This window comes from Mobula birostris, chromosome 7, assembly GCF_030028105.1.
Source record: "Mobula birostris isolate sMobBir1 chromosome 7, sMobBir1.hap1, whole genome shotgun sequence".
In the NCBI taxonomy this organism is placed as follows: domain Eukaryota; kingdom Metazoa; phylum Chordata; class Chondrichthyes; order Myliobatiformes; family Myliobatidae; genus Mobula; species Mobula birostris.
The window spans coordinates 104,576,584-104,648,672 of record NC_092376.1 but is presented as its reverse complement, the minus strand read 5'-3'; the positions used below and the strand labels follow the sequence as shown (position 1 = coordinate 104,648,672).

Sequence of the window (72,089 nt, the reverse complement as noted above, 5' to 3'; positions counted from 1 at the left end):
CTTTCGAGGTTAAAAAAGTGCCTTTTCATGTTACCTTTGTATTAGCCAACCCCTTTTGTAGAGGTTTTTGATTTAACCAGAAAAGATCACAAGATCTCACATGCCGGTACTCAGCTTTGCCGGATCCGGAACCTGGAAATTTTGTGAACCAGTACTTGCTAAGAAAATAGGTCTACACATTGTAGAGCATTATAAGCAAATTCTTAATAACTAAATCAGGGAGGGAAGTTTTGGATTTGGTTCCCAATGGTAAAGTATCCTCTGAAATATAACCCCCGTGAAACCATTTAGCACCCATCGTAATCTCGTTAAAACATAACACGGGGTGGTGGGATCAGTACGTTTACTCAGTATTGAGTTTGCAACCATCATGTACAAAAGATTAAGACGAATGCGATACGATGCTGGCTTCACACTGAAGGTTGTTGATTTTGCTAAAGGAACAAATAATTCTGCAGCTGCTAAGAAGTTTAGTGTAAACCAGAAACAAGTGAGAGAGTGGAGAAAGGCAGAGGACACGCTGAGGGAAATGCCAAAGGCGAAATGTGCAAACCGCAGGAAAACATGCCAGTGGTCAGAACTGGAAGAAAACGTTTTAGAGTGGGTGAATCACCAGCGATCGTCTGGATACGTTGTTACCAGAGAAATGATTCGAGTTCAAGCGTTGAAATGGGCCGAAAAACACCGTGAGGTCAGCGAAAATTTCAAAGCTACGTGAAGTTTGTGCACCCGATTTATGAATAGACGTGATCATGTGTTGAGCCAAATAACAAAGATTGCTCAGAAGTTGCCGAGCAACCTTGAGAATAGGATTAAGGCCTTCCAATCGTTTGTAATCAAGCATCGAAAGGCACATTCTTACCCACTCTCACTGATTGGTAACATGGACGAGACACCAATGTTCTTTGATTTTGCTGGCAACCGCACTGTCAATCAGAAGGGGGAGAAAATAGTCCTTGTCAAAACAACTGGACATGAGAAACAATATTTTACTGTCGTGTTAATGTGTATAGCTGATGGGACCAAACTACCACTGATTGTGATTTTTAAGAGGAAAACATTTCGAAAGAAAGAAAAATTCCGCAGGGTGTTGTTGTTTACGTTCAAGAACACGGCTGGATGGACGAAGCGGGTTGCTTGAAATGGGTTAAAGAGGTGTGGCATCGATGTCCCGAAGGTTTCAGGAAGGAAAAGTCACTACTTGTCTGGGACATGTTCAAAGCGCACTTGTCAGGTGAGACAAAAGCAGCATTGAAAGCTGAAAATACGGACATTGCAGTCATCCCCGGTGGTTTGACGTCCGTGCTCCAGCCACTAGATGTAAGTTTAAACAAACCATTCAAAGAATTCATGTGTCGACAGTGGAACAAATGGATGATGTCTGGAAATCAGTCATTCACTCCAGCGGGAAATATGAGGGCCACATCTCTAGCTACAGTTTGCGAGGGGGTAGTGCAATCGTGGGAGGAAATGAAGGACGAGTGCTTTGTGAAGGCCTTCAAAAAGTGCAGCATCAGCAATGCTTTGGATGGCGCTGAAGATCATTTGCTTTGGGAAGAAAACAATGGAGATTTGGCAGCCAGTAAAGCTGCAAATGACGATGTCGAAGCAGAAATTGACAATCCTTACGATGATATGGTGACTGCCAAAGAATGGGACGCGATTTTCGGAGACACAGATAATGAAGAGTGTGAGAGTTTCAAGCTCTGAACGTCTGACGATAACAGTGTGTACAAGCAAATTGAGAAACAGAATGTGTTTTGTAGATCTTTTCTTTTGTGTAGATTTCATAAGAGTTTGTATTTTCTTTTGTATTTGCCTCAAAAACAGCCAATAAATACAACCTGTCTTCCATTTATTCATTTTCCCAAAGTTGGCACCCTCCGTATAAGCTGACTCCCTAATTTTAGGACCAAAATTTAGGTCCAAATTCTCAGCTTATACACTAGAATTTACGGTACTGTTTTCTCGATCTCACAGTTACACTCTTTCACTTTCTTCTCTGCTCCCCTTATTCATCTTCCTTTATTTAGGCTTTCTTCAAACAGCTTACCTTCATCAACAACTCTCAATGGCACTTGGATTTTAGACCATAAGATATAGAATCAGAAGTAGGCTATTTGTCCCATCAAGTCTGTTCCGCCATTCAATCATGAGCTGATCCAATTCTTCCAGTTATCCCCACCCCCAGCTTTCACCCCATACCCTTTGATGTCCTGGCTAATCAAGAACCTATCTATCTCTGCCTTAGATACACCCAATGACTTGGCCTCCACATCCACTCATGGCAACAAATTCCATAGATTTACCACCCTCTGACTAAAGTCATTTCTCCGCATCTCAGTTCTAAAAGGACGTCCTTCAATCCTGAAGTTGTGCCGTCTTGTCCTAGAATCCCATATTATGGGAAATAACTTGGTCATATCTAACCCGTTCAGGCCTTTTAACATTTGGAATGTTTCAATGAGATCCCCCCTCATTCTCTTGAACTCCAGGGAATACAGCCCAAGAGCTGCCTGACGTTCCTCATACGGTAACCCTTTCATTCCTGGAATCATTCTTGTGAATCTTCTCTGAACCCTCTCCAATGTCAGTATATCCTTTCTAAAATAAGGAGCCAAAAATGCACACAATACTCCAAGTGTGGTCTCACAAGTACCTTATAGAACCTCAACATCACATCCCTGCTCTTATATTCTATACATCTAGAAATGAATGCCAACATTGCATGCGCCTTCATCACAACCGACACAACCTGCAGGTTAATCTTTAGAGTATCCTGCACAAGGACTCCCAAGTCCCTTTGCATCCCCATCTAAATTATAGTCTGCCCGTTAATTTCTTCCACCAAAGTGCATGACCATACACTTGCCAACATTGTATTTCATTTGCCACTTCTTTGCCCATTCCCCTAAACTATCTAAGTCTCTCTGCAGGTTCTCTGTTTCCACAACACTACCTGCTCCTCCACCTATCTTTGTATCATCGGCAAATTTAGCCACAAATCCATTAATACCATAGTCCAAATCATTGACACACATCGTAAAAAGCAGCGGTCCCAACACCAACCCCTGTGGAACTCCACTGGTAACAGGCAGCCGGTCAGAATAGGATCCTTTTATTCCCACTCTCTGTTTTCTGCCAACCAGACAACGCTCCACCCATGCTAGTAACTCCCCTGTAATTCTATGGGCTCTTATCTTGCTAAGCACCTTCATGTGCAGCACCTTGTCAAAGGCGTTCTGAAAATCCAAGTACATCACATCTACTACATCTCCTTTGTCTACCCTGCTTGTAATTTCCTCAAGGAATTGTAATAGGTTTGTCAGGCAGGATTTTCTGTTCAGGAATCCATACTGGCTTTGGCCTATCTTGTCATGTGCCTCCAGGTACTCCGTAATCTCATCCCTAACAATTGATTCCAACAACTTCCCAACCACTGATGTCAGGCTAACAGGTCTATAGTTTCCTTTCCGCTGCCTCCCACCCTTCTTAAATAGCGGAGTAACATTTGCAATTTTCCAGTCATCCAGTACAATGCTAGAATCTATCAATTCTTGAAACATCATCGTTAATACCTCCAAGGTCTCTCCAGCTACTTCCTTCAGAATCCGAGGGTGCATTCCATCAGGTCCAGGAGATTTATCCACCCTCAGACCATTAAGCTTCCTGAGCACCTTCTTAGTCGTAATTTTCACTGCACAATTTCCCTGACACTCCTGAATGTTTGGTATTCCACAGAAGTCTTCCACTGTGAAGACTGATGCAAAATACGCATTCAGTTCCTCTGCCATCTATGCATCTCTCATTACAATATCTCCAGCGTCATGTTGTATTGGTCCTATATCTACCCTCAACTCTCTTTTACCCTTTATATACTTAAAAAAGCTTTTAGTATCTTCTTTGATATTAGTCACCATTTTCCTCTCATAATTCATCTTTTCCTTCCGGATGACCTTCTTAGTTTCCTTCTGCAAGTTTTTAAAAGTTCCCCAATCCTCTATCTTCCCACTAGCTCTGGCTTCCTTGTATGCTCTCTCTTTTGCTTTTACTTTGGCTCTGACTTCACTCGTCAGCCACGGCAGAGTCTTTCTTCCCTTTGAAAATTTCTTCTTATTTGGAATATATCTGCCTTGCACTTCCCTCATTTTTTGCAGAAACTCCAACCATTGCTGCTCTTCTGTCCTTCCTGTAAATGTCCCTTTCCAGTCAACTTCGGCCAATTCCCCTCTCATGCCATTGTAATTTTCTTGATTCCACTGAAATACCAACACATTGGATTTTATTCTTTCCCTCTCAAATTTCAATATGAACTCAATCATATTGTGATCACTGTTCCCTAAGGGTTCCTTAACTTTAGCTCCCTTATCACCTCGGGATCATTGTACAACACCCAATCCAGCACTGTCGATCCCCTAGTGGGCTCAACAGCAAGCTGTTCTAAAAAGCCGTCTCTTAGACATACTACAAATTCTCTCTCTTAAGGTCCAGTACTGACCTGGTTTTCCCAATCCACTTTCACGTTAAAATCCCCAATGATTATCATGACATTGTCTTTCTGACGTGCCTTTTCTATCTCCTGAAAATATCTTCTATATTCCCACAGTATCACCAATAATCCTTCTGCCTTCACAGACCTCCACTTATCTGCAACTTAATCACGTTCCTGCACTTTTCCCAGTTCTGATGAAAGGTCATCAACTGGAAACACATGTTTTCCTCTCCACAGGTGCTGACTAACCTACTGAGTATTTCTGCTTTATTTTGGATTTCCGGCGTCTGTGGGTATTTATTTTGCTTTTAAGTCTATTTGTAGTTAATAAAGCCATTACAAAAATGCATATTTGGAAGTAATATACCTGACCTAGATGTCAAAGATAGAGGAAGCTTTATTCCAAGACTATTTTCAATGCCGACACACAAAGTGCTGGAGAAGCTCAGCACGTCAGGCAGCATCTATGGAAAGAAATGATTTTCGGAATGAGGCCCTTCATCAGGACTGTTAATTTCCCTCCATAATTGCTGCCTCACTCGCTGAGTTCATCCAGCATATTATGTGTGTTGCTCAAGACTTCCAGCATCTTCAAAATCTCTTGGGTCTCTGTTCTTGAAGCTCACATTCTGTGCCTGAATATTAAAGCAGAGGGCTTCCGACATCCCAAAACTATGTTGTAAAGAAAAATTCCATAATCATTAAAATAGCCTCATCAGCTAGAATTATTCACTTCAATGACTTTGGTGTCAAATTAGCTCAAAGCAGTAAAATTTAGTAGAAGAATAACACAAATAGATAGTGGGGGTGGAGGATGGGGATCATTTTGGAACTAATCCATAGGAACACAATACACTTCAAGGTTTGTCAAAGCATTCATTCAAGGAGAGAAATGATATCCAAATTATGGTATTTACTACAAAATGTAATGGATAATTTTATAGAAAAGTAACAGGCCATCTGGACTAATAGTGTTTATAGCGGAGCTTAGGAGGACGATGGCACCTAACGGCGACTCCTTTGCTTGAATCTTCAGAAAAAACTCTATTTCAATATTTAATATCTCTATTTTTCCCTTTCAGATTTCTTTTGAGGACCCTGACCTGGAGTTACACACTGACTTTGGTTCTTTGTGGAAATGGGACCCGCTCTGGGGGTCTCGCGACTGGCCACTATTCAATATGCCAAGGACATGCCTAGAAGATTAGAGTGCCTTCAGGTTTCTGGGATTTCGTGGCTCTGGAGGCTGGCAGACTCGAGGTCAGTGCCACTGCAGAAAACTGCTGTGTCGTGGGAGACAAAAGATTGACAGCAGCGAGCTGGTTGTGTGCCCAGAGACCCATGTTGGGCACAGAGTTCGGAAGAAGCAACGCAACAGACTTTTAACATCATAAATGAGCGAGTTCTTTGTTATGTCACCCCTCTCGCTGTGAAATGGGGACAACTCTTTTTCCCTTATTAGGGAGAGAGAGAGCCTGTGGTATGTTGAATTACTGGGTGAACGAGTAGTCTTTGGGGTACTGCAAGCCCTTGTCTTTATTGAGGCTTTGCTGCATGCTTGAGTGCTCAATGGGGGTTGCCGTTGCTTTTTTGCTGGTGGGGGGGTCAGTGCTTTGCTGCTGCTTACATGTGGGAAGGGGGAGCTGGGGGGGCTTTGTGGTTCTAACATTTAATTGTCATTCATTCTTTGGGGCACTCCTCTGTTTTCATGGATGTTTGCGAAGAAAAAGAGTTTCAGGATGTATATTGTATACATTTCTCTGACATTAAATGTACCTATTGAAAGCTATACTCCACACAGACCTCTTAACTTACTGGTGTTTTCTACCGACATAACTTATCAATATGTCTTTTCATGCCTTGCCCCCTTCCACATTGTAAATTCTCCTTAAATTCAAATGTCAGGAATCCTTGATATTCTGGGCCACCTATGATTTCCTTCTCTATTCTGTTGGAATATGAGGCTGTTCAACAGGGAATTCCACCAACCTCTCCACTCCATCTCCAGTAAATTTCCATATCCTGTTGGGCAGATGGAGCCAGATAAGGGTAGGGATAGAAAAGGTAAACCAAGGGAGAAGAAAACCAGGTAGAAAGGATTAGTGGACATGGGTTCTTGATTTTCAGCATTGACTCCGTGGACCAAACTCCTGTTTCCCTGCTTGAAAGGCCAACCTACAGTGGACACGGGAGAAGATATTTCAAACAGTGGCACAGTCTGGGATCAGAGGGAATAGCCTTAGAATAAGAGGACATCTCTTTAGAACAGATTTGAGGAAGATGGTGGATCTGCAGAATTCATTATCACAGAACACTGTGGAGGCCAAGTCATTGAATATATTTAAAGCACAGGTGGATAATGTTCTTGACCAGTAAGAGCATGAAAGGTTATAGGGAGAAGGCAGGAGAATAGGGTTGAGAAGGTAAATAAATCAGCCATGATCAAATGGCAGAGTAGATCATGGTCCAAATGATCTAATGCTGTTCTTATGTCTTATGGTCTTATCTCTGTGGATCTATACAGTTCATCTATAACTGGGCATCATCAATTTTGAAGACTGCCAAAGATGTATGGCACTTTAGTATGAATTTGAATGAAGATGCGACCATTATCACTGAGCAGATAATATACAAGCAAGGAGTCACCATCTGATACTTTATAATTGAGAGCAACAAGAGTAGAAGCTCTCTACAAGAAGTCATATTCATTTTATGTTAACTGATTTTGATGTTTGACAAGTCGAGAGGTCAGGGGAGACATGAAATGAGATTCTTGAAGCATGGTGCTCTGTAATAGTAATTTACAACACTCTTCTTTAAAAAACAATCACTTGAATGGTTATGGAAGATTCGTGGAGTGATTTGGATGTCAGTGATGTAGGAGTTCTAACCACTCAGCAATCTGGTGAGTACAAAAGAGAGAAAGAAAGAAGCTTGGAAGACATAATCATCGGAGGATTTGGTCGTTGTGAATAGGCAAATCTAGAAATACAAGATGCAGGTGTTTGAACTGAAATGTCGCCATCTTCCTTTACTCCAACCAATTCTGCTTGATCTGCTGAGTCCTTCCAGTGCTCCAAATACCAAAGGTAACCAAGCAATGTTTCAGTTTAACAGCAGACATTGTGGTCCATGTTAGTATGATTCAACATTGCTTTATTTACTTGGCAAAATTAGTCCAGTGACTGTCTTGGCCCATTCACAAACCAGCTAAACACAGCTGCTTCCTTTGAGAAGCAGCTACCCTGCATTCTCACTTTAGTCCTGTCAGCCCCATGATTAAGTTGCTGATGTTTTCATTCCAAATTACAACTCCCATCATTATCACGTAGAAGCTTCTGCCTCTTCCTTTCCAGTCCTGATGAAAGCTCTCAGGCAAAATTATTGTTTAATTTCCTCCATAGATGCTGTCTGACTTGCTGACATCCTCCAACATTTTTAGAGCAAGGACCTCAATGGCTTTCTGTATGATGATGAGATTTATGTTTATTTTTCTCCTCTCTTGTTCAGGATTTCATTGAGCTCTCTTGTTAAACAATGATGGCTGCCTCTGGTAATGAAAAAGTGCAGTTTTGTGTGGCATTCTGAAGTCTAGCTGGCTTTGTGTGGACTGCTGAAGGAGGAGCTGGTGAGCTGGAGTATGTACGATTAACTGTTGGCCAGCATGACCATTTATTCTCATGCCCTCATACGCTATTGCAGCAAATTAGAGAGGGTATAAGAACATAATAGGAGTACGACTAGATCTATTCATCCACTTGTGCCTGCTCTGCAATTCATCAAGATCATAGCTGATTATTTACCTCAACACCATTTCTCTGCACTAAACCTCTATCCCTTGGATCTCTTAATGCCCAGAAATAGCTGAGTGATTGAGGCACATCATATTCAACATTCAAGCAGTATTTTGACAGGTACACAGCCAGGAAAAGCTCAAAGCGATATGGGCTAAACATGGGCAACTGGAACAAACTTAGACGTGAATTTTCAGCATGGAGGAGGTAGCCAAAGGGTCTGTTTCTGTGCTGTTTGAATTTATTTTTCTAGATCGATTCTCTTGCTGTTCCTCTCCGCTCCTTGTGGAGCACTGGGAGGTGACCCTGTCATTTCTTTAGCACTCGTCTGTTTCTTAAGAGGCCAAGTTGCTAACTCCACGCTCAACACAGCACAGATGGACAGGACCATTCACCTCAAAGAACAGTGTGGATGCCATTACACCACCAGCAGGCAGATCTAGCCCCTGTTCAAGATGAACACAATGACTCAGCCTCCACGGCCCTCCAGCACTGAGGATTACAAAATTTCGCACCTTCTGAAAGAGGAAATTTCTCTTCACTTCGAGCTTAAATGACCAATCCCTGGTTATGAAACTGTGCACTCTGGTCCTAGACTGCTCAGCCAGTCAAGCTCTTTGAGAATTTTGTTAGTTTCAATGAAATCTCCTCTCACTGTAAAGGATCGTCAGCAAAAATCAATCCTTCTCTCAAATAATGACCTTAGTACAACAAGAATTCCTCCCCATTCTCTGCTTTCAGCTAAAGGTGGCAAGGTGTAGTGCAAAGGTACACAATGTTGCACACAAGGGGCCATTCATTATATCCCAAGTGATGGAGCTCTTTGTTTTACCCAGGTTTCGCAAATGAATATTTAATCATGGGGTCATAGTTATTAAATCTAATCCATTTTTCTTTACCAGCTGGATAATAAACCTGCTTGGATACTGGTGAATAAAGATGAGATCTGGAAACGCAAAAAATATAAAATGACATTGTGCTGTTAAATTTGGTCTGCACCACCAATATCCAGTGTCGTTAGAAATAGAACTGCTGTTCACACCCTTGTCCCGAGAAATCAATGAGAGCCTGCCAGCTTGCACTGACTGCCATCTAGCTGTGGCAATGTTGAATTTTACACAATTGTACCTAACACAGTAAGAGCCATACGTTATACAGCACAGAAATAACCCCTTCAGCCCAACTCATCTATGAATTGAATTGACTTTATTACTTACATCCTTCATATATAGGAGTAAAAATCTGTACATTATGTCTCCATCTAAATGTGTAATTTAGAGTAATTTATAATAAATAGTATATACAACAGGACAGTCAATATAACATAGAATTACAGTTGTGTCAGCATGAATTAAGCAGTCTGATGGCCTGGTGGAAGAAGCTGTCCTGGAGCCGGCTGGTCCTGGCTTTTATGCTGTGGTACTGTTTAGAAACATAGAAACACAGAAAACCTACAGCACAATACAGGCCCTTCTGCCCACAAAGTTGTGCCGAACATGTCCTTACCCTAGAAATTACTAGGTTTACTTATAGCCCTCTGTTTTTCTAAGCTCCATGTACCTATCCAAAAGTCTCTTTAAAAAGATGTATCCGCCTCCACCACCATTGCCGGCAGCCCATTCCACACACTCACCACTCTCTGAGTAAAAAACTTACCCCTGACACCTCCTCTGTACCTACTCCCCAGCACCTGAAACCTGTGTCCTCTTGTGGCAACCATTTCAGCCCTGGGAAAAAGCCTCTGACTATCCACATGATCAATGCCTCTCATCATCTTATACACCTCTATCAGGTCACCTCTCATCCTCCGTTGCTCCAAGGAGAAAAGGCCAAGTTCACTCAACCTATTCTCATAAGGAATGCTCCTCAATCCAGGCAACATCCTTGTAAATCTCCTCTGCACCCTTTCTATGGCTTCCACAACCTTCCTGCAGTGAGGCGACCAAAACTGAGCACAGTACTCCAAGTGGTGTCTGACCAGGGTCCTATATAGCTACAATGTTACCTCTCAGCTCCTAAATTCAATTCCACAATTGATGAAGGCCAATACACCGTACGCCTTCTTAACCACAGAGTCAACCTGCGCAGCTGCTTTGAGCATCCTATGGACTCGGACCCCAAGATCCCTCTAATCCTCCACACTGTTAAGTCTTACCATTAATACTATATCCTGCCATCATATTTGACCTACCAAAGAGAACCACTTCACACTTATCTAGGTTGAACTCCATCTGCCACTTCTCAGCCTAGTTTTGCATCCTTTCAATGTCCCGCTGTAAACTCTGATGGCCCTTCACACTATCCACAACACCTCTAACCTTTGTGTCATCAGCAAACTTACTAACCCATCCCTCCACTTCCTCAGCCAGGTCATTTATAAAAATCACAAAGAGTAAGGGTCCCAGAACAGATCCCTGAGGCACTCCACTGGTCACCGGCCTCCATGCAGAATATGACCCGTTTACAACCACTCTTTGCCTTCTGTGGGCAAGCCAGTTCTGGATCCACAAAGCAATGTCCCCTTGGATCCCATGCCTCCTTACTTTCTCAATAAGCCTTGCATGGGGTACTTTATCAAATGCCTCGCTGAAATCCATATATACAACATCTACTGCTCTTCCTTCATCAATGTATTTAGTCACATCCTCAAAACATTCATTCAGGCTTGTAAGGCACGACCTGCCCTTGACAAAGCTATACTGACTATTCCTAATCATATTATACCTCTCCAAATGTTCATAAATCCTGCCTCTCAGGATCTTCTCCATCAACTTACCAACCACTGAGGTAAGACTCACTGGTCTCTAATTTCCTGGGCTATCTCTACTCCCTTTCTTGAATAAGGGAACAACATCCGCAACCCTCCAATCCTCCAGAACCTCTCCCATCCCCATTGATGATGCAAAGATCATCGCCAGGGGCTCAGCAATCTCCTCCCTCGCCTCCCACAGTAGCCTGGGGTACATCTCATCCGATCCCGGTGACTTATCCAACTCGATGCTTTCCAAAAGCTCCAGCACATCCTCTTTCTTAATATCTACATGCTCAAGATTTTCAGTCTGCTGCAAGTCATCCCTACAATCACCAAGATCCTTTTCCATAGTGAATACTGAAGTAAAATATTCATTAAGTACCTCTGTTATTTCCTCCGGTTCCATACATACTTTCCCACTGTCACACTTGATAGGTCCTATTCTTTCATGTCTTTTCCTCTTGCTCTTCACATACTTGTAGAATGCCTTGAGGTTTTCCTTAATCCTGCCTGCCAAGGCCTTCTCATGACCCCTTCTGGCTCTCCTAATTTCCTTCTTAAGCTCCTTCCTATTAGCCTTATAATCATCTAGATCTCTAACATTACCTAGCTCTCTGAACCATTTGTAAGCTTTTCTTTTCTTCTTGACTAGATTTATTACAGTCTTTGTACACCATGGTTCCTGTACCCTACCATAACTTCCCTGTCTCATTGGAACATACCTATGCAGAACTTCACACAAATATCCCCTGAACATTTGCCAGATTTCTTCCGTACTTTTCCCTGAGAACATCTGTTTCCAATTTAAGCTTCCAATTTCATGCCTGATAGCCCCATAATTTCCCTTACTCCGATTAAGCACTTTTCTTACTTGTCTGTTCCTATCTCTCTCCAATGCTGTTTGTAAAGGAGATAGAATTATGATCACTATCTCCAAAATGCTCTCCCACTGAGAGATCTGACACCTGACCAGGTTCATTTCCCAATACCACATCAAGTACAGCCTCTCCTGTTGTAGGCTTATCTACATATTGTGTCAAACATAGAAACATAGAAAATAGGTGCAGGAATAGGCCATTTGGCCCTTCGAGCCTGCACCGCCATTCAGTATGATCATGGCTGATCATCCAATTCAGAACCCTGTACCAGCCTTCCCTCCGTACCCCCTGATCCCTTTAGCCACAAGGGCCATATTTAACTCCCTCTTAAATATAGCCAATGAACTGGCCTCAACTGTTTCCTGTGGCAGAGAATTCCATAGATTCACCACTCTCTGTGTGAAGAAGGTTTTCCTCATCTCGGTCCTAAAATGCTTCCCCTTTATCCTCAAACTGTGACCCCTCATTCTGGACTTCCCCAACATCGGGAACAATCTTCCTACATCTAGCCTGTCCAATCCCTTGCCTATGCCTGCCTATGTAAATGTCCTGAATCATGGGAAGTTCACATCTACAGATTTGCTGAGCTGTCCACACCACTCTCTGCAGAGTCCTGCAATTGAGGGAAGTACAGTTCCCATATCAGGCAGTGATTCAGCCAGTCAGGATGCTCTCAATTGTGCCCCTGTAGAAAGTTCTTAGGATTTGGGGGCCCATACGAAACTTCCTCAACTGTCTGAGGTGAAAGAGGCACCTTTTTCACCACATAGCCAGTACGTACAGACCACATGAGATTCTCGGTGATGTGTATGCTGAGGAACTTAAAGCTGTTCACCCTCTCAACCCCAGATCCGCTGATGTCAATAGAGGTTAGCCCGTCTCCATTCCTCTTGTAGTCCACAACCAGTTCCTTTGTTTTTGCGACATTGAGGGAGAGGTTGTTTTCTTGACACCACTGTGTCAGGGAGATGACTTCTTCTCTGTAGGCTGTCTCATTATTATTTGAGATTAGGCCAATCAGTGTCGTGTCGTCGCAAATTTAATTAGCAGTTTGGAGCTGTGGCTGATGACACAATCATGGGTATACAAACAGTAAAGGAGGGGGCTTAGGACACAGCCATGAGGGGCACCTATGTTGAGAGTCAGATCGGCAGAGGTGAGGGAGCCCACTCTTACCACCTGCCGGTGACCTAACAGGGAGGCCAGGATCCAGTTACGCAAGGCAGGGTGAAGGCTGAAGTCTCTGAGCTTCTTGTCCAGCCTGGAGGGAATTGTGGTGTTGAATGCTGAACTGCAGTCCAAAGTGCATACCAAAATGACTACTTGATCTAGTTCCATTTGCCACTGCTTGGCTCATATCCCTAGAAACGTTTTCTATCCATGCAGCTGTCAAAATGTTTAGATGTTGGGGTTGTGCCCACCTCTGCAGCTCCGTCTCGCAGCTCAATCCTATATCTACCAGCCCGTGTGAAGAAGTTGACCCTCAGGTCTTCTTTAAAAATTTCATCAGAACAATGAGGTTATATAGAAACCGGGTGGGTGATGGTGAGCTTTCGAGGCAGAAGCCCTTTGCTTTCAAATATGAACATTTAATCAGGGGGACATGGCTATCAAATTTGATCCATTCCTTTTTTACCACCTGGATAATAAAGCTGCTTGGATACAGGTGAATAAAGATGATAGCCAGGAACACAAAATGTTTAAAATACTATTGTGCTGTTAAATTTGGTCTAATATAGCTTGTTCCTATCCTTCCTGAGAAATCAATGGAACTGGTCAGCTTGCACAGGCTGCCATCTATTGGCGGCACTGTTGAATTTTACACAACTATACATAGTATTTTAAAAGTCATCAGTTATACAGCACAGAAACAATCCCTTAAGCTCAACCCACACATGCCAACCAATGGTTATTTTGAACTGATCCCATTTGACGGTCCTTGGTCCATATCCGGCTAAATGTACCTATCCAGGCACCAATCAAAATGTCATTTAAAGCCCAATGCAGTTGTACACAACTCTACAGCTCCCTCTGGCTGCTCATTCCACATACCCACTAGCCAGAATTACGGCCCTTCAAGTCTGCTCTGCTGTTCCAACATGGCTGATTACTATCCCTCTTAACCCCATTTTCCTCCCTTCTCCTTGTAACCATTGATGCCATTACTCATCAAGAACCTATCAACTTTTGCTTTAAATATACCCAAGACTTGGCCTCCACAGCTATCTGTGGTAATGAATTTCACAGATTCACCACCCTCTGCTAAAAGAATTCCTCCTCCTCTCTGTTCTAAAGGGATGTCCTTCTATTCTGAGGCTGTACCCTCTGGTTCTAAACTTCCCCACCCTCCATGTCCCCCCTGTCTAGGCGTTTCAATGTTCGACAGGTTTCACTGAGATTCCTCCTCATTCTTCTAAATACCAGTGAGTACAGGCCCAGACCCATCAAATGCTCCTCATACCTTAACCCTTTCATTCCCAGAATCGTTCTCATGAACTTCCTCTGGACCTTCTCCAATCCCAGCATATCCTTTCTTAGATAAGAATAAAACTGCTCACAATACAGTCTGACCAATGTCTTATAAGGCCTCAGCATTACATCTTTGCTTTTATATTCTTGCAGTTTAGAAAATAATCTATACCCTTATTCTTTCTACTAAAGTGCATGACTCATACACTTCCCTACACTACATCCCATCAGCTATTTCTTTGCCTATTCTCCCAATCTAAGAATTTCTGTAGACTCCTTACTTTCTCAATACTACCTGCCTCTCCGCCTATCATTGTATTGTCCACAAAACTGGCAACGAAGTGATTAATTCCATCATCTAAATCATTGACATATAATGTAAAAAGAAGTCCCACCACCGACCCCACTAATCACCGGCAGCCAACCAATAAAGGTCCCTTTTATTTCTACTCTTTGCCAGCCAATGCTCGATCCACACTAGCATCTTTCCTGTAGTACCATGGGTTCTTATCTTCTTTAGCTGCCTTATGTGCGATGCCTTGTTAAAGAAATTGTGAAAATCCAGGTAAACAACAAACACTGACCTTCCTTTGTCTATTTGCCTGTTTTTCATCAAAAATTCAAACATATATGAGATTCCAAAATAATATTATGTCAATGCTTATGGAAATTTATCTGTGGCATTACCTGTGTAACAGTAACAAGACTCTAAAAGAAGTTCACCACCTTAAACATACCAAATGACCAGACCTTCATGACCATTTGTGGTAATGAATTCCACAGAATTCACCACCGCCTGGTAAAAGAAATTCTTCTTCGCTGTTCTCAGTGGACATCCCTCTACTCTGAGGTTGTGCCCTCTGGTCTTAGACTCCCCGACTATCTCTACATCCACTCTATCTAGGCCTTTCAACATTCGATAGGTGTCAATGAGATCCCCCTCATTCTTCCAAATTCCAGCAAGTACAGGCCCAGAGGCATCAAACACTCCTCATATGATAAGCTTTTCAATCCCAGAATCATTCTCGTGAACCTTATCTGAATCCTCTTCAACATCAGCACATCCTTTCTTAGATAATGGCCTGAAACTGCTCAGAATACCCTAGGTGAGGCCACACCAGAGCTTTATAAAGCTTTAGCATTACATCCTTTCTTTTATATTCTAGTCTTCTTGAAATAAATGCTGACTTGCTTTTGCCTTCCTCACAACCAACTTAATTGGCAAGTTAACCTTTAGGGAATCCTGTACAAGGTTTCCCAAGTACCTTTTCACCTCGGATTTTTGAATTTTCTGCCCGTTTAGAAAGTATCTCACTCTTTTGTTCCTTCTACCCAAGTGCATGATCATTCAAACACTTCCCGATACTTTATTCCACCTGCCACCTCTTTGCTCATTCTCCTTATCTGTCTACGTCCTACTGCAGCCTCCCTGCTTCCTTAACACTACCTGCTCTTCCTCGTATCTTCGTGGTGTCTGCAAACTTGGCCACAAAGCCATCAATTTCATCATCCAAATCATTGACATATAACGTAAAAAGCAGTTCCAACTCCGATACCTGCGGAACATCACTAGTCAATAGAAGTCAGCATCATTTTTACTCTTTATATATCTGAAAAAACTTTGGGTATTACATTATTAACTAGCTTATCTTCCTATTTCATCTTTTTTTTCCTTATGGGTTTTAGTTGTCTTCTGTTGTTTTTTTAAAGTCTTCTCAATCCTCTAACTTCCCACTAATTTTTGCTCTATTATATGCCTTCTTACTGTTGTTTTTGACTTAACTTGTCAGCCATGGTTGCATCATCCTGCCTTTAGAATACATTTTTCCTGGGATGTATCGAACTTGCACCTTCTAAATTTCTCCCAGAAACTCCAGCCATTGCTGTTCTGCTGTCATGCCTACTAGCGTCCCCTTCCAATCAACTTTGGCCAGCTCCTGCCAATGCCTCTAAGTTCCTTTACTCCACTGTAATACTGACACATCTGACTTTAGCTTCTCTCTCTCAAATTGCAGGGAGAAGTCTTTCAAATTATGATCACGGTCTCCTAAGGGTTCCTTTAAACTTAAGCTCCCTAATCAAATCTGGTTCATTACTCAACACTCAATCCAGAATATACTTTCCACTACTGGGCTCAACCACAAGCTGCTATAAATAGGTCTTCCAGGTCTCCCGTTGGTGGTCCATGGAGTAGGACACGTGTGGTGCTGCTCCTAACTTTAATAACCTACTTCACACTGCTAGATCTGTTTAAAGTTTGAAGGTATTACAATTTAATTACGATGGCAACGATTAAAAAAAAGCTGGAAAAACTGTTGCTGAGACCGACCCAACAGAGCAATCAGCAGAAGTCCTTACTTCAGAAGGAATGCTCTCTTTAATGGAAGATATGAATACTAAGATTGATAGCTTGGTGAAGGCTAATGAAAAGTTTGAAAAAATTATTTCCGTCGTCCAGGAATCTTGCAGCAATCTGGAGGTGGGAGGAGAAGATGGCGACGCGCCTGCGTGTGCACAGCCCTCCATTGAAAAATGATATCATATCTGTTAAATAGGGGCCATGGACAATTCTGAATTGATGGAGAATGGACGTGAAAGCACAGAGGAACATCTGGAGAAATTTCTAAAAAGCCCGTTCGCTGCTGTCATTACTGTGTGGTCGGGAATCTCTCGGAGGGTAGGCATCAAAATCCCCGGTCTTGCCTGCTTTTGGCGACCGAGAAGGAGGTTGAATCATTCAGACAGAGATGGCTCTCAGTACTCGGTGTCGGAGAGCTGATCAGAGCTCGAAGTTTTTGAATGACTCAGAGTCGGATTGTGGTCGGCATGGCAGGGAGAGTTTTTCTTCCTTCTCCCGTCTGCATGAGATGTGGGACATTTGAGAAACTTTGAACTTTACTGTGCTCATGGACTTCTTCATCAAGTTATGGTATTGTTGCACTGTTTGTAACTATATGTTATAATTATGTGGTTCTGTCAGTTTTTCCAGTCTTGGTCTGTCCTGTGTTTTGTGATATCACACTGGAGGAAATAATGTATCATTTCTTAATGCATGCATTACTAAATGACAATAAAAGAGGACTGCGTGTCTTCATAATCTAAAAAAAAAAACAATTTGAGGCGCTCAAGAAGACTACTAACAGAATTAAAAGAGAACGGGAGGCAATGAATCAAGTTATTAAAGAACAAGAATTAAAGATATCAGCTGTGGAAAAGAAAATTAATGAGGCTACTTCGGAAATATTAGGAAGAAAACGGTTGATCTGGAAAGTAGAAGCCGCAGGATGAATTTACATATACTGGGTTTGCCTGAAAATACGGAATCCGGTGAGCCATTAAAATATTTTAGATATGTTACGTTCACTTTTTAGTGAGATACTTGAAGCACCTCTGATGATAGATAGAGCCCATCGTTTTCTCCGCCCAAAGCCTTCATCTGAGATGAAACCTTACTATGTGATACTATATCTGCAATATTTTACAACTAAAGAAGCGATTCTCCAAGATGCAAGAAAGCGAGGGAAGCTAATCTTTAATGGGGCAGCCATTCGTATAATTGAAGATTTTTCTCCAGAGGTTTATGCTGAAGGAGTTAAATATTGGGAAGTGATGGCTGAACTTTATAAGAGTAATTGTCGTCCTTCTTTGCACTTCCCAGCTCGTCTGAGAATCTCTCCACCTAATAATCGCCCCAAATGGATTGACTCCCCAGAAGAGGGTTAGAGATTCATAAAGGAGTTCAAATCCGTCTCGCAAGCAACTTGAACGATTAATCCTTCGCTGGGAATCATTGAAATGGGAAAAACTTTAATACTTAATATAGTTTTGGATTTAATATACACACATTTACTTACTTTTTTATTGACTTGTAAGTGGCTAGCACTCGTCATACACATTAATTGGTTGGATTTACCCTTTTTTGAATATACTATTAACTTATTTTAAATAAATTTAAGATGGCTGATGTTAGTTAGGTGCCAACCTCTGTTAGACATAAAATCAAAATATTTGAAATTGTTTACATCTTCATTTTTTTTTTGTTTTTCTTTAGTTAGTGGTGTTAATACATAACTGTTTTAGAAGAGCCTCCCAATCGAAGACAGGGGATAAGGGATAATAGTTTAGTATGCTGTCTGCCTATTGGATGGTTTTCGGGCTTTGGGGAGGGGTGGGGTTATTAAATTGTGTGTTTTCCAACTGGGCAATCCTGTCATTTTCTGTCAATCATGTTGCATTTTTTGTTTTATCTTTGATCGAGTTCATGCTTTGTTTTTCCTGGTAGATTTGATTTATGCTTATGCAATAACTTACTTTACAGAATCTTATATTAAAGTTTAAATATGGATGTCAATAAATTAATATAATATCCTGGAATTTGAATGATATGAACCAACCTATTAAGTGGAAGAAGATCTTTAAGAAATCAAAAACACTTCAGGCAGATATTATTTTTGTGCAGGAGACCCATATTTGTAGGGAAGATGAAAAACATTTTTTTTAAATTTTGGAGGGATTATCAATTTCATTCTTTATCAACAACTAAAATTAGAGGAGTGTCTATTTTTATTAAATCTAAAATCCCTTTCATACATTTTAATACTGTTACTGATTCAATTGTAAGATATTTAATCTTTACTGGTCTGTTATGTGGTCAAAAGGTGGCTTTAGTGTGTGTTTATGCACCTAATATAGATAGTCCTGAATTTTTTAAGAAACTATTTTCTGCGCTGCCAAATTTAAATCAACACAAGTTGATTATGGGCAGTGACTTCAATTATTTAAATCCTTCGATTGATAGGTCACCAACCAATCCATTGCTTCCTAATAAGGCTGTAACTCTTTTTTATTGGAATACAGTTTGGTTGATATCTGGAGATTTATAAATCCTAAAGATAGGGATTTTTCTTTCTTTTCGCATGTATATCATAAATACTCAAGAATTGGTTATTTTTTGCTGGACACGCAATTGGTGCCATTTGTTGCCGATTGCACGTATGATGTCATCACGTTGTCGGACCACATACCTATGAAATTAACATTTAGATTTCCTGATAACATTTAAAATCTTCTCAGTGGAGATTTAATACTACATTATTACAGGACTTAGCTTTTGTAAGTTTTATTAAAGAACAAATTTCTTTATTTTTTGAATTAAATACAACTGAGGGAATGTCAAATTTGGTTATTTGGGATACAATGAAATCTTTTCTTAGGGGACAGATAATTTCATATTCAGTAGGTTTAAGAAGGAAAACCAAAGTGGAACTTTTAGTGATTACTAACAGGATTAAAGAAACAGTTAAAGTTTATTCAGTAACACCTAATAAAGATCTTAATAAGGAAAGGGTGGAACTTCAAACACAGCACGATTTGCTTTTGACCTGTCCCATTCCATTGAGCAGCAACTTCTCAAATCTAAAGTCAATTTTACATACATGGGGATAAGTCAGGCAAATCGTTGGCTGGTCAGTTAAAAGCGTTTATGGCTAGAAGACAGATTTTGAAAATACGAAGAGCTGATAGAATTGAAACATCAGGTGGTCAGGAAATTAATAAGGTATTTCTGGATTTCTATTCTAACCTTTATAAATCTGACTTGTTGGACAATACTACTTCTATGAATAGATTTTTGCAAAAGCTGAATATACCCAAAAATTTCTACTCAAGATATGAATACATTAGATGCACCTAGTAAACAAGAGGAAATAGCAAGGGCTATATCCTCTCTTCAATCAGGTAAGGTTCTGGGACCAGATGGATATATAGTGGAATTTTTTAAGACTTTTACTAAGATACTTACACCTAATTTATGTCAAGTTTTTACTGATTCTATACCCTCTGGGACTCTCCCAAAAACTTTTTATGAGGCATTAATTTCACTAATTCCTAAAAAAAAACAAAGATTTATCTGAATGTATCTATTATAGACCAATTTCTTTACTAAATGTGGATTCTAAAATTCTTTCTAAAAATTTGGCGTATAGGATTGAGAATATTTTACCTAAAGTTATCTCTCACAATCAAACTAGATTTATCAAGAATAGATATTCACAAATTCATATTCGGAGACTATTGAACATTATTTATGCTTCTCCATCCAAAGAACCTGAATGTGTCATTTCCCTTGATGCAGAAAAAGCCTTTGATAGGGTGGAGTGGATTTATTTATTTGAAATTTTAGAAAGATTTAATTTTGGTCCGTGTTTTATTTCCTGGATCAAATTGATCTATCAAGCTCCTATGGCTGCTGTTACAACTAACAATCAAAAACCCTCCTATTTTAGACTATACAGAGGTACCCAGCAGGGCTGTCCTCTTAGTCCTTTGTTATTTAACTTGGCTCTAGAACCTCTTGCTATTGCTCTTCAGAATTCCAGTAGTACTCAGGGTATTTAGAGAGGGGATAAAATGCATAAGGTTTGGTTGTATGCAGATTACTTATTAGTCTACATTTCAGATCCTAAGAAATCTATTCCTTCTATGTTATCCATATTCTCTGAACTTAGTAGATTTTCCAAATACAAATTAAATTTATACAAAACTGAGCTATTTCCCATTAATAATCATTTGGATCAGTATGTAAAGTAAAGGCATCCGTTAGTCTTGCAAGACCATGGAACTACGCCTGGAAAGTCTTCACTCTCCAGGGCGCAGGCCTGGGCAAGGTTGTTTGGAAGACCAGCAGTTGCCCATGCTGCAAGTCTCCCCTCTCCACGACACCAATATTGTCCAAGGGAAGAGCATTAGGACCCATATAACTTGGCACCAGTGTTGTCGCAGAGCAATGTGTGATTAGGTGCCTTGCTTAAGGACACAACATGTTGCCTTGGCTGGAGCTCGAACTCACGACCTTCAGATCGCTAGTCCAATGCCTTAACCACTTGGCCACATGCCCATGGATCAGTATGAGAAATTACATTTTAGTATTGCTAAAAATCAATTTACTTATCTTGGTATTAAAGTTACTAAGAATTTTAAACATCTGTATAAATATAATTTTCTCCCATTAATTGATTATACCCAACAAATACTTTCTAAATGATCTCCTATGATGCTATCAATTGGTCGAATTAATGCTATTAAAATGATAGTTCTACCAAAATCTTACATATATTTCAAGCAGTTCCTTCATTTGTTCCTAAAAGATTTTTTGACAGAACGGACTCTAAAATTTTATCCTATATTTGGAACGATAAGAATCCTAGATTGAGTAAACCTTTATTGCAGAAATTTAAAAAGGATGGTGGTATGGCTTTGCCAAATCTTAGACTGTACTACTGGGCAATTAATATTCGATATATTACCTGCTGGATTCATTATTCAGACATATATAACTGTCTTTTATGGGTGGATTTGGAGAAAAACTCAGTGAAGGGGTATTCCTTGGCCTCTTTACTGGGAGCTCCTCTTCCTTTTCTGTTCTCTAAGATTAGTAGACAAGACCTTAATCCTATTATTAAACATACATTAAGAATTTGGTTTCAGTTCCACAGATTTTTTGAATTAAATAATTTTGTCCTTCCTAGTTAAATATATCTTAATTATTTTTTTAAACCATCAATTTTAGATCAGGCTTTTTTAATTTGGAAAACCAAAGGAATAATAACTTTTTCAGATTTGTTAATAGGGGATTGTTTAATGTCTTTTACTCAGCTGGCAAATAAATTTGATTTATCCGATGTACACTTTTTTTTAGATATTTACAAATTAGGAATTTTTTTTATGTACTTTGCTTCCAAATTATCCCTCTGCTTATCCACCTAATATAATAGATACCCTCTTCCAGGCTAAACCACTCCAAAAAGGATTAATAGCTACAATTTATAAATTGTTATTGAATTTATGAATGATATCTAATGATAAAATTAAAGCTGCCTGGGAATTGGAATTTCAAGAGTTACTTTCAGATAATCAATGGAGTAAAATTTTTCATCTGGTAAATACTTCATCTATTTGTGCCCGTCATTCCTTGATACAATTCAGGGTAGTGCATCGGGCACATATGTCAAAGGATAAATTAGCCTGTATTTTTCCCCAATATTAATCCTATTTGTGATAGATGAAATACTCAGGTGGCCACTTTAACTCACATGTATTGGTCTTGCATAAAGTTGAAGAATTTTTGCAAAGATGTTTTTAAAACCTTATCAAAAGTGCTGGATCTGAATTTACAACCAAACTTACCTACAGCTATTTTTGGGATTATTCCATTAGAATTCCAATTCCTGCTTCCGCTCAGCGGATGATAGCCTTTTCAACCCTATTGGCTAGGAAAGCCATTTTACTTAAATGGAAGGACCCTAACCCTCCTACCGCCTTTTATTAGCTTTCCTCTATTACGTCCCGTTTAAGTCTAGAGAAAATAAGAAGTCAGACATTGGATAAATCCTTTAAATTTGAAGAAATCTGGTGACCTTTTATTCAGTATTTTAATATGATCTGATTTTTGTACTGATTCTCTTCCAGCTATTTTTTTTCAGAACCTTGGATTTGATCAGAGAGTCTATCTTCTCTTGGTTTTTCTCTCAGGATGGACTGCCCAGTCCTTTTTTTCTGTTCAGTATAGTGGGTTTTTTTCTTATTTTTTTAATATATAAAAATTTCTAATAGTCCTTCCTTTCTTCATAAATTGATAAGAGAATGAATTACTTTTTTTTTCTGTATTATACATTCTATATCAAATTTATTCTTTGTAGATCAACACGTGATTCTGATAGTTTATTTCACCTTCTATATGTACTGTTACTGACATATATACCAGAGATATTCACCTCCTGTTTGTATACACACTTTTTAAAAAAAATAATAAAAAGATTGAAAAAGAAAGAATAGGCCTTCCACAAATTTGCTCTTGGGATCCAGCTCCAATCTGACTTTCTCAATCTACTTGCATACTGAAATCCCCCTTGATTATTGTAACATTACATTTCTAACATGTTTTCGATCTTCCTTTGAAATTTGTAGCCCACATCCTGACTACTGTTTGGAAGCCTATAAATAACTCCTATTAGGGTCTTTTTTTTTACCCTTACAATTCTTTAACTCTACCCACAATGATTCTACATCTTGTAATCTATGTCATCTCTTTCTAAGTATTTGATTTAATTTTTTTTAAACCAATAGAGCACTCCCACCTCTTCTGCCTATCCTTTCAATACAGTCTGTATCCTTGGATGTTAAGCTCCCAATTATGATCTTCTTTCAGTCATGACTCAGTGATGTCGTTATACCTACCAATCTCTAACTGCACCTCAAGATCATCTACCTTATTCCATATACTGCATGCATTCAAATATAACACCTTCAATCCTGTATTCATCACCCTTTTTGATTTTGTATCCATGTTACACTGCAATTTATCCCATTGATAGCAATTTTGCCCTAGCATCTGCCTGTCCTTCCTGACAATCTCACTATTCATCTAGTCGAATACCAACTGCCCCATCCTCAACCCTAGCACTCTGGTTCCTATCTCCCTACTAATTTAGTTTAAAACCTCCCCAACTGCTCCAGCAGACCTTCCTACATAGATATTGGTCCCCCTTAGGTTCAAGTGTAACCTCCTATTTTTAAAAAAAAAACAATTCATACCTTTCCATGAAGAGATCCCAATGATCCCGAAATCTGAAACCTTGCCTCTTGCAGCAATTCATCAGGTCCTGCTTTTCAGCTTTCTACCCAACTCCCTAAATTCTCTCTTCAAGACCTTCACCCTTTTCATTGGTGCAAATATAGTATGTATAAAAAGTACATCCCCCCCCCCCCGGAAATGTTCATGTTTTATTGGATCAGTGCATCTAATTTGGCTTTTTTGACACTGATCAACAGAAAAATCCTCTTTCATGTCAAAGTGAAAACAGATCTCTACAAAGTGATCTAAATTAATTACAAATATAAAACAAACTAATTGATTGCATAAATATTCACTTCCTTCAAGTCAGTATTTAGTAGATGCACATTTGGCAGCAATTTCAGCCTTCAGTCTGTGTGGACAGCATCAGTTTTGCAAAGCTGGACACTTCAATTTTTCCCCATTCTTCTTTACAATACAGCTCAAGCTCTGTCAGATTGCATGGGAATCATGAGTTAACAGCCTCTTCAAGTCCAGCCATAAATTCTCAATTGGATTGAGGCCTGGACTCTGACTTGGCCACTCCAGGACATTAACTTTGCTGTTTGTAAGCCATTCCTGTGTAACTTTGGCTTTTTGCTTGGGGTCATTGTCTTGCTGGAAAACAACTCTCTCTTGCAGACTGCATCAGGTTTTCCTCCAGAATTTCCCTGTATTTGGCTACATTCATTTTACCCTCTACCTGCACAAGCTTTCCAGTGCCTGCTGGAAGGGCATGCTTTACATAGAAAACATAGAAAATAGGTGCAGGAGTAGGTCATTCGGCCCTTCGAGCCTGCACCGCCATTTATTATGATCATGGCTGATCATCCAACTCAGAACCCTGCACCAGCCTTCCCTCCATACCCCCTGACCCCCGTAGCCACAAGGGCCATATCTAACTCCCTCTTAAATATAGCCAATGAACTGGCCTCAACTGTTTCCTGTGGCAGAGAATTCCACAGATTCACCACTCTCTGTGTGAAGAAGATTTTCCTAATCTCAGTCCTAAAAGGCTTCGCCTTTATCCTCAAACTGTGACCCCTCGTTCTGGACTTCCCCAACATCGGGAACAATCTTCCTGCATCTAGCCTGTCCAATCCCTTTAGGATTTTATACGTTTCAATCAGATTCCCCCCTCAATCTTCTAAATTCCAATGAGTACAAGCCTAGTTCATCCAGTCTTTCTTCATATGAAAGTCCTGCCATCCCAGGAATCAATCTGGTGAACCTTCTTTGTACTCCCTCTATGGCAAGGATGTCTTTCCTCAGATTAGGGGACCAAAACTGCACACAATACTCCAGGTGTGGTCTCACCAAGGCCTTGTACAACTGCAGTAGTACCTCCCTGCTCCTGTACTCGAATCCTCTCGCTATAAATGCCAGCATACCATTCGCCTTTTTCACCACCTGCTGTACCTGCATGCCCACTTTCAATGACTGGTGTATAATGACACCCAGGTCTTGTTCCACCTCCCCGTTTCCTAATCGGCCACCATTCAGATAATAATCTGTTTTCCTATTTTTGCCACCAAAGTGGATAACTTCACATTTATCCACATTAAATTGCATCTGCCATGAATTTGCCCACTCACCCAACCTATCCAAGTCACCCTGCATCCTCTTAGCATCCTCCTCACAGCTAACACTGCCACCCAGCTTCGCGTCATCCACAAACTTGGAGATGCTGCATTTAATTCCCTCATCCAAGTCATTAATATATATTGTAAACAACTGGGGTCCCAGCACTGAGCCTTGCGGTACCCCACTAGTCACTGCCTGCCATTCTGAAAAGGTCCCGTTTATTCCCACTCTTTGCTTCCTGTCTGCTAACCAATTCTCTATCCACATCAATACCTTACCCCCAATACCGTGTGCTTTAAGTTTGCACACTAATCTCCTGTGTGGGACCTTGTCAAAAGCCTTTTGAAAATCCAAATATACCACATCCACTGGTTCTCCCCTATCCACTCTACTAGTTACATCCTCAAAAAATTCTATGAGATTCGTCAGACATGATTTTCCTTTCACAAATCTATGCTGACTTTGTCCGATGATTTCACCGCTTTCCAAATGTGCTGTTATCACATCTTTGATAACTGACTCCAGCAGTTTCCCCACCACCAACGTTAGGCTAACCGGTCTATAATTCCCCGGTTTCTCTCTCCCTCCTTTTTTAAAAAGAGGGGTTACATTAGCCACCCTCCAATCCTCAGGAACTAATCCAGAATCTAACGAGTTTTGAAAAATTATCACTAATGCATCCACTATTTCTTGGGCTACTTCCTTAAGCACTCTGGGATGCAGACCATCTGGCCCTGGGGATTTATCTGCCTTTAATCCCTTCAATTTACCTAACACCACTTCCCTACTAACATGTATTTCGCTCAGTTCCTCCATCTCACTGGAACCTCTGTGTCCTACTATTTCTGGAAGATTATTTATGTCCTCCTTAGTGAAGACAGAACCAAAGTAATTATTCAATTGGTCTGCCATGTCCTTGCTCCCCATAATCAATTCACCTGTTTCTGTCTGTAGGGGACCTACATTTACAGTGAGGACTGGTATGTTTTTAATGATGTGCAGTGTTTGGCTTACACCAAACATAGCATTTAGTCGGATGGCCAAAAAGCTCAATTTTGGTTTTATCAGTCCATAGAACCTTCTTCCAGCTGACCTTAGAATTTCCTACACACTTTCTGGCAAACTCTAGCCGAGACCTCATGCAAGTTCTTTTCAACAGTGGCTTTCTCTTTACCACTCTCCCATAAAGCTGCAATTGAAGCACCTGGACAACAGTTGGATGCGCAGTCTCTCCCATCTCAGAAAATGAAGTTTGTAACTCCTCCAGAGTTGTCATAAGTCTCTTGGTGGCCTACCTCACTAATCCCCTTCTTGCACAGTCACTCAGTTTTTGAGGATGGTCTGCTGTAGGCAGATTTACAGCTGTGCCATAGTCTTCCCATTTCTTGATGATTGGCTTAAGTGTACTCTAAGGGAAATTTTCTTGTATCCATCTTCTGACTTGTGCTTTTCATTAACTTTTTTAGGGAGTTGCTTGGAATGTTCTTTTGTCTTGATGCAACTATACAGGGCTTTGGTGAAACATTTCCTGCTGGTTTTGGTCTGCTCCGAAGGAAGATAACTTGACCTAATGGACGTGCACTTTAGTTTCACCACAGTAATTCCTAAAATGAACTGCCCCATGTTGGAATATCACATAGGATGGATTCTCCAAAATTTCAATGAACCATGGAAGATTTCATTGAAATATATAATACTTCTGTCACAACATTACAGGTGCTGAGAGGCTGTCTCATTAAGCTGGAAGGTCTAAAATCTGGGCTTTTATATGTAGGATAGGATTCAGCCATTTTCAAGAGGAAATTTCTTATAATTTGTATATCTCTCCAAATTCATACAACAAAGGTGGATGGTCAATGCACAAGTACAGATTGTTACTAGGTTGGTATTGTAGAGCCTTCAGTTCCCAAATACTGTATGTTTTAAATTTATTTGTTCTTGCAAATATTCCTGAATTATATTCATAAACAAGCAGCTCTTGCTCTGGATGTTCAAAGTAAATAGGAAATAGTACATTATATTCAAATAATAAAAAGCCATTAAAACAATAACATTGGGCCAAAGGACCCCAGCAAGTACTTTACTTTATATTTAAACCTTTGATACACTTCACTACAAAAAAAACCTTTATTAAAAATACAGAATTCAACCTGGAATGCCTGTGTTATTTATTTAAAAGAATGAGAAGCATACTGCAGTAATGAAAGAAACATAACATGAAGAAACCGAAATTAAAAATTGCAGAATATTTCTGGTCCTGTCAGCCAGACTAAATTGTAACCTAATTAATTTTGGCTTCAATTCCTGACACAGCAACCTATGTGGATTTGCAGAAAACACTTATTTGCCAACTCTATACTGCAGTGCTAGGGCAGGGACTGTGGGAGGGTTGTGTAGGGACAGGGCATCATTGAGAATATATGGTTAATTTCCTTTGTGGGTTTGATATACTATGACTTGCAGATTTCATTTCAAGAACTGCTAATTTACCAGTTTCAATACCAAGCAACATGGCGATAGAAGAGCATCACTAAAGAACTACAAAACTCCAAGTATTTACAGGGTGTCCCCAATGGCAGAATGCACAAATAGAATGCGACAACTCTGCTATATGCTGAAAGCTTTCCTTGGGTCCTAGGACCCCTTCAAAGGCCACCACATTTGTACTGTTGGGAACAGTCAGCAATAGAAGACTGAAGCTCTTGATACCTTTCAAGTGCTTTTGAAAGGAAAGTGTCATAAGACACTGAAACAAGTGATCCTTCCACACTTCTAATTCATGCTTTTTAAAACTATCTGCAAGAAACAATATGGGGGCAAGATGTAAGATCACTCCTTTGTGGTGCTAAAGCTCATTTTGTATTTCTGCACTGTGTAGAGTTCTCATTTTAGTCTAGTTTCTTCAGGCACCTTACACAGAGAGAACCCACTGAAGCACTGCCCTGGAGGATATGGTTAATGTTGGATTTCAAAAACATAAAACATTACACCCAGAAAATGAGTTTACCATACAGTTCATCCTGAATAATCTTTGGAGAGGAATCCGTAGTACCTCATAGCAAATAACATTGTCAATGTAACATTTGGCTTGTGGTGCGACAGTGTAATAAACAATAATAAAAGAGAAGCCATACCTTCTGGTATGAATGGCAAGCGAAACTGAACCCCACAACCCATGTCCAATCCAACTTCTGAGCCGGCTTGGGACACCAGTGCTACATTTTCATACAACTTAACTGAGTGAAGGTACTTCCTTCCTTAGAACTGGGGAATTTGCAGGTAATTATCTGCTAGTCCACTGCTTATACACTGGAGTTAATTTCACTGAAGCAAATTTAAATGTTTCCTCTTTTAAAACCTTGGTCAAACAGAAATTGCTCATATGGGAATTCTATCCTTTACGTAGTCCAACCCAGCACACGGGGAAGAACTGCATACCAAAATAAATGGAAGCAACTTACTCTATACAAGAGAAACCTGCAATTAGCATACTTCTGTCTTCTGCCAGCTTCACAACAAAGCAAGGAAGCCACACTTGGACATACAGTAGATCAATGATATCACAGCAGGAATATGTCCCTATGAACTCACACAGTGTGACAGTATTTTGCTGAAGCATGCTGTCCTTTGTTCAGTGTGTTCTTCCACAGGGAAAGACCAAAGGATAAAGAAAGTTGCAGGCAGTATGTCAGTTGATAAGTCCCTTTGGCATTTTTCTTTTAAATATTTGTGTCTATCAAAGTGCTCAGCACATGTTCTGAGTTCAATCACAGTAAAAGTTTTCTCACGTAGTTCTGAAGTATACACAACCTAGTGCAGGAAGATCCACAGGAGGCTCATTGCCCTTGTTTCTTGGAAAGATACCTGCAGACGAGGTGAAATGATCAATAAAAATGGATGGCATTTAATGCTAAAAGATAATAAATATTCAAGAATACAATCAATGAATAAAGAGATTTTGAAACCAAGCTCTGAGTTCTTCATTATCACAGAGGCAGCTATTACACCTTTTTTATTAAAAGTCTGTCAGTCCTTTTCTATTTCATGAGTATCTCTATGGCAACCTCTTCTCTAAACTTACCTTCCTTCAGTCAATGTTAAAACCTTGCTTGTGATTTCCCAGAAATTCCAAAACTAGAATACCCCAAAAATTCCCATATTTACAAACTAAACTGGTTTATAATTTGTTTGTTCCCTGTACTTGCATCCCTAGTGGTATCCTATCAGGATGAACAATTATCCTATCTAAACTAACTAAAGTAATGATGACAAAAGAGCTGAGGGGAGACTTAATTACATAAAATAACAAGACGCCGTAGATAGAGTAGATAGGAATGATTTATTTCCCCTAGCAGAGGGATCAAAATAAGATTTCAGGTAATAGATATACGGATCAGAGGGAAGATGAGGGAAGACTGTACATTTTTTTTTAAGCTGGAGAGTGGTAGGGTCTGGGACGCATTACCTCAAACTCTCATCTCATTTCAAAAAAAGTATATGAAGAGTAGTGAATGACCTGAAGGGTTTATGCTGGTAGCTCTTTGTAGACTGGCCCAGTTGGATTAAATGGTTTCCCCGTCATAGATTTTCTACGATTGTATTAAAATACCTCTTAATGTAGCTTCAGTAAAGGAATGTTCAGTTTAAAATGCATAAATAAAACAAAGACCCATGCCTACAGAACAAATGCATAAGGTACCCACCAACTGGATTCTACTTCTGGCCCTATAGTAAAAGCAAATACATCCATGAATCATTCTCAGAAGGGTATCAATGTTCCGATGTGGCACGTTGCCCCACTTCACAATCTAGCATCAAAGTTGGATACTGAAGGATACTCAGAACAGTTCAATCTGCTGCATCCACAATCACGTGACTCAGCTACAGATCTAGAAAAGTAACTCCTAATACATTATAACACACATCAGCGATCCTTTGTCTCTGAGACAAGACCTGTATTTACTTTACACTCCGGATCTGGTCACAACCCCCAATTCAGAAAATCCAAAATACTTGTACCACCAGACTAAGCAGAATTTGAACTGAGATAGAGGGCTGTACAAACAATGTGAAGAGAATGATTAAGCACAGGAAATGGTTCTTGGCCTGCCTTACTCCCTGAAAGAGCTAACAATTAGCCTAATTCCCTTTTTACTTTCCAGAAGATATCTCTCTTTCAGAGATCCAGTTCCGTTTTGAAAGTTACTACTGAAGCTGTAGATTGTAACAATTCACTGAGTAAATATACTTCAACTTTCACAAAGGAAACATTCAAATATGTATATGAGAAGCAGAAATAGGAGCAGTTCTGAAAACACAAGAGATTCTGCAGACACTGGAAATGCAAAACACATGCGAAATGCTGTCAGAACTCAGCAGCCAGGGAAATGAATAAACAGCAGGTATTTCGGGCCGAGACCCTTCCTCAAGACTGGAAAGGAAAGGAGAAGATGCCAGGATAAAAAGGTGGGGGGGAGGGGAAGAGAGGGAAAGGGGACTCGCTAGGTGATAGGTGAAGCCTGCTGAGTGGGAAAGGTAAAGGGCCGGAGAAGAAAGAATAGGAGAGGACTGTGGACCATGGGAGAAATGGGAGAAGTGGGGTACCAGGAGGGAGATGATAGGCAGGTGAGCAGAGTGGGGAATAAAGGGAGGGGAAATAATAATAAATACATAAATAAAAATTACAGAGGGAGACAGCAATGTTCATGCCATTGGAGACTACCTAGATGGAATATGAGGTGTTGCTCCTCCAACCTACGAGTGGTCTCACTGTGGCAAAAGAGAAGACCACGCACTGACATGTCGAAACGGAAACAGGGATAGGAATTTAAAATGTTGGCCAGCAGGAAATTCTGCTTTTGGCAGATGGCGTGGAGGTGCTTGACAAAGCGGTCCCCCAATTTAGACTATGAGGACACTCAGTCCTCGTTTATTGTCATTTAGAAATGCATGCATTAAAAAATGATACAATGTTCCTCCAGAAAGATAATCACAGAAACACAGGACAAACCAAGACTAAAACTGACAAAACCACATAATTATAACATATAGTTACAATAGTGCAAAGCAATACCGTAACTTAATAAAAAGCAGACCACGGGCACGGTAAAAAAAAGTCTCAAGTCCCGATACCCTCATCATCTCATGCAGATGGTAGAAGGGAGAAACTCTCCCTGCCATGAACCTCCAAGCGCTGCAAATTTGCTGCTGCAGCACCATTGGAAGCACCCGACCGCAGCAGACTCTGAGTCTGTCCGAAAACTTTGAGCCTCCGACCAGCCCTCCAACACCAAGCACCATCCTCTGCCGAGCGCTTCAATCCCGCCCCGGCTGCCGAGCAACAAGCAAAGCCAAGGACTCGGGGCCTTCCCCTCTGGAGAAACTGGACCACACAGTTGCAGCGGCAGCGAAGCAGGCATTTCAGAAGTTTCACCAGATGTTCCTCCATGCTCTCACATCTGCCTCCATCAAATCAGGACTGTGCACGGCACCCTACTTGACAGAAAACAGATATCACCACAGGAGTGGCTGCTGCGAGCTGCGTCGCGCCACCATCTTCTCCTCCTGCCATATTTCCATAGGGTTTCAACAAAGTGGTCCCCAAATTTAATCAGTTCTGAACATAATTTGTAGCTGGTGCTCCCAATGCAGCCTCCTCTACATTGGTGAATCACAGTCCACATTCCAAGCCTTCTCTGGGAATGCTCCCTAACACTTCCTGCACTACATTGATCACTGCATTGGTGCTGCTTCATGCACCCATGCGGAGTTCGCATTTTCATCAACTTTGTCTCCAACTTCCACCATGCTCTTAAATTTGCTTGGTTCATTTCTGACACCTCTCTCCCCTTTCTTGATCTCTCAAAACAGTCTACCCACATCTTTTATAAACCTACCAATTCTCATGGCTACCTTTTCCTATTGTCCCCAGTAAAAATGCTATTCCTTTTTTTCAGTTCCTTTGTCAGCCATTTCTGCTTCCAGGATGAGGCTTTTCCAGGACATCAGAGTTGTTCTCCTTCTTCAAAGAATGGGCTTTCCCTTTCTCCACCACTGATGCTGCACTCACCCATATCTCCTCCATTTCCTGGACATCCACGCTTAATACATCTTCCCACCACAACAGGGATTGAATTCCTCATCCTCACCTGCCACCTCATGAGCCTCCACATCCAACACATTAACTCTCCACACTTCCACCATCTTCAATGGGACCGTACCAGCAAACACATCTTTACTTCCTGCAGGGATCACTCCCTCTGTGATTCCCACGTCCATTCATCCCTCTCCATTAATCTCCCTCCTGGTACATATACCTGCAAGCAACAGAAATGCATACCTGCCCATTCACTTCCTTCTTTACCTCCATTCAGTGCCCCAAACAGTCCTTCCAGGGAAGGCAACACTTCACCTGCGAATCTGTTGGGGTCATCTATTGTATCCAGTGTTCCTGATGCGGCCTCCTCTATATTGGTGAGACTCAATATAAATTGAGGGACTGCTTCATCAAGCACTTCTGCTCCATCAACCAGAAGTGAATTTCCCACTGACGAACCATTTTAATTCCTATCCCCATTCCCATTTTTGACATGTCAGTCCAGGATCTCCCCCTCTGCCACAATGAGGCCACCCTCAGGGTGAAGGAGCAACACAGCTCACATTCTATCTAAGTAGCCTCCAACATGATGGCAAAAACATCAATTTCTCCTTCTAGTAACCCTTTCCCCCCACAGAACATACAACATAGAAATTTACAGCACATTACAGACCCTTCAGTCCACAATATTGTGCCGACCATGTAACCTACTCTAGAAACTGCCTAGAATTTCCCCAGTGTATAGCCCTCTACTTTTCTAAGCTCCATGTAACTATCTAAGAGGCTCTTAAAAGACCCTTTTGTATCCACTTCCACCACCACCACCAGCAGTGTGTTCCATGCATCCACCACTCTCTTTGTGTAAAACGTACCCCTGACATCCCCTCGGTACCTATTTCCAAGCACCTTAAAATGCTATTTCAGCCATGGGAAAAAGTCTCTGGCTATCCACACAATCAATGCTCCTAATCATCTTATAAACTTCTATCAGGTCAACTCTCATTCTCTGTTGCTCCAAGGAGAAAAGGGCCAAGTATCTACTCTCTTAAGGTGCGCCCTCCAATCCAGGCAACATCCTCGTAAATCTCCTCTGCACTCTCTCTATAGAATCCACATCTTTCCTGTAGTGAGGTGACCAAAACTGAACACAGTGTGGGGTCTGACCAAATTCTTGTATAGCCGTAACATTACTTCACCACTCTTGAACTAAATCCCACGGTTGATGAATGCCAACACACCATACACCTTCTTAACAACACTGTCAACCTGCAAAGCAGCTTTGAATGTCCTATCGACACGGACATCAAGATCTCTCAGATCCTCCGCACTGCCAAGAGTCTTACCACTTATATTATATTCTGTCTTCAAATTGGACCTACCAGAATGAATCACTTCTCACTTATCTGGGTTGAAATCCATCTGCCACTTCTCAGTCCAGTTCTGCATCCTATTGATGTCCCCCTTCTCTTTTTCTTTTTATCTTTTCCCCTCCACCCATCTCCCACCAACCTCTTACCTCTTTTCCTAACCTCCCCCTGGTGCCCCTCCATCCCTTACTCCTACGGTCCACTCTCCTCTCCTATCAGATTCCTTCTTCTCCAGCCCTTTACCTTTCCCAACCACCTGGCTTCATTTATCACCTTCTAGCTAGTCCTCCTTCCCCTCCCCCCACCTTTTTTATTCTGGCATCTCCTCCCTTCCCTTCTTCTCCAGAATATGGCTCTTGGTTGAAATGTCCACTGTTTATTCCTTTCCATAAATGCTGCCTGACCTGCTAAGTTACTCTAGCATTTTGTGTGCATGGTTCTGAGAAGGCTTTTAAGTGTTAACCAGGTAAATAGATTCAAAAGGAAGGGGAGAAGATGGAAAACATCATTTTAAAGTACAAGACATTAGAATGGATAGAAGTTTGGTTAAAGAAAAAACAAAGGAAACATGTCATTTCCATATTGTCATACTGTAAGCTGCAAAGTGCCCCAGCCATCAGTACCAAGGGCCAACTACACACAGTTGAAATTGCCTTAGATGAAAGGATGGAGAGCAAGTTATCCAGGTTTGTTGAGGACAGTTTGATGCAGGAACAAGTTGCGAGGATACTGTGACGCCAAAGCTATCGGACAATTGATGCTAATGACAGAGAGACAATGGAGAAACGTTCAAAATGCTAATAAGAGAGGAGAGAGGGATTAACGGAAAAGAAACACAATTCAGTATATTGACAGATCGGTTGCTTTGAACCTGAACTGCTTGAAGTTTGATGGACAGGCGATACTCCAGCAGGGGGATTAAAAAGAATAGGTTCGCTAAGGCACAGGACACTATGAGACCACGAGATAACAAGACCCTGAAAAGAGTGGTGTGCCCCCACAAGTTGGTGTGAGTTCGGAGGTCCGGTTCGCAGGAACCGACCATAGGCTCACAGGGTGTAAAGGTACGATCGGTGGGAACCTGGTGTATGTGTTCGCCCTTGCCTGGGTGCCGGGTTTGCCGCGGAAGAACGATCGTATCCGGGACGGAGGGGTCACAGTCAGTGACCACAGCGGAATAGAAGACATCAAAAAGGGTCTGCCCGAAACCAACTGTGAAGACATCAAAGGTCTGACTGAACCAAATTGCATCCCCCCCCCCACCCAACAGCAATTACTGTGAACTGTACTAAGCTGAACTGAACTCTGCGTCACTTAAGACTGATCATTTTACCCCTAGACTGCGAAAGAGCTTGGTTGATCCCTATTATCCTAGTTCTGTGTACATGTCTGTATTATCATTGCTAACCTGTTGCATTTATATCCTTACGATTAGAGTACTGTGTTACTTATTTCTTTAATAAAACTTCATTAGTTCCTAGTAATCCAGACTCTGAGTGGTCCATTTCGGCTGGTTTGGCAACCCAGTTGCAAGGTATGTAACAACACCAAGTGCATAGCAGAAGACAGCAGAGAGTACCAAGGGGTACCAAGGGTAACATTACTTTCTCTGGGAAAAAGGACAGAAAAACAGAATATTATCTGAAAGGTTTGAAACAAAGAACTATTTCCCTTCAGAGACTTGGCATTCTTATACAAGCAAAATACAATGGAAATGTAATGCCCTAAGTTAGAATTCCACTGCTTTGCTGTGAGGTAGTTTGGCTGGTGGTACTGTGACATCAGCGCCAGACTCCGGAACGGAGGCTCCCAGGTTCGAATCCAGTCCGGCTTTCCATCCGTGCCGGGTTGAGTGTTGAGCTTGCAACTCAACCTCGTAAAATAAAGAAAAATACTGCGAAATGTCTGTGCGAGGAGTGGCGCCCCACACAGCCTTCCAATCCACGCCTTGTAAGGCATGAAAATGCCTGACACTGGCCTCTCAGGCCTGAGTCGATGTCATCATCATCATCATGTTTATATTAGCAGTTTTCTGTAAAAGCAGTGTGTCATACTAGAAAGTGTGTTTTGGCTTCAGCTAAGATAGAGACACATGTTGTCCAGATTAGGAATGTGAGTCAGCCTATCAGGATTGTGGGATGAGAGAGAAGGTACTAGAGAGCTGTGGGAAAGTTTTCTGAAGGACAGTAGTCTGGTTTGGAGTCTTTTGGTGGGAGCTGCAGAGCTGGACAGAACACTGTTGCAAGAAGTGCTTTGTGTAGATGAATGGCTCCAAGGAGGAAGGGGCCAGTACTCCTGAAAGAGCCAGTTCATTCAAGATGGTCTTTGAGGGGAATTGTGCTTTCACGTAGACCGTGGGTCCAGCGCATGAGTGAGAGATACACCCCCGAATACTCCAGTAGAAGCTCCAACACTGGTGTACATTACACTGGTTTAACTGTAATGGGCCTTTCTATTTTATTTTATTCCCTATTAGCCATTTGATAAAGCTGAAATTGATAAATACACTTTCATTATAATTTTATGCAATGTACGATGTGTTATTTCTTGCCAACCGATAATTGTATATAAGCAGTATTTCCACAGCATTCACTCAAATCAAGGTTCCTTTAATCGGAACATCACAACATTCCTGCTTGGTTGAACCCCAAATCATACCAACCCTAGACAATTTTTTTTCTTTTTTTTTGGAAAGGTGGACCTCTCACCATGGAGTCACATGACTATTGGCAGTGTCAGTTAATGAGCCAAGTCTGCATATGACCCCAGTGATGGGGTTACAGAAGCATGCAAGTACATAATCAGTTAAGGTGATAAATAAAACACATTACTTATTTATTTATTTAGTGTAAAGCACAAAGTAGGCACTTCCAGCCTTTCGAGCCATGCTGCTCCAGCAACCCCACAAGCCCAATTGACTTGTTAGTTATTAGTACAGGGGCATGGACTAAGAGATTGGGGAAGCCTTGCGACAACTGTACAGAGTTTTATCGATCCCACATCCAAGATACTCATCCTTATTTTGGTCTCCTTATTCAAGGAAGGTTACCCTTGACTTAGAGCCTAAGAGAGGAAATGCAGTAGAATTAAGCAGAATGAACCTGTGGTCCTGGAGTTGGAAGAACAAGAGGAATGTTATCGAAATGTATAATATTCTGAGGAGGCATAATGTGGCAAATGCGCATGGCTGTTTTCCCTGGATGAGAAAAGTAAAAGGCAGCATATTCTCAAGAAAAGGGGTCAAATACTTGGAATTCACTTGAGCAAATTTTATCTTACAATATTGAAACCTTTTGGAATTCTGTTCCCTGTAGATACTTTAATAAGGACAAGGTAGATAGAAATTTGGAGATCAGAGAAAAGAAGTGGATTGAAGGCGAGAAAACAAAAGTCACATAACCCATAATCTTATTGAATGGCAGTGCAGTATTAGGGGCCCACATGACTGATTCTTGCTCCAGTTGTTATGTCTTTAATAAGTTTTGTTTACTTCAAAGAACCATGTTCTATAGAGAACACCATAGTTCTAGAGTTCCAGAGTTGGAATCTCTTCTTACTAAAACAGAATCCAAATCTCCCTGCCGAAGACAGCAGCAGTACCATTATCGTCATTCAACTGCCGGATCATCCATGTAGTATCAAGTTAGAGCACAGCCTTGCCACTGGGTATAGTGGAGTGAGAGATAGTATTCATACCTTTCCCAGTATTTATGATTAAGCTCCGTAAAGTCTTCTAGCTTGCCAATCTCCTTCAGGTATTGCGATAATTTCAATAGTTCCATATCTTTATCTCGGTTAAGATGAGCCTTCATAAAAGGTCTAATCTGGAAATAAATTGCAATAAAACTCTAGTTAAGTTTACAACTTGCCATTCCACAAGGAAAGTTAGCTCAGTTTTACTTCAAAAACAGAGGGCACACTATATGGACACTGTTCTCTTTCTATCATCTTAAGAGATAATACATGGACATAGGAATATTACAAGTGAATGATTGCCTTTAGGATGTGAGAAAATAGTGCTTTCTTTCATCTGTACTACAGCCACGTTCTGAATTCCAATGATTACAGTAAGTGAATCAAAGTATAACAATGCTTTTTCTTTGTGAAATAGATGTTTAATAAAATTGCTGTTCAAAAACCACAAAAATGAAACTACATGCTCAAAAGGCACAAACATCTGATTAAAATAAAAGCAACACACATAAAAATGCTGGTGAATGCAGCAGGCCAGGCAGCATCTATCTTACTATCTCTTCTTTCAGTTAGTCTTGACGAAGGGTCTCGGCCCAAAACATTGATTGTACCTCTTCCTATAGATACTGCCTGGCCTGCTGCATTCATTCATCAGCATTTTTTATGTGTGTTGCTTGAATTTCCAGCATCTGCAGATTTCCTCGTGTTTGCATCTGATTAAAATCATCAGTTTAAATAGTCAAACAAGTAGGCAATAGGACAGCAAGGAAACCATACACATAGCAAACTTTGCAAGGTACAATGCACAGAACTCTTGCATTGCTAGAGACTTATCAAACATCTGCTCTTACCTTCAACCCATTTTGTGGATTCATCAGAAAGTTGCGTCCAATATCATCAAACATTATTGTATTTTTTCTAGTGTAGAACTCAGGAAATTTATCCCAAATGACTCCCAGTGGCTTGACCTATGAGGAAAAGCTTTTGTGAAATATCTTCCATCAACACTATGACAAGATTCCATTTGCAGCAAAGGGCTTGAAGGTAACAAGGAAGGGAAGAATGATCATAATTAAAACAGCTTCAGTCATCAATCACGATGCAAACTTCCCTTGGACAGAAAGTGCTTCAGCTACACTAAGAAAAATGATTGAGCTGATAAAGTGAGCCTGACTTTGTTTCACCTCCCTTTCTGTTAATGCAAGTCCACAATAAAGCTAGTTTTAGTTTAACTTTAATTGGTGAGATCACATAGAGACATCACAGTTCAAGCTGATGGTGCTAAAAGAAAAAACCACCAAAACTGATAACAAGGATGCAAAGACAGTTTATTGTTTGGAGGGAGGGGGAAGAGTATAAGGCGTTTCTCCCCACCACTATATCAGGATTATTGAACGGGAATATATTCTGTACCTAACCTACTCTAATCAGGAATATGTGGTATCAACACTACACTTATATCAAGAACTCATATTCCAGCATTATAAAGGGAAAATCAGAACCGACATGTGTCCTGAAATTTGTTACCTTAGCAGCAGCAGCAGTTCAATGCAATACATAATATAGAAGAAAAAGATAAGTAAATCAATTACGTATATATATATTGAATAGATTAAAAATAGTGTAAAAACAAATTACATTAAAAAAAGTGAGGTAGTGTTCATGGACTCAATGTCCATTTAGGAATCGGATGGCAGAGGGGAAGAAGCTATTCCTGAATCGCTGAGTGTGTGCCTTCAGGCTTCTGTACCTCCTACCTGATGGTAACAGTGAGAAAAGGGCATGCCCTGGGCACTGGGAGTTCTTAATAATGGACGCTGCCTTTCTGAGACACTGCTCCTTAAAGATGTCCTGGGTACCTATAGGCTGGTACAAGTACCAAGATGAAGTCAACTAAATTTATGATCCTCTGCAGCTTCTTTTGGTCCTGTGCAGTCGCAACCCCACCCCCCCAATGCCAGACAGTGATGCAGCCTGTCAAAATGCAATCCATCTATAGAAGTCTTTGAGTGCTTTTGTTGGCATACCAAATCTCTTCAAACTCCTAATGAAGTATAGTCGCTGTCTTGCCTTCTTTATAGCTGCATCGATATGTTGGGACCAGGTTAGGTCCTCAGAGGCCTTGACTCCCAGGAACTTGAAATTGCTCACTCTCTCCACTTCGGATCCCTCTATCAGTTCCCTCGTCTTACCCTTCTTGAAGTCCACAATCAGCTATTTCATCTTATTGACGTTGAGTGCAAGATTGTTGCTGTGACACCACCCTTCTAGCTGGTATATGTCGCTCCTGTACGCCCTCTCATCTCCATCTGAGATTCTACCAATGGTTGTATCAACAACAAATTTATAGATGGTAATTGAGCTGTGTCTAGCCACACAGTCATGGATATAGAAAGAGAGTAGAGCAGTGGACCAAGCACACACCCCTGAGGTGCACCAGTGTTGACCAACGGCGAGGAGGGTATGTTATCACCAATCCACACAGATTGTGGTCTTCCGATTAGGAAGTCGAGGATCCAATTTGCAGAGGGAGGTACAGAGTATTGTGGGAATAATGGTGTTAAATGCTGAGCTATAGTCGATGAAGAGCATTCTGACATTGTATTGTCCAGGTGGTCTAAGCCGCGTGAAGAGCCATTGAGACTGCGTCTGCCATTGACCTATTGCTCCACACATTCAAGTTTTTGAGAACGCAACCAAAATGGTACAAATTGATATACCAACTGATATACATATTCAGGATCGGTTTCATTTCTGTATTGTCAAAAACCATTTGATAACATACCACACAGAAAGGAGTTACATAACAAAGAACCATGAGGCTTGGGGATAATGTATTAGCATGGATGGAAGAAAACTTAGACAAGAAGAGAAATTAAGTTTTTAGATTGACAGTTACCAGTGAGGTGCACAGGATTAGCACTGGACTCTCAATAATTCATATTTATATAAATGACATAAAGGAGAAAAAAAAAAATGAAGTATCAATCCTGCTGCTGATATGATGTTGGGTAGGAAAAGAAATCAGCCGTGAGGTAGACAGAGTGCAAATGGATGGAGACAGGTTAAACAAGATGGCAAAGGTACCACTAGAATTTAAAAAATTATGCAGTCTAGTAATAAAAATATCTACACGATGATTACAGTAAGGTATGTTTGCTTACAAAGGAATCTTATTAAGCTGGTTCACAATATACAAAAGTTAACCTGTAGTTATAATAACCAAGTGTGAAGGTATATGGTGGAGTACAACGTTAAGACATTTTGCTGAGCTGTACAGGGCTTTGGCAAGATATTGTTCAGGGCAGTCTGTGCATCATAGCTTTTTCAATGAGGATATAATTGCTTTAGATTTAGCAAAGCATAGATTCACTAGGTTCATTTCTCAGCCAAGGATCTTGTCTGTGAAAGGAGAAATTAATAATGGCCTCCACTTAAAGTTTAGAAGAACGGTGGATAATTGCACTGAGACACGGGAAGTTCCAAGGAAAATAATTTTTAAAAAACTGATGCTGAAAACCTAAAATGCAAACAGAAAATGTCGAAATGCCTAACAGGTCAAGCAGCATATGGGGTGAGAGACAGAGTCAATGTTTCAGCCTGAAATGTTAACTGTTTCACACAGATGCCACTTAATCTGTTGAAGGTTTTAAGACACTGACAAAGGGGGATGTTGAGAGGCTCCTTCCTGTAAGAATCTTAAACTGGGAGCCAGTGTTTAGGTTAGAGCTTCTGGGTGCTAGGACTGAGGTTCTAGGCATCCATGGGAGACTGCAGATGCTGGAATATGGAGCAAAAACCAAACTGCTGGGGAAACTTTGTGGGTCAAGCAGAACCTGAGCAGCAAAATCGACAGCTGAAGTTTCAGGTTGAGTCTCCTCATCTCAAGTGAATGCAGCCTTTTGTTTTTCACTAAATATTCCAGACAGTTAATTGTAAATTTTTGTAATCCTCCTCCTTGAGGGCCACATGTTCTCTAGGGGCTTGTACGTTCTCAGTTGTTACACATACTCAGACAAGACCCACAGTCTTCAAAGCATTCAGGGGACATGGAGAACAAACAGTGCAGACAACACGAGGCATGACATCTAGTGCTCATGTTCTTTATATATTTCACCCTTGAAATAATTATTTGGCCATTTCTCAATAGGAGGGTTCTTTAATTCTGTGATCTAATTCATTGAAGGTTCTGCACTAAACTCAAAGAGTCATCATTTATTCCTAAGCAACTTTGCACTTACCTCCACTACTCCTCGTTTAGGTGTATGCACTGTGATCATTGCTGCACTGTCCAACATGAAGGTTATCTTATAATTAGGATGTGTTGTGACTCCAAGTTCCTGAAAAAAATGTGAATGCCCAGCAAAATAAGTCACTTTTGTAATGCTGCAAAACTTCACAAAAATGTCAATGACAGAATTCTAAGTACATTTCCATCTTTTCCCTTCCAAAGTAAAACATTAGCTTGTTCTTCCGTGTTTAGGAAAATGAGAGACAACAGACAATAGGTGCAGGAGTAGGCCATTCAGCCCATTAAGCCAGCTCCGCCATTCACTGAGATCATGGCTGATCATCTACAATCAGTACCCTTTTCCTGCCTTCTCCTCATATCCCTTGACTCTGCTATCTTTAGAAGCTCTATCTAACTCTTTCTTGAAAGAATCCAGAGAATTGGCCTCCACTGCCTTCTGAGGCAGAGCATTCCACAGAACCACAACCCTCTGTGTGAAAAAGTTTTTCCTCAACTCCATTCTAAATGGTCTACCCCTTATTCTTAAACTGCAGCCTCTGGTGCTAGACTCCTCCAACATCGGGAACATGTTTCCTGCCTCTAGCATGTCCAATCCCTTAATAATCTTATATGTTTCAATCAGATCCCCTCTCATCCTTCTAAATTCTGGTGTATAGAAGCCCAGTCGCTCCAATCTTTCAACATATGACATTCCGGCCATCCCGGGAATTAACCTCGTGAACCTACGCTGCACTCCCTCAATAGCTAGAATGACCTTCCTCAAATTTGGAGACCAAAACTGTACACAATACTCCAGGTGTGGTCTCACCAGGGCCCTGTACAACTGCAGAAGGACCTCTTTGCTCCTGTACTCAACTCCCCTTGTTATGAAGCCAACATGTCATTAGCTTTTTTCACCACCTGCTGTGCCTGCATGCTTACTTTCAGTGACTGATGAATAAGGATACCTAGATCTCGTTGTACTTCCCCTTTTCCTACCTTGACACCATTCAGATAGTAATCTGCCTTCCTGTTCTTGCCACCAAAGTGGATAAACTCACATTTATCCACATTAAACTGCATCTACCATGCATCTGCCCACTCACCCAACCTGTCCAAGTCACCCTGCATTCTCACAACATCCTCCTCACAATTCACACTGCCACCCAGCTTTGTGTCATCTGCAAATTTGCTAATGTTACTTCAATCCCTTCATCTAAATCATTAATGTATATTGTAAATAGCTGCGGTCCCAGCACCGAGCCTTGCGGTACCCCATTAGTTACTGCCTGCCATTCTGAAAAGGCCCCATTAATCCCTACTCTTTGTTTCCTGTCTGCCAACCAATTTTCTATCCATGTCAGTACCCTACCCCCAATACCATTTGCTCTAATTTTGCCTCTAACCTCCTATGTGGGACCTTATCAAAGGCTTTCTGAAAGTCCAGGTACACTACATCCACTCGCTTTCCAATGTCCTTTTTCATAGTTGCATTCTCAAAAAATTCCAGAAGATTAGTCAAGCATGGTTTCCCCTTCATAAATCCATGCTGACTCAAACCTATCCTGCTACTGCTATGCAAATAAGCCGCTATTTCATCTTTTATAATTGATTCCAGCATCTTCCCCACCGCTGATGTCAGACTAACTGGTCTATAATTGCCTGTTTTCTCTCTCCCTCCTTTCTTAAAAAGTGGGATAACATTAGCTACCCTCCAATCTGCAGGAACTGATCCTGAATCTATAGAACATTGGAAAATGATTACCAATACTTCCACGATTTCTACAGCCACCTCTTTAAGTATCCTGGGATGCAGACCATCAGGCCCTGGGGATTTATCAGCCTTCAGTCCCATCAGTTTACCCAACCGATGTGAATTTCCTTCAGTTCCTCTGATATCCTAGGTCCTTTGGCCACTATTACATCTGGGAGATTGTTTGTGTCTTCCCTAGTGAAGACAGATCCAAAGTACCTGTTCAGCTCGTCTGCCATTTCCTTGTTCCCCATAATATTTTCACCCGTTTCTATCTTCAAGGGCCCAACTTTGGTCTTAACTAATTTTTTCCTCTTCACATACCTAAAGAAGCTTTTACTATCCTCCTTTATATTCTTGGCTAGCTTACCTTCGTACCTCATCTTTTCCCCCCGTATTGCCTTTTTAGTTATCTTCTGTTGCTCCTTAAAAGTCTCCCAATCCTCTGGCTTCCCGCTCATCCTTGCTATGTTATACTTCCTCTCTTTTATTTTTATACTGTCTTTGACTTCCCTTGTCATCCACGGTCACCCCTTACTCCCCTTAGAATCTTTCTTCCTCTTTGGAATGAACTGATCCTGCACCCTCTGTATTATTCCCAGAAATACCTGCCATTGTTGCTCCACTGTCATCCCTGCTAGGGTACCTTTCCAGTCAACTTTGGCCAGCTCCTCCCTCATGGGTCCATAGTCCCCTTTGTTCAACTGTAACACTGACACTTCTGATCTTCTCTTCTCCCTCTCAAATTGTAACTCAATTTGAGGTAAATTACTTTTTAAGGTGGCTTGACATGGTTTAGACTATGGCCACTTTCCTGGTTGCAAAGCTGCAATCTGAGCACCATGGTGTTAAGGGTAGAACAGTCAAGGGCAGAGCAAGGGGAGATTTCTTCATTCAGAAGTTTGTGAACCTTTGGAATTCGCTAGTGCTGATGGTTGTGGAGAAAAAAGACATTTGAGTCTCAGACTGCCAGATTTTTGAATATGAAGGCACATTATTAGATAACAGTTGCACTGCACTTTAAACCACCTTTTTTAATGCTCTGTACTTTGTAAATACATGCACATTTTATTCCATATTTATACTTAAATACCTAACTTTTTTATATAATTCTTTATAATTGTTTATGTTTTCTGTTGCATATTGCACCCCGACCAACACACCACAGCAAGTTGCTAATACATTTAAATGTATACAGCAAATAAAGGATCTTTGATCCTTGACCTAAAAAGAACATCCAACCTAACTTCTGCTCCCTTTTATGCTTGCTCATACATTGATATGAAGCACTTTTCAAGAGCCACAATATAATGGGAATTACTTTCTTTTTGAAAAATTGGCTCTTTACAGCATTAAAAGAGATGCATGCAGAGTTTCATTCCTCTGTAATAGAAGGCTAGAGCAAACCAGCATTTTTCACCCATTTAAAAACAAGCAAAGGAGAGTGGCAAGCTACTGAAAGGCAAATAGGACATTACAAGTGTGGAACCAGCAAGACCAGGTTGTTTACTACAAGTCAAACAATCCAACACAGCTATAATGGAAGTGTAACATCTTACTGGAAAATTGCCCAGGGACAGTGAAGTGTTGGATACAGACAGCAACACAAAGATCCACTATTCTTATGAGCAGGATATACTGTATGCAATTCATGCAGTTACCTAGGATAGAAACAAAATGTTCAAAGGAAAAGATAAAAAAAAACTCATCTATTCATAGAGTGTTCTCGTGAGACTTGCATTCATGGATGCAATCGAGGTGCTAGTGCTGTGGGTGGCACCAAGGTTTTCCAAGGGTGAGGCAGAGGAGTTTCCCTTGTCCAGCAAGGTTTACCATTTGGAGAGTAATCCACTGCTCAACCCACATGAAAACTGGAACTAGCGAATGAGTAATGTGTTACTGCACTTGCACAGGATAGCTTCTATAGCTGAATTTGCAAAAACTGAACAGTTATTCAGCTGCTCTTCTGTTGCCAGCTGCATTCCAAAGCAATTTTGAGAAAAAAAAGGAGAGATCACCTTATTTGAAAATATATATGCAATGTAAGCTGGACGAAAACAAATTACCTAATGCACACTGGGTATGAGCTGCCCAAGTTCAAAATAAAGATACCCATCACCCTGGTACTACCCTACTACCAAACCCTCTCAAATGATACTTCATACTGTCGCTGCTACAAATCGAACAGAACATAACTCATGCCACACTGTCACCAACAACCATTAGCAATGAAACAGAATGATACTCAGACACAACTTACTTTCATTTTTACTTCAATCCACTTCATACTAGTAGCAGCTGTGTAGAAAATTGAAACAAACTGTATTGAGTCTTACTATACTGTATCAAATGCAAAGCCCCACAAAAGCATGTTAAATGGGAATAGCTGCTGTCACTGATTAATTCTAACATCAGCCACAATAATGAAATTCACACTGAAATATTCTGCATAGCAATTACAGCAACAAATGAAACAACTTGCTGAAAATATTCAATACATCAGGTAGCATCTGTGGATAGAGAAAAAGACTGGACTGACCCGGAACAGTCTATTTCTTTCACCGCAGATGCTGCTTGACCTGTTGACTACTTACAGCACGTTTGTTTTTCTTTCAGATTCCCAGCCTTGCAGTTTTTTGCTTCTCAATTACTGTTGCATCATTTTTGTTTCTCCATTTGAAAAGCAAATTCTCACCAACTTTGATGTTCTTTACAAATAATTGTAGAGTTCAAGCAGGGTAAGAGACAAAGAAAAAAAACCCAGGGCTATGTGATAAATATCTGCAGCATCATGGGATCACCACTGGCACAGAAAGTTCCCCAAAGATGATAACACAGGTAGACAAAGGGGTGAAGGCAGCATTTGGCATGCTTGTTTTCATCAGTCAGGGCACTGAGTACAAACAGCTATTACTTCATGTTACAACTGTATAAGAGGCTGGCAAGACGAAACTTGTTATAATGAATGTAGTTACAGTTGCCTGACTATAGGAAGGAGACATTAAGCAGAAAATGATGCTGAAGAGACTCACAAGCGTGCTACCAGATTGAGAGTGTTGGAGTTACTTGGGAAGGCTGGATAAGCTTAAGACCGTTTTCCACAGAGTACAGGAGTCGGAGGGGAGACTTTATGGAGATTTATAAAATCATGAGGGGCAAAGACAAAGGTGAACAATCGCATTCTTTATCCCCAGCTTCCTTTTTAGAGGCATTTAAAACTAGAAAGCAAGGATTTAAGGTGAGAGGGGAGAGATTTAAAAGGGACATATGGGTCAAGTCTCCTAGGTAGGCACTTCAGTTGGCATAGATGAGTTGGGCCAAAGGGTCTGTTTCTCTGCTATAAAAAATCTATGAGACTACAGTGCTTTGAAAAAAAATTCCACTACATTTACTAATGACATTTGTAATGATACTACTTGTTATCCAAATTCCAAGGGTGATGATGAATGCTTAAATCTGGATTACAGATCAAAGACTGCAATCCAGAGACATGTCCCTACAGAAAGCACTTCTGTCAACTGGAATAACCCCACAGGCACGTGGTCTGCAGGCAAAGGAATCCTGAAACTGGAAATTTGCAATAACCTTTTTCCTTATATGCAGGCAAATTTAACCAAGTAGAATGGATCTAGAAAGTAGTACAATAATTAACTACTTTAGTCTAGCAATCAATAGAAGAGATTTCTAGTCAGTTTCTAAAGTAAATCACTTCTGTGCCCCTGCACCCTGCTGTGGACTAGCATCAACAATATTTAAAGACAATAGTGTCTTTTTGAGTTCTGCTTGGAATACAGGTGTACAGTGCTTTTTTTTTTTAATCCACATGTTCCATAAAAACAATTTTTTTATTCTGCACCTTAATTTTTTGGTAGTGACTGTGAATTCTCAGACAAATTTAGATTACCCAAACTGATGGAACATTTGGGGGGGGTGGTTAAAGGGTGGTTGCCTGTATATGTAAAACAACTTTGTTTACTGCAACTAACTTTCAAGTTTGCACTAAATCACATTTTCATACAAGATACTGTATATTTTTATTAACGCGAGAAAGTCTGCAGATGTTGGAAATCCAAAGCAACACACATAAAATGCAGGAGGAACTCAGCAGGTCAGGCAGCATCTATGGAAATGAATAAACAATCAACATCCTTGGGCCAAGATCCTTCAGGACTAAAAAGGAAGGAGGACGACTCCAGAATGCAACACTTCATTTTTGGATAGATATACAGTAAAACTAGTCAGATCAATTTACTCTACCTCATTACTTACACCATATAACAATGTCATAATCTTCATATGCAGATGTAAGGAACTCATGCAGGTATGGCCTCATTAGTTCAAGTCCACTCTCAGCACAGGATCTATGGTCTTAAATCAAGATTAACAAAATCAATGGTTTACAAAGCAAGATTTAAAAATATTGCATTTAGGTCATGCCTTTCTGATCCATCTACTTCTGCCTTAAAAACATTCAAAGACTCAGCTTCTACTCTCCTTCAAAAAGCCTCACAACCCTCATGGAAAACTAAATTTCATCTCACATGATAAATAGATAACCTTTTTTATTTTATAAAAAAAGATCTCCCATTCTAGATTCACATATCCATTCTGTCAAGAATGCTCAGCACCATCTTTTTCACTCTTCCAAATTCCAGCAGATACAAGATCCCTATACATCCCACCCATTCCAGGTATTAGTCTAGTAAATCTTCTCTGACCTGCTTCTAAAGCATTAGCAACCTTCTTGCATAAGGATATCAACATTTTACACAAGGTGCCCTAGAGCAAACAGTCCTTCCGCACTGAATTCCCCTAGCAACAAAGGATAATATTCATTTGCCTTTCCTAATTACTTATTGTACTCGTATACAAGAACATACACTATGGCATAAAGATCACTCCCCATTTAGAACATGTTTTTTTAAACACATACTTCATGCCAAAATGGACAATTTCTCATTTCCCTACGTTACATTACCTTTGCCAATGTCATACTCATTCCCTTAACTTACTCCTTGGCAACCTTCTCCCCTCTTTCCCTGAATTATACACAAACAAAGTTGTGACAAAGTTCAAAAGTAAATTTATTATATATCCAAGTACATATATGTCACCATATACAACTCTGAGATCTGTTTTCTTGCAGGCACATTCAGTGAATCCCAGAACCATAATTAAATCAATGAAAGATTCTATCCACTCAATAAAGTGGATAAACAACCAATGTGCAAAATACAACAAACTGTGCAAATACACGAGAAGAAAATAATAACAGTAATTTAGTTAAGATTTTCAAGGCTTAAGAAAATCTGCTAAATAGAGCTCAAGAGTAAAAATATCACAAAAGCAATAAATATTTCCACTATATCCATATTAAAGTATTCTTTTGACATATTATCTTGATCCAAAACAGATCTGAAAATTTGACAAATAAAAATAAGACAGCACTTCATACAGATGTGCTCAAAGGAGGGGAGGGTTTCGCTTGAGATAGACTGGGCCATATCCATTACTTTTTGTAGATTTTTCCTTCAAAAGCATTGGTGTTTCCATACCAGGCTGTGATACTCTCCACCACACATCTATAGAAGTTTGTTGAAGTATCAGATGTCACGCCAAATCTTCACAAACTTTTCAGAAAGTAGAGGCACTGTCGCACTTTCTTCGCAATTGCACTTACTTGTTGGGCCCAGGGCATGTCCTCTGAAATGACGACACCGACAAATTTAAAGTTGCTGACCCTCTCCACCTTTGATTCCCACAGTCAGAACTGGCTCATGGGCCTCCAGTTTCCTCCTCCTGAAGTCAATAATCAGTTCATTGGTCTTGCTGACATTGTTGCTGGGGGACCATTCAGAAAGATTTTCAATCTCCCTCCTATATGCTGATTTGTCTCTGCTTCTGATTTAACTTATGACACTGGTGCTGTCAGCAAATTTAAATATGGCATTGGAGCTGTGCTCAGCCACACAATCATAAGTGTAAAGTGAGTAGAGTAGGGGACTAAAGCACACAGTCTCGTGGTGGACTTGTGCTGATAGAAATTGTGCAGGAGATGCTGTTGCCAATCCAAACTGACTGGGGTCTGCAAGTGAAGAAATTGAGGATCCAATTGCACAAGATGGTATTGAGGCCAAGATACCGAAGCTTATTGATTAGCTCTGAGGGTACAACATCTTAGCCAGAGAAGATTCCCCTACTCTTTTTCAAATAGTGCAACAATGCTTCACACTTCTGACTGTGTGGCTAAGCACAACTCCAATGCCATATTCAAGTTTGCTGATGGCACCACTGTTGTAGGCCGAATCAAAGGTGGTGATGAATCAGCTTAAAGAGGGAGAGTGAAATACTGGCTGAGTGGTGCCAGAACAACAACCTCTCACTCAATGTCAGCAAGTCCAAGGAACTGAATGTAGACTTCAGAACAGGGAAACCAGTGGCCCATCAGCCAGTCCTCACCCGAGGATCAGAGGTGGAGGGGGTCAGTAACTTTAAATGCCTAGGTGTTATTACTTCAGAGGACCTATTTTGGGCTAAGCATGCAAGTGCAATTACGAAGAAAGTAAGGCAGAACCTCTACATCCTGAGGAGTTTGCAGAGATTCAGCGTGACATCTAAAACTTTAACAAACTTCTATAGATGTGAAGTGGAGATGTACTTATTGACTGATGTATCACAGCCTGGTATGAAACACCAGTGCCCTTGAACTGAAAAATCCTACCAAATGTGGATAGAGTCCATCACGGGTAAAGACATCTACCTGAAACACTGTCGCTGGAAAGCAGTATCCATCCTTACGGAACCCACTACTCAGAACAGGCACCATCAGGAAGGTGGTGCAGGATTCACACCACCCAGTTCAGGAACAGTTGCGACCCCTCAACCATCAAGCTCTTGAAGCAAAGGGGCTAGCTTCACTTGGCCTATCACTGAAATGTTCCCACAATAAATGGACTCACTTTAATGGGCTCTTCATCTCATGTTTTCGATATTTATTGCTTATTTATTTATTATTACTGTTTCTTCTTTTGTATTAACACAGTTTGTTGTCTTCTGCACTCTGGTTGAACACCTTAGTTAGATGGTCTTTCATTGATTCTGTTATGGTTACCATTCTAGAGATTTATTAAGTATGCCCACATGAAAATGAATCTCAAGGTTGTATCTGGTACATATAAAGGTTGTATGTGTACTTTGATAATAAATTTACTTTGAACTTTGAACCTCTTTCAGCAGCAACAAGTAAATACAAGTTCCATTTCAAATTTAATTGAAACAACACAGCCCTCAAAGAAAATAGCACTGGGTGAGCTTATATATAGTTGGGCTCAAAGGATGGAGTGTGTGTCGAGCCAACAGCTGACAATGAGAAAAAAATATTAACCACCTGAACCAACACACAGAAGTTTTTCAGGTAATTTCCACCAATGGGTGTTAGTAGGTATTTAATTCTGCAGTACTTTAGAATTGAAATCAATCACATACTGAAACAATGCTCAGAAGTATATTCAGGAACAATGGTTGACTCATTCAGATATGCTGAGTAGCAAGACACCCCTGCTTCCATGAATCACCTGGCCTTGGCCAAAAGAAAAGTGGAATTGCTTAGCTGTCTGCAATATTCCCAAGGAAGTAAAAGGGAATTTACATTTAGAAAAATGCTAGAGTTCCTTCTTTACACTGCATGTCAGTGAGGCCTAGGGAAATATTTGCATTTGCATATCTGACGTAACAAGTGTTTTGCTTATGCTTCAAAACTGAAAATTTCACTGAGATGAAAAAAAAAATAGCCTGTCGTAGTCAACCTCATCTCCTGGACAGATTATTTTGACATGAGAGCATTTTAGTGTCCTGAATACTGTAGCTTGGGTATTTTTACTCTACTAGTGAAGGGTGAGATAGGGTGAGACTAACAGTAATAGGATGCTCAGAAACAATGTGTTAATGTTCTTATCCATCTTTGTCTGCCAGAAGGAAAAGCTCAAAATTCACTGCTGCTTAAAAAAGTTCAATGATCATCATGAAAATCAGTGATCAACAGATTCTTGTACAACTAGGTACGTAGAGAAAAAGGTGCACCATGAATTGAATTTTAAGTTCAGTCATAACCTTGTCAAATGAGAGATCAGGCTTGTAAAGACTGAAAGTAAAATACAATCTGCTGGAGGAACTCAGCGGGTCAGGCAGCAGGTATGATGCTAGGGACAGTCAACAATCCAGGTCAGGACAGGTCTCAACCTCAAACTTCAACTACCCTGTTCCCCCAGCAGCTTGATTTTACTTCAGATTACAGCATCTGCAGTTTCTTGTGCCTCAAACGGATCTACTCAATGTCTTTCCTTCAGCTGAGTAAGAAGCAAACGTGATGAATAAACAAAGTGGGATAATCTTGAGGAACCACCTAATATTTCCTCCACAATTTTAAAATTGAGGAAGTAGTGAAACAGGGAACAAAATTATCTTAATTCTTTGAAAACTACATGCCTCACTGATTACAGAAAATTGCAGCAAGTCAGACTATATCTTTATTTTTTAAACATTCCTCAAAAAATTTTGATATTATAATGAAGGCTAATATTAGAACAAGTTTACTGAAGTGCGGAAAGAAAGTCAGATAAGTGTCTAACAGATGCAATTCCTATAAATTAATTTATAACCGGGCTATTTGTTTAATGTTAGTAAGTGTGCTTACCAAATAATGTGTAATCAACATCCAAAACTAGTAGCTTTTTCCCTTCCCGGGGTTGGTTCAGCATTTCTATTTTGTACTCCTTCACTCTGCGTGCAATTTTGGCCAAATTTTCTTCCCTAGTGTAAAATAAATAAGATTAATTGCTACAAATATATCAGAGCTACAGGAAACTGCATGTTTATTATGCAAATTCAAGAAGAACCTAATTAAGTGCATTAGCTCTTACTTTTCTCACCTCACCCCCACAGGATATAGTTTACAACCTAGATTATGTACTTAATGTACAATAAAGTTACTTTTACAATTAAGTTAAGGCAAATTCAAAAATGTACAACACATTTAATTCCCATAGTCCAACCTCCACAGTTCACATCCTCTACACAACCCCATCATCCATCACCACCACCACTGTGCCTGCTGTACACAGTTAGAAAAGCTTTTAGAGCACCAACCATTTAACAGATAAGTATCAGATCAATCTATAAATAAGAAACTTTGTTTCAATGAATAATATAAGGTACTAGAAAGGCGGGAGGAGAGAGAAGCAGCACGCCGTGCGTGCGCAGACCTCCGGTGAAAAATGGTATCAGATCCGTTAAATAAGGGCCGTGGACAATTCTGATTTGATGGAGATGGACGTGAAAGCACAGAGGAACATCTGGAAAAATTTCTGAAACGCCCTTTCGCTGCTGTCATTAATGTGCAGTCAGCAATCTTTCGGAGGGAAGGTCTCAAAATCCCCTGCTTTGCCCGCTGTTGGCGACCAAGATGGAGGTCGAATCGTTCCGATAGAAATGGCGCTCAGTACTTAGTGTCGGAGAGCTGATCAGAGCTCGAAGTTTTCCGATGACTCAGAGTTGGACCATGGTCGGGTACGGCAAGGAGAGTTTTTCTTCCTTCTCCCGTCTGCGTGAGATGTAGGACATTTGAGAGACTTTGAACTTTTACTATGCTCATGGACTTCTTCATCAAGTTACGGTATTGTTGCACTGTTGTAACTGCATGTTATAATTATGTGGTTTTGTTAGTTTTTTTCAGTCTTGGTCTGTCCTGTGTTTTGTGGTATCACACCGGAGGAAATACTGTATCATTTCTTAATGCATGGATTACTAGATGACAATAAAAGAGGACTGCATGTCTTCATAATCTAAATCCTTGTGAAACACCAATAAGCATAAGGTCAAACTAAAAAGGACACTGAGACCAATTCAATCAGACTACCAGTGCAGAACCATTGCCCACATAAGCTCATTTAAATGAGATCAATACCTGTTCTCTACTTCTATAACATCTTCTTCAATGTCAAAGTCATTGATAACATCTTCATTGTCAGGGGGTGGTGCCAGTACTTCCTCCTGAGCAAATTGGGAAATAAATACATTAAAGCAGCAACCCCAAGCAAAGAGCAAACAGGAACTGATACCTCCAAAAGCTCCTGTCCTCTAATGCATCTAGGTTAAACTACATATAGATCATGTTCACCTGCACCAGTGCTCTTTTGTTCCATGCTGTGTCAGCAGACTCCACAACCCATCCTTTCAAAGCTGAAAAATGTGGTCTTGAAATGAATGTAAAGCTTTCAGTACACTATACAGACAGGGTAACATGTAAAAGCCCCACTGAGTAATTACTTTAATCAACTTTATTTCATATTTGCAGAGTGAGTCACAAACAGAAAATGCTGGAAGTACGAACCAGATTACACAACATCTGTGCAGGAAGAAAAACAATATAAATATTTTAAGCTGATAAAAAAATCTCTCCTCTATCTTGCTCAGTGTTTCCAACATTTTCTTTTGTCTTTACTCCATATACTATACTTCTGCCAGACCTACTACAGCTGATTCTCTGATCACTTATGGAATAGGCTCACATATGAAGATTGACATTTGGGCAAGGTGCACAATATCTTCAGAGGCGCAAATAAAACAACAAAAGGCAAATGTATGCATAAATGAAAAGGAATCTATTACTCAAAAGGAAGTACAGTGTACTTTCATAATCAGACATTCATACCAACAGTTCCCTAGTGGAAAGTCCTGAATGACAGGCTACAACTGGGGAAGGCACTAAGCTGCACTAAAGACTCATCCCTGAAGGCAAGGAAATATGAAAAAAAAATCAAGAATCTGTATAATCCCATGTTGTAGTCTCTGTGCTTAGATAGTTATTGGCAGTAATTATGATCAAGCTATTATGTATGAAAAGTTACACAACATAACAGAATTTCCTGCAACACCTCGAATGGGAAAAATAGACTGCCAATATTCACCAACATAACCCATCGTTCCCTAGCTAATCCCATAGACACAGGTCTTCACTGTGAAACTGAACCAAATTTATAGCTCATTTTGTTATCCAAAATTTGCACATGATTTGGGGCATAATGAAAGATCTTTGCATTCCTGCATGCAGAAGGGGCAGAATCAGTCAGAATTCCTTCCTTTAGTGACCCTTTAGTTACTCCACCACAAAAGCAAGTGTTTATAGAAAATGGGGGGGGGGTGGTTGGAGTTGTAGAATCATTGGGAAATCAAGAACAGGGACACTAAATAAGTTTTATGTTAATCTCATTGTTTAGATCATTCTTTACATCTCACAGTATTTTCAAGAAAAACTTAATTACCTTTTAATTGATGGACTGTTTAAACAATAGCTTATAGCAAAGTAGTTTATACTTCGACAACTTTCTAAAAAGTAAATTGCAATTTTCCTTGTGATCACTGTATTAACTTAGCTATGTCACTAGTCCTTAATTCGTCCTACAAATGGATCAACGCCTGTTAAATCTTTGCTGTTCTATTTAAATAAAATAAAATATGGTAGATCTGCAAATCTGAAATAAAAAAGCAGGAAAGGCACAAAATATTTAGCAGGCCCTAGACACCCCAGCCTGGCAAAATATCATTCCTCCACTGATCCTGTAATAATTGCATGTTTTAAGTCAATAAACCTTACATCTCTTCACAAATGCTGCCTGATCTATTTCAGGAATTTCTGTTTTCAATCAAATGAACAGTAACTTTTTTTGAAATCACATTTCAGGGCTCCCTGGTAAACCAAGCTTTCTTTTTTTTTTTGAGTGAGAGGAAGTCAACTATTTTTAAATTGCTTTAGTGAATTTTATCTTTAACCAAATATTTAAATATCTTACAAATTTTACATTATGAGCTCTCTCTACTAAGGATAACTCATACTTTAATCAATTAGTTTGTTCTTCAAACAAACTTCAAACGACATATCATCTGAACTGGGAAATGTTAGAGGTAGACAGGGCTTATGATGCAAAGGAAGGGAGAAGAGAGAACAAAAGGAAAGGCCGGTGACTGATTGGAAGACAGATTAAATATGATATGAGATCAAGGGTGAAATAAAATGCTGGTTTCTTAAGGTGTCGGAGAGGTCTGGGAAAAATATCAACAGTTATTTAGCAGCATTACAATATTGGAAGGAAGGACATCAGAAAGGATAAGGCAGCAGTAGTACCACTATCTATAACTGTGGAACAGAAACCGTGCAGAAATTACCTTCATATCATATATATAGGACTGTGCAAAAGTCTTAAGAATATGAAAATATATATATTTTTTCATTCCACTGCTGTCTAGTGCCGATTACTGTACTTGCCAATGTGCAGCAGACAGCAAGTTTCTAAATCTGGTGGGAACAATGAGGGTGGCGCACCAGAGGGATATGAGTCAGGTGGCAGAGAAGGAGTGCCAGGGGCAATTGGGGGGGTGGGGGGGGTGGTCAGCAAACACACCCAGCCCTGAGACATTAGGCAAGGTCATTTGATTCCCAATCATTGGTTTATTGATCATTACAGAACATCTCTCTGGTGCTTCCCGCTCCCTCCCCTTTTTCCAACAATGATTCCCCTCTCCCAGCCTCCTTCCCACTCCTCAGTCCACAATAGAGACTCATATCAGAACCAGGTTTATCATCAATCACATTATGTCAAGAAATTTTTTTTTTTTTTTGCAGCAATACAGTGTAATACATAAAATTACTACGGCACTGCCCACAAGTCTCAGGCACCCTAGCTATATTTATCTGCCTAAAACTTTTGGGTAGTACTGTATAATAATATATATATATATCTCAAACATACAGTATCTTCACATCAATAGCAGAGTAGCAGGATGCATGAAAATGATAATCAGGGAAATTTAGTACAAGAACATATTGGCTAACATAGCTAATTTTGACAACCTCCAAAATCGAGCAAGGAGATAGCAATGCATAATTAATGTGGCTTATTTTCTACTTGGTAGAAGCACCACATATTTCCTTTACTGACTGTGCTGTCGATAGTTTTGCCACTTTAGCTAGAACCTAGCTGTACTAATTAAAGCCAGCCCACAAGCCTCAAATGTGGGGGTACAATGCAAGTGCAACCCATGAAAAACATTTAGGGGTGGTAACAAGAAGATTTCTGAACACTGCACTGGAGGCCTGGGTGTGGCAATTGGAGAGGAGAGTTGTCTCATTTCAGCAATGGGCTATGCAGTTTTCTAGATACACACTCAGAAAACACTGTGCAAAAACTCTGGAAGCTGACTCAGGAGACATGCCACATGTAATGTTGCAAGAGATTCAATGACTCAGTTAATGCATCTTACGATGCCATAATCTACCAAATGTTAGCAGATAATATTGGTAGATAGATCTCCATCTATTCAGACTTCTACCTACCTTACACAAATCTCACAATCAAATCTTGTACCTTCTCTCCGTTTTTCAACTACTGCAGAAAATCTCATCCAGTGACATTACAATATGTTCATTAACATGTTCTCTCCCTCAAAACAATCTGGGCAAACAACCAGAAACAGTAATAGCTAGAAAGTATGGGACAGGAGAACCTTAAAGTAATAGACCAGGCTACTTAACATTATACCTTTTGTCCTTATTCCACATATGCTTCTGATTTACAGGCAACTGATGGTGCCACCATTTAACATCCTACTTTTAATCCCTTGTTATTTTTGTTACAAATGATTAACGATTCTTATAGGGCATGAATTTAGAAGTCATCTTTTAAGCTTTGGAGTAGATTGGGTCAAGAAAAGGCAGATCAACATTTTAGACTGAATCAAGGAAGTGTTCTGACAAATCTTATCCAGTCAAAGTACTAACTTATCTTCTCCTGTACAAGAACCTGCCAGATTCATTCCAAATGCTAGGATGGAACATGCTGCACTGTAGATTTCCAACATACTCATGTTTTAGTAAATAACGTTGATCACTATTTCTTCACTATTCCATAATATTCAAAATATTTGATTCCTACCAGGCACTCCTCTCTGCTCCCCATCATCATAATCTTAGTATTTGGTTTCAATTTAAGCATTCCCAGCTTAACGTCATCTTCGGCAGCTTTACCTGTAACAAGAAAAAAGCATTCAAATTTACTACAAATGGAGAAACTGATAAAATGAAGCATTCTCAATATTGTCAGAGACAGAGCACCAAAAGAGGCCTTTTGCCCAACAAGACCACACTGACCATCAAGCACACTTGCCCTGAATGTGGGAGGAAATGCAGAAATTTGTGTAAACTCCATAGGTCAGGATCAAAACTGGATCACTGTGGCAGCAACTCTACTAGCTGCACCACTGATTATCATGACCCACCATTAATTTCACAGTTCCCACCTTCATGGATTACAGTGTGCTACATTTGAACTACCAGAGATGATCAATCACTGAATAACCTGCTGACCACAAAAACCTTGGTGTTTCTGAGCTTGCAGCTTGTGTATGTACCAATCCATTAAGGAACTGTGCTCCTTCACTCCACAGAAGGTGTAATTTGATTCTCTGCACTCAATTACATCTATTAAATTTTGACCAGCTACAAAGTCGAAGGAAAAGCAGTCCTGAAGAATACCCAAAAGGTAGGTTACATTAGCTTGTTTTACAGATTGACAGCGTACTACTTTTGCAGTTTGCAATACTTTGATCAATACCTTGCTAAACTTTCCTCCTAAGTGCCAAATATAGCATTCTGCATGATTATTATCTTCTGCAATGTATCTTGTATAAGCTTCTCGTCCAAGTTCAATACTTCCGTCTCACGGTTGTAGACTCCCCATCTCTACAGATTCACAGGCTATTAAAATGTAAAGTTATCCAATCACAATTCAACCCCACCTCTTCCGAAATCTCCTCCTTGCTGACAATCAACACTAGAGCACCTCAAAAGATGCGTGCTTAACCCACTGCTCTACTCTCTACACCCACAACTGTGTGGCTAGGCACAGCTCAAATGCCATATATAAATTTGCCAATGACACAAGCTGCTGCATACTGATTACAGCTCAGTGTTCAACACAGTCATATCCTCAGTTCTAATCATCAAACTCAAAAGCCTGGGCCTCCATACCTCCCCCTGCAACTGGATTCTTGACTTCTTCACCGGAGACCACAATATGAGTGAATCAAAAATAGCATCCCCTCACCGACAATCAACACCAGAGCACCTCAAAGATACCTGCTTAGCCCACTACTCTACTCTCTCTACACCCACAATTATGTTGCTAGGCACAACTCAAAAGCAATCTGTAAATTTACCAATGACATAATTATTGTAGGCAGAATTTCAGATGGTGACGAGGAGGTGTACAGGAGGGAGATAGATCAGCTGGTTAAGTATTGTTGTGGCAACAATCTTGCATTCAAAGTCATAAAGACCAAGGAATTGATTGCGGACTTCAGGAAGGGGAAGTCGAGGGAACACTTACCAGTCTTCATCGAGGGATCAGAAGTGGAAAGGGTGAGCAGTTTCAAGTTACTGGGGGTCAACATCTCTAAGGATCTATCCTGAGTCCAACATATTGAAGCAATTAGAAAGAAGGCACAATGGCGGCTCTATTTCATTATGAGTTTGATATGATAATCGGTATGTCACCAAAAACACTTGCAAATTTCTACACAAATGCACCATGGAGAGCATTCTAACAGGTTGCATCATCGCCTAGTATGGAGGGACCTCCGCACAGGATCAGAAAAAGCTGCAGAAGGCTGTAAACTCAGCCAGCGCAGTCATGGGCACTGATCTCCCCAGCATCCAGCATACCTTCAAAAGGCAATGCCTCAAAAAGGCAGCAACCATCACTGAAGACCCCCATCATCCAGGACATGCCCTCTTCTCATCAAGCTGAAGATACGCTCAACATTTCAACTGGTGGTGGAGGCTTTTTCCACCAGATTTCTAAATGGACAATGAACCCATGAACACTACCTATTTTTCCATCCTCTCTTTTTGCACTACTTACTTAATTCTTTTTAAATTAAGGGGATCCAAGCAATTTTCTCTCTTTTTCTGTTCTTTAAGAGTTGTCCCATATAAGCAGCTTCCCCCATTAAGCAATGGCGCAATTAACCAGAATCCACTATATTTATTGTGTAATTTATAGTTTATGTAGTTATGTATTGCAATGTACTGTTGTGCAAAACAACAAATTTCATGACATATGCCCATATTATTAAACCTGATTCTGATAGACTAGTCAAGCAACAATCTAACATTGTTATATTCACATAATCATCCTTTGCAGGAAATTACTGCAGGTGGGGGCCTTTTAAAAAAAAAACACACCGGAAGTCTGAAGGACGTAGCTGCCTAACTCGGCATGCAACGGGTAATGAGTGAATGAACACAAAGGATAAATCTATCCGACCTCTTCTTTGCCATTCTGTGGCAGCTATATATGTATCCACGACTGCATTGGTAGAAGTAACTAGTACACAATCATCGGGAGACAAATCCCTCATCTCTTTTTTTTTAAAAAAACGAGCTACTAAAGAGATAAAATTTGATAATTCAATGCGAGTTACCTGGTTCCTCAAAAATGGATAAACATGAGCAGCAGTAGAAATGTATACCATCATAATCTGTAGCCTCATGACCTGCATTCTCTCACTCCACTATTTTATCAATTTACGTCTGGAAGAATGATCGTCAATGAGGAATGTATAAAGAAATGCATCAGACGTACTTAGAAATAAAGTGCCAGCACAGTGAAGATACAGTACAGGACTACTGTTTACTAAGTAGCCAAAGCAGCACAGAATAGGCAAGAGGTAAACTATTCAAATCAAAAGCTTGGTATTCCTACCAAATCTACACACAATGGTGAATAATTAAACTTGAAGCAGGAGGGTCCAAGAACATCCTTAACCTCAAACAATGTGAAATCCAGCATATGAGAGCTCAAGAGAAGGCTGAAGCATTCACAATCATGTTCAGCTAGAAGTGCTAAATGGATGATCTCAGCCTCCACCTGACATTCACAATCACAAAAGCCAATCTCCAGTCAATTCAATCCAATCCACTGAATATAGGTAAAGCTAAGAGATCGGACAATATTCCAGCTGTAGCGCCACAAGACCTGCATTCTAGAGCTAGCTGTGCCTCAAGCTAATCTCTTTCAGTTCAATTACAACATTGGCATCTACCAAGCAATGTGGAAAATACCCAGATAAATCCTATTCACCAATAACAGGTCAAATCCAATACAGGTAATTACCTTCTACCATCAGCAAACGGCAGAAGTCGATGAATCAAACTATCCACCAATAACCATAATCAACACTCAGGTGGGTTTTACAAGTACACTTGCCTCCAGACCCCATCTAGACGCAAAAGGAGAATAGCTGCGTTTAACGTCAAGGGAGCACTTAAGTACAGCATTAAGCTGCCCTACTAAGACTGGACACATTCACCACAAAACTGCAAACAATAACAATCTTCAGAAACAGAATCTAATATCGGCATTTAATGGCATCATTCCATCAAGTCGCCAACTATTAATATCTTGTGGGTCACCTCTGACCAAAAACTCATCAGGGCTTAAACACCGAACAATAACAGCAGTCCAAAGCTTGGATCATGTGGCAAGTGACCCACCAGCTGACACTTCCTGCCTTTCATCATCTATCAAAATCGGAATCTGGTTCAGGTTTAATATCACTGACATATCACTGAAATTTGTTGTTTTGCAACAGTAGTACATTGAAATACATAATAATAAAAAGCTATAAATTACTGATAAGTATACATAAAAATTAAATTAGTACAAAAAGAGAGGAAAAAAATACTGATGTAGTGTTCATGGGTTCATTGTCCATTCAAAAAGATGGCGGAGGGGAAGAAGCTGTTCCTGAAACATTGAGTGCTTATGTTTAGGCTCTTGTACATCCTCCGCCAGTGTGAAGGTGTCCTGGATGCTGGGGAGGCCAGTGCCCATGATGGAGCTGGCAACTTTCAGCAGCTTTTTCTGATCCTGTGCAGTGGCCCCTCCATACCAGGCAGTGATGCAGTTAGAATTTCCACAGTACACCTGTAGAAATCTGTGAGTCTGCTTGGTAACATACCAATTGTCCTCAAACTGCTAATGAAGTATAGATGCTGTTGTGTCTTCTTTGCAATTACCTCAAAATGTTGGGCTCAGGGTAGATCCTCAGAGATGTTGACAAGCTAACATTGAATGCAAGATTGTTGCTGCAATGCCATTCAACGAGCTGATCTATCTCGCTGCTGTAGGCCTCCCCATTGCATCTGAAATTCCGCCAATTGTCGTCAGCAAATTTATAGGCATTTGACCTGTGCATAGCTATACAATCGTGGGTGTTGACAGAGAAGAGTAGCAGGCTAAGCACACATCCTTGAGGTACACCCAGTGTCAACTGTCAGCAGGGAGGAGATGTCATTTTCAATCTGCACATACTGTGGTCTCCCATTGAAAACGTCAAGAACCTAGTTGCAGATGGCGGTAGAGGCCCAGCTATTGGAACTTGTTAGAACTGAGGGTATGATTGTGTTGAACACTGAGCTGTAGTCAATAAACAGCAGCCTAACATACGTATTGCTATTGCCCAGGTGATCCAAAACTGGGTGAGGAGCCAGTGAGATTGTATCCACTGTAGACCTATAATGGCAATAGGCACATTGCAGCGGGTCCAGGTCCTTGCTTAGGCAGGAGTTGATTCTAGCCATGACCAACATGTCAAGGCACTTAATCACAGCAGATGTGAGTGCCATTGGGCAATAATCGTTGAAACAGCTCACACTGCTCTTCTTGGGCACTGGTATGATTGTCACCCTATCAATGCACGTGGGAACCTCTGACTGCAGAAGTGAGTGATTGAAGATGTCCTTGAACACTCCCGCCAGTTGGTAGGCACAGGTATTCAGAATCCCATGACATACCACCAGCGCCTAACGCCGCGCGAGGGCTCACCCTCATGATAGATGTTCTGACGTCGGCCTCTGAGACAAGAGATCACAGCATCACCAGATGCTGCAGGGATTTGCACAGGCATAGTTTTATTCTCCCTTTCAAAGCAGCATAAATTCATTGAGCTCATCTGGGAGTGAAACATCGTAGTCATTCATGAAGTTAGGATTTACTTTGTTAGAACTAATGCCCTACAAACCCTGTCAAAGCTGACGTGCATCCGATTGCATCTCTAAGCTCAATCTGAATCTTCTTCACCCTTTAAATAACCTTCTGTAGGTCATAACTGAATTTCTTACATATTGTTGGATGACCGGTCTTGAATGCCACAAGCCTAGCCCTGAGCAGGCTACAAATCTCGTGGCTCATCAACGGCTTTTGGGCACACTTGGTATACTCTTGAAGGCACACACTCATCCTCACAGCTCTTGATGAAGTCAGAGACAACTGTGGCACATTCATTCAGATTCAAAGATGAATCCCTGATTACTGTCCTCAAAGTGCTCCTCTGGCTCCTTTGACCATACCTTCTTGATCCTCACCACTGATGCTGCAGTCTTCAGTCTCTGCCTACATGCTGGGAGTAGAAGTACAATCAGATGATCGGATTTTCCAAAGTTTGGGTGTAGGGTGGCATGGTAAGCATTCTTGCTGATGGTGTAACAGTGGTCAAGTGTGTTGGCTCCCCTGGTTCCACAGGTGATATGTTGGTGGTAGTTATTCAGAAACTTCTTCAAACTGGCCTGGTTGAAATCTCCAACAATGATAGAGAAGGCGTCAGGGTGCAAAAGACACACTTACAAACGTGATGGAATACTCTCCACCTGCACAGATAACTGCATTGTCAAGAAGCTCAGCAGCATCGAGAACAGAGAAGCCTATTTAATTAGCACCTAGCAACTACTCTAAACATTCTTTCCCTCCTCTACCAGCACAATGCTTTCAGTGTGCATCATCAGTAAAATGTATTGTAAATACTTGTATCAGCTAACCTTCATCAGTTCTCAAATCTGCAACTTCTTCAAACTAGGACAAAGGGCAGTAGGTGCATGGGGACACATTACATGCAAGTTCTTCTTTAAGTCGTGCACCATCCTGAGTTGGAAATATCTCACCTGCTCTTCATTTTCACTAGGTCTAAATCCTGCATCCTTATTCCAGAGCACTTATGGAAGTACCTTCACCAGAGTAACTGCAGTAGTTCAAGAAGGTGGCTGATCACCACTTCCTGGGGAAAGTATGATAGGTAATAAATACTGGCTTTCCAATAAAGATCCTAAAAATGCATTTAAAAAGTTAATAAAAAGAATTTTGTTTATTGAAAGAAGAATTTAATATAAAAGTAGGGAGTTTATTTTTCAGTTATTCAGCATGAATGAGATCGATCAGTCTTGGTCTCTTTTAAAATCATAAATATGCATGAGAAGCAATTCTGGAAATGGTTTACACGACTGATACCTGCTTTGAACAGATTAACTTATGAAATTGTACAAGCTAGCCTTGTTTACATGAGTTTAAAAGAATGACAGGAACTTGATTGAAACACACACGATACCAAGGGCTCTTCACAGAATGTATGTGGAGTGATGTTTCCTCTTGTGGGAGAATCTAGAACTAGGGGGTCACACATTTAACAAAGAAATAATGCAAAATCTCTCAGGGATACAAATATTTTGAGAATACTTCCTCAAAAGGTGATGGAAGCATATACACATACTTAAGATAAAAGTAGAAAATGAAATATTATTAGGATTAGCTATAAATGCAGTGTTGTGGTGACAGGCAGACAAAACAATAACCTTACTGAAGGACACAAAAAGCTTGAGGGCTGAGTGTCTCCCAATCCCCATGACTGAACTAACCTCTTGTCATTCTGAAAATATCAAGCTTGTACAATCAATGGCTTTTACACATTTCTACATCTATAAATATCTGTTATGTTAAGATACAAGTTTCTAAATATCTCTGATAACCAGCACATTTTAGACTAATCTAAATAGATTTAAATTGAAAAAAATAAATTTAATAAAGACAATTAAGGTAGTTAATGAACTTTCAAAAAGAAAACAGTTATCACAAATTAAAATTTAAAAAAAATGTTTGCCGCCCATGTTAGAGACCCCATTCAAATAAATGCAGTTACTGGCATAAACTGGAGAGCCAGACTAAATGATTCTGTTTATTATTCTTGTCCTCTGCCTCATGGCTCATTGTTGAGTCTGGTGAAGTAGACTCCAGGTTACATGACAGTCCTGCATAGCAACACGCAGGCAGAATAGCCCGATTTGAGAGAATAACCTAGCCAGCAATTACCTGCCCAACCTCTGGCAAAATAATACTTCAGCCCATTATTAAAAATTGTTATGAAAGGACAAATTACAATGGGTGAACGAGGTCAAGTTGCATCATAAATGTTGACTTCTGTGACTGACTTTCCACTTGCTTTACAATGTAATACCACAGCTAGTTGGTTTACATCTAGATTTGTATCACCAACTGGATGCTTGGTCAGTCTGCAGACACTGGAGAGGTAAGTGTGCAAAAGATATGAATGTATATTCAGGTCACAAGAGCTTCAAGCTATCACAAAAGAGACAACTCACATATAATTAAAATGATTATCCTAGTCACTAGAGCTAATGATGTCTCTGAACCCTTCAATTATGAATAATAAAAAATATTTGGTAATATCTCTGTTTTGCTGCTTTACAGATATGCAACTGAAGGACAAAGAAAGCAATGGTTTTCTTTGCATTTACCCAAGATAATAATACTGAATTTGTAAATTAATGTAGCGGATACTACCTTTGATTTTCAGGCCAAGTAATTTCTGTCGCTCTGGCAGTACACCAGTTAGAGTCTTAATCATTTCCTTCAAGTCCAGAACTGTATCTTCCTCTGTCAGCTTTGTCACAGGATATTCTTGCCCACTCCATTTTATTATAATTGATACGGACATCCTCACAGGTAAGATAGCTGTACTCTAAATAGAATATTAAGTTATTTGTTAAGCATCATAATTAATAAAAATTCTAAATGTTGCAATAGTGTTACAAAGTACAAAGAATATTAAAAAGTATTTCAAACACCTGGAAGAATACATGTGGAATTGGGGACCTGACTTTAAAAAAAATGCAACAAATGGACTGTGGATAAGTTGATGCTTTGTACTTAAATCTTAAACAAAATTATAGTAGGTGTCTTCTTTAATTGGCATTAAGTTCAAGGATATTTCATAGTGATGATGTGAAGAATCTGAGGACTTCAAAAAGTGCGTCATAACATTGGTTATATATATACATATAGTTCAATGACAATAAATTTGACTTGACTTGAAGTTGTTGGATCTAAATTAAAAATACAACTGGGGATTGAAACTTGCCACAATTACCCAGCCTTGTGTGGCTATGACAGACCCACTCCAATGTGGATGATCCTCAGACATGTTCAGAAGTTAGCTAGCTAGCCAGCCGTTCTGTTGGTATCAAATTAACACAATTCATCATCGACTTAGCATCCTTGTGCTCAGACTGCAGCATTGCAAGAACACAGATTTCGAAGAGAAGCCAGGAATAAGCAGTATCTCGCTTTCTAGTTAATTGACAACAGTAAGAAAGCTGGTAATGCAACCAGTCTCTATTATTTACAAAAGGATGGAAGAAAACTGTCTCATCCCACCAATCTATTCAAATGCAACTCAGCTTGGAAAATAGAACTTTGCAACTATACTGCTTACTAAATTTTCTTTGCTCCAATTTTAAAATTGAACAAACCGTCAGGTCATAATGAATATCGAGTGGCATCTCATCATATTAACTCAAGATAAGAAGGTAAGTGCTGATTCCCATTTTAAACTTTTACTGGTAAAGTCCTGTTAAATCAAGAATTTTCAAAAGAATCTGAGCATCAATCATCTCTATACTTTTATGTCTGTGGTTCTGGTGAATAAATGTACAGCTACTTTTGGAACATCTGTTTTAATGTAACTACAAGCCGATGAAGCAGTTTCACTCACATTTATCATAAGGATGCTAAATCTAAAGTCTAAATCCCATCAAACAACACAAAATACAATAAAATTACTGAACAAGGACATATGGTCCCTCAGCTCAGAATCACTTCTATCTCTCATTTATGATGTAACTTTTCAGTGTAATTGTGAAGCAAATTCACCTTAAATTACCAGTACACACTTGTTAAAATAAAGAAATTGAAACTTGAAACTGTGGTGTTTTCAGAACAGTAACCAAAACCAACTTTCTTTCATATACAAAAATAGTTTCAATTGGGATGACACAAAATTGAACCTAGCACAATGTATTAATATCAACTCAACTTGTAGAACAGATTCTAACTAAATCCTTCAATCTATTTTGAGGTTGTCATGTAGAGAATGAGACTCCCATTTCAAGACAATTTACAATAAATATTTTTCTAATCACTCTACTGTGTCATTGATTGCTTTTTAGTTTATTCCAGTCAAATTTTCAATTAATGCCAAATCCATGCGAATATCAATGATGTCCAGTGATACTGGCTAAGGATGGAAGGTGACATTACACAGAGCTTTGCTACAAAGGCTTCTCTAGTTAAAAGGATGTGCCACCAACAACAGCACAGTAACCCAAAAGAAAAAGCAACAGCAAGATGGAAGAATCTTGACTGTGGGGGTTAAGGGTGGCAGGAAACTATTTGGGCACAAAGCCTCTCAAAAAAATAAAGCTGCATAGTTTTCCTAATGAACCAGAAACTCATTACCAATCCTCCATAGTCTAAAACAATCTATAGCTGTTAAATCGCAGGCTTCTGCTACAAGCAGTCAAAGCTGATCTCACTGCTTTCCACCTTCCCTCTAGTCCAGAGGTTCTCAAACTTTTTTTTATGCCATGGACCCTTATCATTAACCGAAAGATTCATGGACCCCAGTACGGGAACCCCTGCTCTAGTCCCACATTTTTCCATTTCAAACACTTGGTGTGGTTTTCATTTCACGCATCCACTGGAGTTTGCTTCACGAGTCCAAGCTTTAACTCCCAGCATATAGTTCAAGTTTTACTGCTTTACTTCTACAACGGCAGTTTTTTTTTAAACTGTAACTTTTTAGAGAAATTCCGTATTTCCTCCTTAATTTTATAAGCCTGATATACTTCTTCATAGATTTCCCACTCGAGTACCATATTTCAAACATCAGAGAAAACTCTTTGCAGCTGTCGTTCCTTTAAGCCACTTCCATTCTGGTAAGTCTATGCAGTAAGCATACAAAGATTTGTACATGCTGCCTATAAGTGCTGCCAAAACCTATTACAGATGGTTTTCTATTTGTTATGCAGTCACTTCCGTGCTCAAATGTATAAAAATACCCTATACAACTACTCATGAAACCAATTTTTTTCCACAATAAAAAGTGATGCATACTTTAATTATGCAAACTTCCAAGGAACACAATCAGAAGTTGTGAGCCAGAAGGTTGTAGACTCAAGTTCTACTCTTTGTACTTTATACTTTGTACTCAGGTCCTCATTCAAAAACCTAGACTGAGGGAATAGTATCTTTAGAGATGCTACTTTAATCAGTTTCTTCGTTACACTGAGGCCATGCTGATTCTCTCAGGCGTATGTCATTTCAAAGAGCAGAAGAGTATCCTGCGCAATACTAATCCTTCACTGAACAGCCCAAAAATAGACGACCTGGTTATTCTCACAGCACTGTAGTGGAAGTATGAATACACAAAGTGGCCACTGAATTCCTACACAACAGTATTTTATTGGCCGTAAAGTTATTTAAGATAACTAGAAAAGAACTTGAAAGATATTAGAAAACATGATAAAGAGACACTATTGTTACTTAAAGTGCAGCCTCTTTCTGTTCTCTAATTTCCAATCAGAAGTAACACAGCACCATGTAATTTAGCAGCTTTACACCATGCCACTCTTACTTTATTGCTGCATACTAAGAGCCAGGGTTCTTATTCACCCCAGCTTTACTCTTTAGATGTCCATTTGTCTAGCAAGAGTCTTTGCACCTTCTGATTCGACTTCACTTGCTTTTAAAAAGAGTGAGACAGAAAGTGAATAGTGAAGCACCTGGAAGACAGCAGAGGGTGCTACTCACTGAATCCTTTAAGAAGGTGTAAGCCACAATGTGTCAGACCTTGGTCTTCATCTTCAAAGTGAATTATCCCATTGGTCCCATTGCTCTTGCCTCAAAACTCTGCGACTTCCTAGTTCTAATCAGTAGGAGGGGGTGGTGAAAGAAAACAAAGCCACATGCATTCATTTTTAACTATGAAACATCTCACTCTGTACAAAAGAAATGTCATATCTTGCATGTCAGTGTTAAAACAGCACTGGGGATTTTGTCATGTACAATTTAGCAGCAGGCCACATGTTCTCTCAATTCTGCTTCTCCATACAATGAAATCATGGCAGGTATGACCAGCTCCTCAACTCCACTTTACTGCCTACAACCTCCCCTGCTTATCAGCAATCCACCTAACTCTACCTTAAAGGCTGTTTCCAATAGAATTGCAGAAGTTCAGAAACTTACAGAGAGCAAAAAAAAGTTCATCTGTCATAAATGGATGACTAAAAAGAGAATCCTATTTTGAGATTCGCACTCAAGAGGTAACACATTCACCTTGTCAAGTACCCTCAGGATCTTTCTTGTTTCAGTCAAGTTCTCCTCTCATACTACTGAGCTGGAGGAGGTGCATTCTTCCTTACGTTCAGTCCTTTATCTAATACTCCAGATATGCCTCATCAATTCCTATAAAACTGAAGCATAACCTACTAAACATGAGAAAGTCTACAGATACTGGAAATCCAAAAGCAATGCACACAAAATGCTGGAGGAACTTAGCAGGTCAGGTAGCATCTATGGAAATGAATAAACAGTCAACGTTTTGGACCGAGACCCTGCTTCAGGATTGAAAAAGGAGGAAAACGACGCCAGAATAAAAAGGTGGGTGAGGGGAAGAGGAGAAGGAGGATAGGACAGGTGAAGCCAGGTGGTAGGAAAGGTAAAGGGCTGGAGACAGAATCTGATAGGAGAGGAGTGGTGGACAATAGGAGAAAGGGAAGGAGGAAAAGCACTGGGAAAGATGATAGGCAGGCGAGAATCAAGAAGCCACCGTGGGGAATAGAAGAAGGGGGAAGGGAAAAAGAACAGATAATACATTTGATCGTAGCCAAAGGTCAAGAAGCCGAGCGTCACAGATCTGAAGCTTCCATTCCCACAGATGTTACTAGAATTGCTCAGTTTTTCCACTGTTTGCTAGTTTTACTTTTGCATCATGTCCTCAATAACATTTTCATTTTTCCAATTACAGGGTGTACTGAATGCATATCATACACTAAATCTCAGAATTTTTTAAACTCGCGCCATATAGTCATCTTACAGATAACAGTTACAGATGAGATTGCAAATACTGGAATCTAGAACAACAAACTGCTAGGATCATATGGATTGAACGGTATGTCTATGGGGAAAGGAACTGTCCTGAAGCAGGGTTTCGATCCAAAGCATTGAGAATTCGTTACTACTGTAGCACGGCTTGTCATATTCCTTCACCAGACCATTGAATTTAAATAATCCCTTTCTTTACTTTTTTTTAATAAACAATTTGTCCTCTAAAGCAGACAACGTATTGCCAAATTGTAAAGGGGGGTGGGGTAGGATGTAGGGTATGGATGGAGCCAAAGCCAAAAGATTGAAGAATAGAGAAGGCGAAAATGGGCGGTGGGGCGGTCAGAGGAAGAGCTGAAGCGGTCGCAGTGAAAGAAAATGGGTGGGGGTGGATGTTACAGAGAGAGAGTAATAGGTTACTGTAATGGAGCGACAAAGGAGAAGATGAATGGGATCCTATAACTGACGAGAGGACAAAGAGGGTATGGGATACTGTGAAAGAGAGGAGTGATAACTCTGGAAGCCGCTGGCGCTCATCAGCCGCCTGGACCGTGCCACGGACGGGCCCCATTAAAAAGCGCTAGTTTTCTTGAAGTCTGGAGTATCCGTTCACACGGATGCAGACACTGACTCCCCGTCCTCAGACCCTCTCCGTCCTCCTTTATATACATATTTTTTTTCTTTATTTGATTTAATTCCTGGCATTTTACCGTCTCCGTGTTCACCGGAAGTTCCGTCCGCCCCCACTACTCCTGGGTCCGTGACTCAACAATGTTCCCCTTACCCCCGGCTCCGCTGCGTTGTACGGTTTAAGGTTCCGCCCGTCGAAAAAAATCCCAGCGCAAAACTTCTGACCTATTCGGGTCTCCCGACTTTCCTTTAATTATAAAAATGTGTAGTTAAGGTATAGTTCCTATCAGTACTCCAGCAGCTATCTCCACTCTGACTCGATCTGTGTTTATTTTCCTTGTTTGCCCCCAGCTATCATCTGTTTTCCAACTCTCCATCTGCCCATCATCTTCATTCCCTCCACAACCCGCCAATCGCCTCCAGACTCACCACTCACACTTCTCTTTATGTTGATTATCTTCCTTCACTATGGTCAGTCTTGATGAAGCATTTTAATCTAAAATCCCAAAAACTGCTAGGAAGTAGTTACAGAGTCATTGAGCAATACAACACAGATACAGATCCTTTGGTTCAACAAGTCCATATTGAAAATGTCAACATAACTAGACCCAATTCCCTGTGTCCTCCCTGCTGTATCGCTTTAATCTGCACCACTCCCCATACCCATCCAAATTCTTCTTAAATGATATCATTACACTTAACAAAAGCACTTCCTCTGATCGCTCACTCCATCATCATCACCTTATGTGCAAAAAAGCTGCCACTCAGGTCCCTTTTAATCTTTCCCCTCTCACCCTAAATCGATGCCCATGAATTTTGGACTCCCCTTTCCTGGGGAAGAGGCTGTTACAATCCACCGTATCTATGCCTCTCATAATTTTAAACACCTGTAAGGTTGCCCCTTATTTGCTATGTTCCAATTAATAAATACCTACCCTGGCCAACCTCAGGCCCTCTAGTCCTGACAACATCTTTTCTGCCCTCTTTCTAGTTCAACTGCTTGGCCTCTTCCCAGCTGATCAAAATCTTCCATATATCTATGATCGCTTTCCTCCTCAACAATATTTCCTAATGTCATGTCATCCACAGACTTACTGATGAAGCCTTCTGTTATTCGCAACCAAAACATTTAAATAATTAAATGTTATTTAATTATAGTAGGGGTAGTAATCTGCAGAGGGGATTTTAATATTAGGTTAAACCCTGCATTAGATTCTTCAAGAACAGTTATTCAGAATAAACCTCTGACTAGGAAAGTGAATTCATTGATGGAGGAGCTGGGAATTATAGATGTGTGGAGGGAATTACACCCTAGTAAAGACTATATGCATTATTCTTTCCCTCATTCAGCTTTTCAAGGATAGACTTTTTTTTAATATTTAACATAGATAGATTCAGGAC

At 40.3% G+C, this 72,089-nt stretch overlaps 1 protein-coding gene across 3 annotated transcripts; it reads right to left on the bottom strand.

Moving 5' to 3' along the window:
• Positions 1-27,537: 27,537 nt before the first annotated feature.
• On the bottom strand, positions 27,538-70,826 carry ublcp1 (ubiquitin-like domain containing CTD phosphatase 1). 3 transcript variants are annotated; one of them, XM_072264384.1, is made up of 12 exons: positions 70,769-70,783; positions 68,766-68,880; positions 65,460-65,637; positions 57,705-57,796; positions 53,681-53,766; positions 52,412-52,527; positions 47,989-48,087; positions 45,980-46,017; positions 41,977-42,075; positions 38,587-38,703; positions 37,739-37,866; positions 27,538-29,443 (listed from the first exon to the last, which is right to left on the bottom strand). In XM_072264384.1, the coding sequence occupies exons 3-12, from the start codon at positions 65,611-65,613 to the stop codon at positions 29,416-29,418; spliced, it is 957 nt and encodes a 318-aa protein (XP_072120485.1). In that variant the 5' UTR covers positions 65,614-65,637; positions 68,766-68,880; positions 70,769-70,783; the 3' UTR covers positions 27,538-29,415. The 3 variants fall into 3 exon arrangements, with proteins under 3 accessions (XP_072120485.1, XP_072120486.1, XP_072120484.1); XM_072264385.1 differs by lacking the exon at positions 70,769-70,783 and adding an exon at positions 69,291-69,306; XM_072264383.1 differs by lacking the exon at positions 68,766-68,880 and having other exon boundaries at positions 70,769-70,826.
• Between the last annotated feature and the right edge of the window lie 1,263 nt (positions 70,827-72,089).

Bases quoted from the DNA above. Each gene is read 5' to 3' on its own strand.
- ublcp1 (XM_072264383.1), bottom strand. From the start codon at position 65,613: ATGTCCGTATCAATTATAATAAAATGGAGTGGGCAAGAATATCCTGTG. The intron at 57,797-65,459 runs GTAGTATCCGCT...TTCTTGTTACAG, and splicing joins ACTTGGCCTGAAAATCAAAG to GTAAAGCTGCCGAAGATGAC. The intron at 52,528-53,680 runs GTATTGATCTCA...ATTTTACACTAG, and splicing joins GTTATAGAAGTAGAGAACAG to GGAAGAAAATTTGGCCAAAA.